Genomic DNA, 65,077 nt, shown 5'->3' on the forward strand with positions numbered 1-65,077 from the left:
TTATATGATGAGTATAAAGAGTAGGTGGGAAAAAGCAGTACATTTGGTAAATGCAAATAACACAATCCTATGTGATATCATCAAGACTCATCTCTTATCTCGACTATTGGAGTTCATATTTTAAAGGTTGGGATTTCATATCTATGAATTATTAGATATCGATTAAATTAATTATTTTTTATTTGTATTCTCTCTCTCTTTTTTGATAATCTGGTATCCCTATAAATAGTGTGACTCACATGTCACACACACCAGATAAGTGAAGGTGCGTCCTCGCAAGTGGCCCTTGAGGAATTAATGTTCAAACTGGGTATCGAACTCACGACCTATAGGCATTAAATGCTTATCGCTCTGAAATTTCCATTGAGCCAATCCCTTGGGATTTTTTGCTATTTGTATTCTCATTTGACAATTCATCTGTACTTTAAAAAAAATATTATTATTGATAAACAGGATTAAAGGGCCCTTCCTTATATATAAAATCAAGAATAATTACAACATAAGTCATCAATTGCCCTATATATTATTAATATATCATTATAACGGAAACTATCCTCACAAAGATTGAACCCATTATAGAACTAATAATGAAGAGTCTGACTTGGAAGTAACACAAATTGACTTTGATCAATGTGATTCATAGAATGCATAATCTTAAGAGACAATAATCATGACCAATGGTAAGTGATAAAAAACAAATCACTGATTATAAAAAAAAAATTTGCTACATGAGTACGTTTGAGAAGCACATCATCTCCATAAAATTTATATTATTGTTCAAATTATTAATTAATTTGATAATCGAATTCTATGTAATGATATTCTCATAGTAGAGTAACAACCTCAAGAGAAAATATCACTGAAAATAGTACGAGCAATATTTCTTCAAGGTGTTACCTCACTTACTAAGTGCGTGTGATGTACGGGCGTTGAACATACCTGGGAAAGGGTCCCATATGCCTTGGTTCCATCCCTAGCTCATCCGATCCCTTTAATTGGACGTAAGTCTTGACACCTCATTATTGAAAATAAAAATAAAAATTATTGAATATCAAAAGAAAATAAAATAAAGTAAAATAAAAGTTATATATTTTCTTACTTTATTTGAAGTGGAATACTATAGATCCAAGTGTAAGTCGTGTTTTACGTTTCTACGTCACGGTCATTGTTGGATGCAACAATGATAGTGATGCAATGGCCTTGTCACTTATGGATGAAGTAAACTTCATTTTGTGGTAGAGACCAATAGCTCTTCCAATTAAATACATGTGACGTGTTTTGAATTTTTGTGTTTTTCAAAGGTGGTGGATGGACTTTGGGTCAAGCTCACCTTGAACTCCTCGTAAGCCACATGTTGTGAATGTCACACCTCATCGTTGCTTCTTATCCTCGTGAACATACCTTTATGTTATATAATATATAATATAATAAAAGGTAGAGGTGTTAAATTTAAATTCTCCCCGTTGGCCGTTCATAGGGATTTATTACTATATTTTTTTATATGTGAGGGTATTGCATGTACTATGATTGTTAATGAGTCGAATCCAACTCATCTAAACATCAAGTTGGATTTAAAAAATAAAACTTTAGTCCAAACCTGATCCACCTATAATCCGTTCATCTATATTCGATCATTTACGAGTCAGGTCAAATCCATTTTAATTATTTTTTATTGTATAAAAAATATATCAAATAACAATAAATTAATCAAAATAATATTTTATTATTAAATTTGAAAAAATTATTGCATTCTACACAATAATATTTTATGGGAACCATTAGTAATTTATAATTTTTTTTTAATTATGTAATATATTTTAATATACTATAGCGGGCCTGGTCGCCCAACGAACCTACACTCAAAACTCAAACTCGGCCCTATAATAAAAGGACTTAGCCCGAGTAGACCCAATAACTAAATGGACTATATAAATAAACCTAAACCCGATTCATGACGGGTCAAACCAATTTAGGCTAAAACCTTGCTCATTAATTTAATATCAATCGTAATAGTTCATTAATCTATAGTCTTTTAAAATTCTTGTGAGGGCAAGTGCCTCCACTTGTAAATCCGCTCCTGACTATGTACTTTGTGTCCTATTAACTAAGAGGATGTGCATGTTGTTGGTTTGAACTAGAGAGCCCCTCCCCTACCTATTGCCAATGAATCTACAGATGTGTCGATCCATAATTTATTTCAAATAGGATTCAATCTTTTGTTTTAATTGAGAGTTACTTTTTGGAGTCACGAACGAATTTATCTATATTTCAAATGATTCCATTAAAGTCTTGGATATTAGCATTTTCCTTCATATTAATCATATAGAACAAGATTTAAAAAAAAAAAAGGATTTGGTGAAGGATAAATCTCAAATTATTTGAGTTAAGATTCGAAGAATTTTTTATGATTAATGTTGGAGTGACCTCAGTGGAAAACATACGATGGACATCTTGATGTGGTGACACACGTATATTTATAGTTATATTTTTCTTGAAATACGTATAAAATATATCTGTGTGCATGCGTGTACCACCACATCAAGATGTCCGTCTTTAAGGTCACTCCAACACAACTCATAATTTATTGGTTAGTTATATTCCAAACGTACTAAGCTTTTGTAGTGTTAATTGAGGTTGATGGACATCTAAGTCTACGATGCAGTTTTTAAGATCGACTAACAAAAGCAATATAGTTGTCCTTATCTTATCTTGCCGACCCATTTCGGTTGTAGATTGGACAATTTTTCTAGTGAAATTCACCTCTCTATATCGTGATATATTGAGATAATGAAATTTTCAAATAAAATATCGCATCTACCTCAAAAATATCGGGAGATATTGAGCTATATTTGTCTCGTTCGATGGAGCATTGTGGAAGGATTAAGTACTAGTGATAGAGACCTTTTATCACATAAAAGAGAAATACATGTGTCTCTTTATCATTAGTCAAAAGTTACCAAATTCTATGCATGGTGATGCACAGTATCATTACTTTGTAAAGGTAACCCATACTTTATTTTACTAAACACAACTTAACTACTATTAGAAAACCCCCCCCCCCCCCCCTAAAGTTCAAATAAGAAATTCTTCCTACATAAAGCACTTATATTATATATTTTTTAATGGCAAAATTGCCCCTTCACAAGGATTCATTTATGAATTATAAAAGAGAGCAATTACAATGTCTAACTATATTATAAAATAAAATAAAAATCATTAAAATATTTCTGAAAATACCTCTCATTTATGGTGGATGATTTATTTTTTTAGCTAAAATATAAAAGACAATAATAGTATTCAAGGGTATTGCACACAAAAAAATTGTCGAGAAACATTATCCTTACTGAGGGTCATTTTGCTCAAGTGGATTACAACATTACGAATTCAACACTACAGCTCTCTAAATTTCATTGAAACGCTTAGATCCAAAAAAAGAAATTTTAAAAAACAATTTTCAACAATGAAAAATAACATTTTTTTAAAATTAAATTCAACATAACTAAATTTAAAAGTAAATTCAACAGTGAAAAATAATATTTTTTTGAATTTTTTTTTTCAAAGTGTATAGAATTTTGTCCTCTACAACCTTGAGGCATCGGATATTGTTTTTGGATTTCACAAAGTGAGCGCAATGACTGTTAGTAAAGTGAAATTAGTTATACTAAAAAGAATGTTTGTTCATCAAGAAAGGAAGTTGAATGAAAATAAATTTCGACAATAAGTTGAATATAAAGATATTTGTGACATTTTCTCTTAGTCTCTCACATAAGGTCATGATCGAGGGGTTTGTCATCAATTTCAAAACATAGCACATTTGAAGAGGTAAATTACCTATACTTAAAACTCACACCCTTTCTTTAGAGTAAGGTTTTCAATGAGTCGATTTAGTTTCATTTCTGAGGTACCTAGAATCGAGAATCATTGTATTATTTTTCATTTTTATATTTGTCAATTTTGGTTCTATTTCTAAAATAAGTGGAATTAACAAGAATCATGGATATTGATCAATTCACCCAAGTTTGAATCTTTGACTCTTTCCCCCTACAAATTCAAATTTATTAAAGACTAAATTTACTTTAAACAAGGAACAAGAAGACAGAACATTACTACAAATTCTCTAAAGTCAATCCCCATCAACCTCTTACAAGTCTTAATACTTTTTCTTTTCTTTTTCATATACAAAATTCATAAACTTTGACACCCATTGCTTATCTTGAAATGGCTTAGGCTCTTCAATACTTCCATTTATTCCTCTTCTCTTAAGCTCCAGTTTGACAAAATTGAATCATATTGTATCTTAAGTGCTGATGATGGGCAGGTACCAGCTAACTTAGTTGGTAAAGTCTTTGAGTGATGATATCAGAGCCTTGGTTTTAATCATGCTAGCACCAAGTTATTGAACTAATTAAAAACAAGTTTATCAATTAAAAAAAAAGTGGTGATGATCATGTTCATAGTCCCCAAGGGCTCAATAAGCTAGTTGGAGTGTTGAGAAATGTAGGGGTAGCAAGGGGATATAGCATGTTGAAATGGTCGAATTACCTATTGTAACTAGATCTCAAGCCACACACGAAAATTAATTATTTCCACCACCAAATAAATCAATTCTAATAACCAAAACCCAAGAATGTGTTGCAAAACAAGTGCAAGAAACAACAAAGAAAATAGAGATAATGAACATAATCACAACATAAGATATATGTGGTTCACCTACAATAGATTTGCATCATTGGGCAAAGTAGCAAATAGAAATCCACTACTAAAAGAAAAAATTACAAGAATGAAGATTTATACTTACCTCAAACTCTTTGGTAAAATCCATTAAATCTCTACACCCAACTCTAGTAGGGATCCAAACAAGAAATCGACCCCACTCCTGTTATCACAAACTTGTAATAACAATATGTACATCACTCTCAAACACCCTGAGTTTCTAGGTTTTATAAGAGAAGAAAAATGCATACATAGATATTCAATGCTACCTCACACTCTTTACCAAAGAGAAATCCCCTTTTATAGGCACTGACAACCATCTAAAAACCCTTTTTGTTTCCCATAAATTAACAAAATGACTGTACTTAAAATACCTCACATAGGTGGAAAAACCCATTAACCTTAAGAAACAAAAGAATGTGGTGATTTTATATCACCAAACCCAACATTACCAATAAGAGTCATTGATGATTCATTGATGGAAATGATTGAAATACATAGAAAGAACTTAGGTGATGATTTTATGATTTTTTTGGGCTTCAAAATGTATAAATGGGTAAGGCAATTTATATGAAATCAAACATGGATAGTCATCAAGTAAAATCAAATTGGTTTTGATTCTTATCCAGATTTGTTTTGAACCTAACAATAATTTGTTATTAGAAGAAAAAAAAAAGGTTTTTATCGATTCAGGCTCCAAGTTAGGAGTTCAGGCCCCATCTCTTTTGAATTAGGAGTTTACCCTCACATCTTACCAAAAAAATCGAAATATCCTTCAACCTTATGTTTATCTTGGGAGTTATCCCCTGGACCTAAAATCTAGTATGTAGTAGATGGTACAGACAATTTTACACAACTTCTTATTGAAACTTATTTTGTCATTTTTACACGCATCTTCCTTCTCCATGAAACTTTGTGTGGCGCCCCGCCGAAACGCTAACACAAATCCCCATGTCAGATCTCGAGGTATTATGTAGCACCTCGAAATTTCGGCATGGTCTCCTCTGTTTATGTTAGCATTCCAAGGCGTTCAACCTGCACCTGATAAACGACATACAATCCTGCATACATATACAAAATATAATACTAGCGGAAGCCTATATAAGTCTAATAACGTACGAATTATCAGAGTGCGGAAGAAGAAAATTTACGGGATTATACAAAATTTTCTCACTCTAACAAGAATCCTAACGCTCAATACAAATCTATAATACTCCTAGACAAATGGAGTATAACTCCAATACTTACCAAGTGACAAAGTCTGGCTATCTATTTGACCCACCAGATGATTCTCACTCGTGCTCTATACTTGTCTCGCCAAGCTTTAGATCTGAAACTAAAAAAATAGAGAAGGAAAGGGTGAGTAACAAGGGTTACCCAGTAAGGAAGCAACAATTTCTGCCAATAACCTCTCCTAACATGAACGAATAAACATACTGAATCATTTTAAAATAAACAAAATTTTACAGAAGAAAACTACGATTAACTGGTACATATAGCCAGGGATGAGCAACTAAACATTTTAAAACTCACATTACATCGATCAGCAGTACTCACTATAACATTCTCTTTTTATACAAATCTAATTGATCAAATGGAAACAATAAACATTCATTTCATCTTATATATCAAAATAAGCAACAGATACATAATACACACTGGTGGAGTATTGGAATTAGAGAGTTGGGATTCACGACTGGATCACTCCCAGTCGGGATATGATGTTACAATTCTTCTCGGGCTTTTAGTTCCTGATTTTGTGGCTGGTCGCTGTTTACCACGCTTGGTTGACCATTTATCCGGCTCAGGCTGGCCGTTTGACGTGACCGTAAGCAATGGGTCTCTTTTCAATGTGTCGGAACGTTCGACTACTATAGATTGTTAGTGATCACTGACTAATCATCTTCGTCTATGCCTATCAGGCGTACATGTGATTCCCAAAGATACAAACCATTCGTATACGACCACCTTTACATTACAAGTTCACTGGTAAAGATAGAGAGGAATAAACCCGGATTCCAGTTGTGACTCCACTCTCATACGCGTCCCATACCACGTATGAGTTTGGTGGTCCCTACCGTACATCCCAGGATAGTACACCACTCCGGATGATATGATGCACTATCCCTTCAGGCATTCACAAACTCTTTAACAGCTCACAAAATAGCTACTTATATATATATTATTTTCATTTGAAAACAAAAGAGAAATTAACAATACAAGGTTGAGAATAGATATCCAGTTTCCTACCATGCAAGTGTGGCCACCCGGCCTAAAATAAATAACATAACAGAGCGCCTCGCGCTAACAGAAAGTAAATAAACATGCAACCAGTAACATTATCCCTGGATATCCGTTCACCAACCTGCATACAACACAACAACGTAAAATGCAGACATCACCCCTCGGGTGTGACTCTGACATTTTACCATTTCATACCCTTTTTCCCTTTTTTTCGACTTTTACAGTTTTCAATCTCTTCATAAAATATCCATTTTCTGATATTCATCAACTCAATATGAGTTCATTGAATATTAAATCAAAATTTTCAACTATACAATTTATTTCTATCAATAATATTGAAAAAAAAATACAAATTTCATATCAAAACGGGGTCCGAGCAGTGTACAAGACCCAATTTATGGCAATAACCCGTTAAAATACTCTACCCACGTATAATTTGTTAAAAATACAATTAAACATATCAAACATGCAATTTCTGGCGTGAATTTTGAAATAAACAAAGAATTCTATATTTCGAAAATACATCCAAAATTTTCCAATAAAATCCTAAATGCAATTTTCACAATCTATGATTATTAATAGAAATTCAGAGTTCCTTACAATCTCTAGGCGAAAGGATCAAAACACGTGCACGGAAATCGAGGCGATCGGCACGGAAATCGAGACGGACCGAACTTCGAAGCGTCTGATTTTTGAAATCGACCTGGTGGTTTTGAAGATCTCGATGTGCTTGTCTCTTCTCCCTTCTACGGCGAAAGGCGGTTTGACCCCGAAACCGATGAAAATCGAGGTCGAAGTTACGAAAATCTCCGTATCCAAATACGGCTGATTTTTGACGATATCGGGTGAAATAGAAAGTAAAACGAAGCAAGGTTGGGTGGGTTTTGTAGAGAATGAGGCTACGGACGTTTCTCCCTTCTGCGTCGGAAGACGGTTTGACCTCGAAACGGACGAAATCCGAGGTCAAAGTTTCGAAATTTTCGTATCCAAATACGGCTGATTTTTGACGATATCGAGTGAAATAGAAAGTGAAATGAAGAAAGGTTGGGTGGGTTTTGTAGAGAATGTAGCTGCGGACCTTTTTCCCTTCTGCGGCGATCGTCGACGGCGAACCGTTTGCGAAGGATCTGAGGTGGAAGGTCGAAGAGAAAAGAAAAAAAAATCGTTTTATATGTCTCGATTGTATGGATGCGTTGGGGAAGATGGGTTATATAAAAAAAAATTAAATTTTTTTTTATATAAAAGTTAGGACGAAATCGGTATTTCGCCTATTGTTTTGATCGACGATAACTTGGTCATTCGGTCTCCAAAACTGACAAACGAATATACTATTTCGCCTAATTTTTCGTTCCGGATCTAATGGTATAGTCAATTTCTACAAATTATGTCTCCATCAAAAATTTACATTTTTGGCCTGACGTGACCCCTAAACTTGATGTCGTTTTCATTTTTGGCGATAATTCGACTTCCTGATCTCCAAAAATGACAAATAAATAGTCTATGTTGAATAATTTTTCGTTATGAACCCAATGGTATGATCGAATTTTAAAAATTATTCCTCTAACAAAAAGTCACTGTTTTAGCCTGGTCCGACCCGGTAATCGAGGATTTTGCAACTTTTATATTTGGACTCGCATTTGAACGTGCTTATAGGCTAAACTATGTTTTTCGATCATTTTGAATCTAATGGTGAGATCATATTCTATTAAAAATGATCAAAACAAGGTCCCACAGTTTTACCCTAAGTCCCACTTTCAAGATTTTCTTAAATTCCACTATTTATTTTTCCTCGAGATACGAATTAAAATTTTGGGGTATTACACTTTGGTTGTAGGTTTGCTCTCTCTTTCATTTTTACTCTTTTAAGCTATTGGTATATAGGCTGTCATTCCATTTTTACACGATCAGCAACGATGAAGCTCCATTATTAAGTAAAGAAGCTTCTGGTATTAGTTCCAACCTCCATACTTTACATTTTCCTTATAGTAAAAAATGTATAAAAAATAAATAAATAAGATTATAGTACACATGATGCCTTAGCATGGCACGTCGATATACACATGATGCCTTTATAAAGTCTGATATCATTCGATAATGCGTTGCGTTACAAATAAATTACGCTACGGTACAAAGGTAATACATTTCATTATAAAAGTGCTTCCCCTTTTTTCAATTACTTATTTTTCTTTTTTGTATCTGTCTTTTCAATCTTCTTCTAAAATCTCTTCTCCATCTAAAATCTTCTTGTTTTCTAATCTTCTTCAATTATTCCGATGAAAGCTACAACATAAATGATGATTGGGTGAGATAAGTACATTGTATTATGAAAAGTGTAATAATTACACCTGCAAAAGAAACTATTTCACATCTGAAAAGATGTGTGACGACTCAGCATGGCATGACGATATACACAACGCATTTATAAAGTTTGATATCATTTAATAATGCATTGCGTTACAAATAAAATACGTTACAATACAAAGGTAATACACTTAGTTACAGAGGCACTTTCCTATTTTTCATTTAAATTTTCTTCCCCATTTGAAATCATCTTCTTCAACTATTATGATAAAAACTTTAACAAAAATGATCGAGAGGTGAGAGAAATATATTATATTATGAAAAAGTGTAATAATTACATCTGCAAAGACGATAATAGCAAGTTTAACGTCAAATCAAGTTAAAGGGTATTTTGGATAGAAAAATATACATTTTATTAATATGACAATTTTTTAAAATAAATTCCCACTGTAGAAAAGATGAGGCCTAAACTCACATAAGTTAAGAACCCGAATCACAAAAAAAAAAAAAAAAAAAAAAAAACTACACTGACACCCCTAATTCACTAAGATTTAAGGCAGTGAAACTTTTCTTCAGTCGAATAAGTCAATGAGTATCAGCTAACTTCTTTAAGGGGAGAGAAAAAAAGAGAAGTAATCGATGGTGTTAGGTGGTCCGTATTCTCTCTTCTCATGTCACAATCTTTTCGTTTGGACACTAGAGTTTTCTCAAAGTGGCGTTTTAAGTGAATTTTAAGCTGTCACCCTTCAGTTTCCCAAAGAATTTCATTGAAAAAAAAAAAGGTGGGTCCCATGATTGCACTTAATTACCAAATTTGACCTGACCAGACATGAGTTTGTTGACCAATATAATTTGATTCTTCGAGAGGTAAGATCAAGAAGAAATTTTTCTTCGTATAGAAAAATCAATTTTGAATTTTACAAAATCTCGAATCAACCAATCACAAATATCAATATGTACTGCAGGGCATCCAAAATTTCAAAATTACCTCATTAGCCTTTGTGTGATTCGAGAATTTGTGAAATTCTAGATTGATTTTTCTATTAGTAAAAAAAATCTATCGATCCCGAAAATTGGTGGCTCACACTGATTCACACCCAATGTTGTCCACCACACGCTGATGTGTAGACAATTATTCTTCTCTATGGGACCCTTCAACTCATTGGTCGCCTAATGCATCACATATTGAAGATTACCAATTTGCCGTTAAGAAATTTTTGTGTTAAGCTGATGTGCCAATAAAATGTTGCCATGTGTATTAAAAAATTACTTAAAATTTGAACTCATGTCCACTTAGAGAATTTCTCTCCACCAACCAATCAAACTTGCTTTTTTAAGTACACGTGGCGTCATGCCATTGGTTCATCAGCTTAGGATTACAATTTCTTACATATTTTGTTATTCACAAAATATTGTATATAGCCACATAACTCGGTCTTGAGTTTTTTACCCAACTTGCCACCCAAGATTGGGTGGGTAAGTTTCTAAATTTTAAGCCCAAGCCTGACTCAGGTTAAGGTAGAAGACATTAAGAAATGGACTATGAAATGGATTTGGATCCATGACTTGAAACTAATCGGATCTGGATCATAATTCCGGGTCATCTTGATCTTGATATATAAGGGAAATTAACACACATTAGCATCTAAACAAATGTATATAGGATATATGTCTCTTTATTTTTTATTTTTAAGGAGTGGAGGTTATTTTGATATTTAAACACAATAAATTATGAAGGGTACAACATTCCATAGAGGAAATCCAACCACACACTTGTCTGATAAAAAAATCGATCAAGATCCTTAATTCTATGGACCATATCTTGGATTTATCATAGTTCAAAACTCAAAATTGACCTAACTACAATTTTCTAACTTTGATGGTAATTCTTTGACTTGGTAAAATCCAACATGTTGATCTAATGGCATTGGAATGGGACTACACAAACTCTTCTATGGAACCCATTTCAACACATACTTTCTCCAAGTAAAAAACCTTTGCAATAAAACAAGGGAAGAGTAACAACAAACAGTTCAAAGCATTTCCCCTATATAAACAACCAACTTTTCCCCTCTAAGACCCAATGCAACAAGCATACTTATAAGCCTCAGTAAGCACTACTAAAGCATAAGAAAACTTTGGGTTCTCAAAACCATGGCAACTAGAGCAAGAGATATGTCATTGATGATGCTGTTGACGGGTCATTTTAGTGACCAACTTCGCAATCATGGATATGGCAGATGGGTGGATAATCATCAATGACCCTCCGTTCAGTGGTGGGTTTGGGCTTTTACCACCAATGGAGGACAAATGCTGGTCGAGTGTTCAAAGTGTACCAAGGTGTGTGGCAGATATCTATGTGTCACTACGGCTCAACAAAGTCTATTTGAGTCGTGACTGTTGCGAGGCCATCAGCCAAGTTACTGATGATTGCTGGGCCAAGAACTTCCCTTTCAGCCCTCTTCCCCCTCCAATACTAAAGAACTACTGCGGCCGCTTTGGAGCAGATGCACCGGAGCCAATATGATGATGCCTCTACATAGCTAGTGTCTTTAAACTATAGATATGATTAAGAAAAATTTAATCTTTTATTTTTAGATAGAATAATGATTTTCTGATGCCCCCCTCTGACATACGCCCCCTACACCCCCATCACAGAACCTCAGATCATTTGCCTTGGGATACGCAGAACCACAAATTTTTTCTAATGTATCCCGAGGCAAATGATCTACGGTTCTGTGATGGGGGCGTATGTCAGAGGGGGGCATCAGATTATCATGACTCTTTATTTATATATATATATTACGGATAATTCAAATATTCCTCCCTAATATGGTTGGAGAATTCTTGATTCATGGATACTTGAAAGCTGTTACTGTATGATTTTCATCCATATGGTACGTCAAAAATATGTTACGCAACACATCTAATAGGTTGAGAATCAGTTGAAGGTTATGTTGCTTCATCAATAATATATGCATCCATTGCTGTCTATTTTTATTTTTTGTGCATCTCAAACAAACACACTAATACTCCTAGATTTTCTTTTTGTACGATCAAGAAAATCGTATCAAGTATGCGACTCCAATGTGTTTTGTGTATCTTAAGGGATGTGTTCTAGGACTAGTTCAATACATATCCCAGCGTCAATCAAACACTAGCAATGTTGGGACATGTACCTCCATCTAAGATACCATGTGTCTAACAAACGAGTGGTAGCCAACCTTCTAATTAAAGAAAGAGAACACAAGAAGAAACCAAAGGCGTTGTTGGACACTAATTTTAAACTGTCACTAGTCAGTTTCCCAAAGAATTTCATAGAAAAACAGTAGGTCTCATAATTGTACTCTAATAATACAATTTTGATCTGGTCAGGGACGAATTTTATAGAACAAGATATTCGGATTCTTCTACATGAGACACAAAAACAGGTACATTACAAAGATCCCAATGTTGTGCACCACATCTGATGTAGCAGACAATTAATACCTTAACCTTGTGACGATGAGAAGATCCCTGAACACAAACATGCCCCAAGGACACACACTGTTGGGTTTGGGCGACCCTAAACCTAAGGTGAGCTCATGTCCGGTATCAGACCCGATGATCTAGGTCTCCAATAATTTATTTCGATATTTGACCAAATCAAAAGTTTCTTAATATAAACATAATATTAAAATGAATAAGAAAAAAAAACAGAAGCAAATTAGACCAAATAAAAATGAGATTAGAAAAATAAGTAAATATATTTTGCATTATTCCCTGTTATTAGTGTGAAATGTATAAACAAGGAATCAATTTTGAGTGGGTTCTTTCATTGGGAGAATTATTGCACAGTTGAGACACAAAGACAGGAAAAATAACAACCCTCATAATTTTAGTAAGTTTGGATAATTTATTCTTACATCTTCAACCATCCACCTTGGCCGCGGCTGATGCATAACTTACACTGCTGTCTCTCATGGTCTTGCATTGACTAGACTGCTCGTACCGTAGGAAATTAATCTTTATCTTCGCCGAGCAGTTCCGCAACATCTGACACATAATCAACAATTGAAAGGAAAACAAACCATCAAAACATTGCTGCAGTTGACTAGAAGAAAGATTGGGAGGTTCATACAAGGAAAAAAAAATTACAAGAGAAAAAACAAGTAAGACAAATGTATTTACATGAAGAAATACACTGATGGGATGTCGTCCACAGATGGTATTATCAAACTCTGACAGGTACCGTTTGAATGTATCCGGGTCTCCGGTCTCTATGATATCCATGCCCATCCGGTCCAATGCTTCAATGGACTTGTAGATGGCTCCATATTTGCGGTCATAGTGCATGAAGTCAAACCTGGCACCAATATAATCCAAACATTGGAAGATTAGAATTGACAGCTTGATAGAGTTCCTTTCTCTTGCAAGATTTCCAAGGTAAACCCATTGACTAGAAGGCCTCACTAGCATATGTTCTGTGTATGCTATGTTGTTTATGGACAGTAACTACAGTGTTACACATCACACTTGTGAGAACTGATGCTTTCTAGCTCTCTATTAAAATAAGAGGTAAAGAAAAAGGAATTAGGAAAAGGCTTTGTGAAAGGGAGCTCCAATCTCTAAGAACTTGTGTGCACCAATGTGCTGTAATCATGTGTCTGACAAACACTGACACACTTTTCAGACAAATGGAACTTTATTCAAGTACTTTGTTTTCCAACTATTATTATGTATGACATTACTTAAATACCTTCTCTCTATATTCTACTAGTGCGTGGCACCTTGTTTGCCCATGATTTACAAAAATTATTTGTTAAAAGGTAGAACTGTTTTTATAGTTAATTTAAGTTGCTTTGGAGAATTCAGATAGATGATAGAGCTTAGTTAGTAGTATCAATTGATGTAGAGCAAGCTTCTTACATCTAAGCTACAAATCCCATCTGCTGAAGCCAAAGTATTCGATTTAATGTAGTAGTACACACGTCATTTGAACTAACATATTAAAAAAAAAAAAGTTCCCGGTGTGCAATAAGCTATAAGTACTAGTCGACCGAACAGATTTGTGGGGTCAGTGTGTCTGCACAGTTCATATTAGTGCCCTGGCAGAGGCGTTTGTGTCCATGATACATAGTAAAAAAGGAAATGATATTGGAAGAGTAGAATAACAATGAGAGCTAAATACTACTATCTTCCATAAAGAATCTGTTAGAGAAGCATACCGAGATCCCCAGTGACAGAAGTCTGAAGACACAGAAAAGAAATTCTTTGGGTCATCTACGTATTTGGCAAGCAGCCGTCCGTACATGGCTTCATTCTCTGAATTAAGAGCGCCAACCAAAATGGGTACAATTTTTACTGGGTAACTGTGTCAGGCAACCTTAAATCAATATAAGGAAAGAATTTGTACTGCAGAAAAGCTTAATTTACAATAAAATTACCCGTGAAATACTTTCGCCAGATATGGCAAGTGCATTTCCATGCTATGTTCTGCTTCATCAACTCGAAGATCCATAAGTTCAAATTTTCCTGTTGCCTGTAGTTCCTCATTGACTGATATTTCAAGAAACAAACAAGAATGTGAATGAGTTTTGCTTCAATTTAAATAGGGGCCGTACTAAAAACAGAAGATACAAAATTGTTAACTGCAATGTCATAAAAAATTATCAATAGGCAACAGAAGAAAAAGAGAAATTAATCAAACCCCGAAAAAATCAAATCATTAAAATGTAAGGAAAGAGGATGCAGACTTCTACAACTTTTTATTTTTTAAGGAAACTTGCATTGCTTCTGTGATGTCATTCAAAAGCAAGTGGGGCACTATAGTTCAAAATCTTTTCATGTTGTAGAAAAAACTAACATGACCCTAGTGGTTGTAAACAAGTTTTGGGTTAAAGTAGTCATATATTGCTTTTAATGCTGGAGAAAGACATGTATACACTTCTAGGAAAAAAAGATAGAGGAAAAACATGCCCAGCTAAAAGGACACCCAGATGCACATTTGAAAAGAGAAACAAGGAAAAACAGCCCACAGAATTTATCAAGTTCATTTCAATAAATAAAACCAAAACATAAAGAAATATATGAAAATCAAATTTATTAATTGTGAGCATTGCAAAGACAACTTATGCATAAAAAATTTCGGAAAGAGGGTAAGGATATAGCATTCAGTATGGCAGAAATAAAATTGCATACCTTCCAAATCGATTGGGAGGTCTCCCAGAGGTGTGTTGTAAACTGTGGCCCTTGAAAGAGCACATTTAGAAGTGTAATAATGGTGAGATGGGCCAAGAAGGAACACCCGAGAACTGAAATTGACCATTTACTCACATATCAGCAATAGAAAGAAAGCAATTAACTCCATTCTCGTTCATGATATATGTACATATATATAGCATGAGGAGGAATTTAACAACTTTAAGCTAACCCTACCACCATAGCAACCCAGATTATGAAACCAGCACGCTTCTAGCAACAATAAGGCTGCAAATAACAATTATTGGAAAAACAAAATAGGCTATCTAACTTAAAATGTTCCCCTTTTACATCATATAAATCTAATAATGAGACAAGCATACTTTAAGCAACAATGAGGTTGCAAAGAAAATGAGAGAGAGAAGGGGGGGTGGGGGGGTTTGCATTGTCTTCTTCTTGTAATCAATTATATACATCTTGGTAGGATTTATAAGATTGAAGGTACTCCTAGGATAGTCATTTTGATAGTAAGAAGAAAAGCTACAATGTTAAGTGGTAGTGCAAAGGAAAATGAATGTTCCACTGTCCCTTGTGCTTTGGCAGGAAATACAAGAGGAGCGAGGTGCATTAGAGACCTTATCAAAGAAATTGCTGGTATTGTGTGTAATTGCAAGCCATTTGATGGCTTATTTTGGTTGTATATGGATGTATAGTTGGCTTTATTATTTGATTGGTTTTATCATCACCTTCATTGATGGATAATCATTGCATATGAAGTAAAGGGATTTTTTGAAGAGCTGCCCCCTCATGATTCTGCCTTCAAAGAATAGGTGGGCGGTCACAGTTGTTCACATGGAGAACTAATCTCAAAATTGGTGTTGACCTAGAATTCTTATGGCTGGGATTGCCTCAAGAGCTTTAAGCTAATTTGCATCGTCACTGTAAGATGACAAGCAATGTAGTTCTATGTCCTCTCAATCGTGGGGAAGGGTCTCCACATTTACAAATAGTGTGTGTACATTACAGTGATCAACAAAAGCTAGGACTACGAATATATTAAAACACACACATACATGGTGTCACATAGTTCATTTCTGCTTATTTCTTGATGGTCCGCTACAGTCGAAGAATTTGGTTGTTAATCGGTTGAAATAAATCTCAGAAGGTTCACCAACTAGAGATGCTTTAATGAGATGTACCCAGTTGGGAGGGTGTTTGAGAAAGATTCCAACTTTTGGGGGAGAATTCAAGAGAGAATTTCATCAATTAGATTCCAATGTTTTTGAAATAACCGTTGATGTTTGATTGTATCTTGCAAATAGTCATTGATGTTCTGTAAACTTGGAATATTAATTCTGAAAGGTTTTATTTATTTATTTTTATCGATAAAGATAATTTTAATAAGAATTACAGATATTCATGACCTAGAGGTACGAATTATTGGGGTCTAAAAGGATTACTACATAACTTTCTAAGAACTAACATACAATTTCTTTCCTCTTTTCAGTGCTAAAGAACACCAACTTGAAATTAGAAGTATCTAGTAGCAACTTAAATAATCAATGCAAATCAGCATTTTTCTTAACTTAAATTCAAGTGCAACTGTGCAAGTTAGCAACCACTTAGGTGGCTAATGCAAGATAGTTTTCTTTTTGAATAAGTTTCAAAACCTTTCTGTGCAAATAAAACCCTAAACCAGCTCTACAAGAAGCTATTTCTGTTTTTTCCTATCTCCCTCTCCTTTTACTTCAAAAGGTTTCTCTACAAATAAGTCTTCAAAATTTCAGGTCCTTTCGATTGTGCATGCCAATTTATCTTCACCAGCGTTTTTTTTTTACCAAGGATATTTCTTGTCATTTCAAATTCTATTTTTATGCAGAACAACATGCTAGACCATATTTCAGCCAAATCCTTGGGCTAAGGCTTTGGTGACAACAATGATGATTATCATTTCCTACTCCTCTGTACCTTCAAAAAGCCAACATAGATATAAAGCTAAAAGATTAAATAGTACAGGATGGACTACACCACGGTTATATTCAAGCTTTCACGCCTAACACTCAAATACACCGACCTATTCATATTCCAAGAAGAAAGTGGTTCACAATAAAAAAAAGTAGCATCAAATCTATGAGAAGAAAGTGCACGCTTCTAGTCCATACCCTACCTTCTCAAGATTCTCAAACACTATGGAAGCTTACCATAAAACCACAATTCAATTAAGGGGAAGGATATGATTCATGAATGATGCTACAATATGAAAATTACAAATCAACAATACAACATAATCTGAACAAAGAGACAAATATGAATGAATATTTCCAAATAAAAAGAAGAAGAATTAACTCACATATTTGTTGGGTCTATATTACCAAATGCAAAGGCTGCAGCACGGCCTGAATATGAATAACCAGCATGCCTGTAGTTATGCCACCAAAGGAGCAATGAAAAATCTCAACATCCATGTTTGTATGCTCTCTAGAAGTTTAATGGGGAAGATGGTTCACACTAACTTACGGGGCAATGACACCTCTTACATCAGGGGATTTAGCCAGACCAGTTGCTCTTAGCCATCCATCAAGGTCTTCTCCCAGTTTGGTGGCTGCGAAGGATTAAAATAAACCAGTATGAGGAGCAAAACATTTGAATAGAAACAGGAATATCTGCGGTAAGTAAACAGAGGGTTCTTCGCCGCATAATATGTCCTCCCAAAGCCTAATCTGGTTCCCTATACGACCTTGGATTTATTTTTTATTTTGTTTTATTTTATTTTATTTTTGATAAGTAAATGATTCATTAACTACAACCCTTGAATTCCATGTCTTAGTAAAAATCTCCGCAGCCATTTAGCCGCTGAAATAGTATTCATCATTCGACGATCTAATCACCAAACCCTCCAAAATGTCCTGAGGCTTATTAAAGAGATGTAAAATCCCCCTCATCCACTGTGGACCCAAGAAGGAGTAAGCTTCAAGCTTTTACATCTTTTCTCATGCTACATAGCAGAGGCTTGTGCCTCTTGTTTTTATGTTGGGGGGCAATTTTAAATTATTGGACATTAAAATTTCAACTTAGTTCCTTTTTCATTTCCTCCAAACCCATAATTAAATAGGAAAATAGTCTTCTACATGCAGACTTCAACATGTATATTATATGTTCTCCCCTGAAGTCGAGAAAATTATTTCCACTCCCAACTTTATCGAGTTCATTATATATTCTCCCTTCAAGAAAGTCCCAGAAGTATATTTATATTTATCTTTAAAAAAAGAAAATACGCTCCACAAATATATTTAAGCCCCGCTCAAAGCAACTTGTCCCTATGTCCAACCCTAGATCATGTTATTCAAATAAAATTATAATAGCCCATGGTGAAAAAAACTTTTTTTTATAAGCCCAAGGCGAAAAAATCTTGGTGTTAGATCATCTAAAAATTTCTAAAATCATATTTTTTTTTCTAGGTCAATTGATCCATCAATGTTTCAACCTATCACTTATAAGATTTACTAGTAACTAATAAAGATTACATTTTGTAACCCCAAAATGATCATATCCAAAAGCTAGAAATCACCATAAAAAATGCTCAAATTAAATGATTAGAAGTCACCAATCAAAATAATGTTTTGTGTGCAAGTCCATCAAGAGATCTTTCGAATATTAATGTGTTAATGGGCCCAAAAGAATGTGAAAATGTCTGTTTAGAGGACCAACAAGCTTTCTATACATGAGACATCAAATTATTATTTATTTTTTTGTACACGTGTTGAGCTGTTGATATTGAGGGTTTTTTTTTCTTTCTTAAAGTCAAATATATTTGTAGGGTACTCAAAGGAAGAATTTGTAATTAAACTGGATAAAGTTGGGTGAGGAGAGAGTTCTCTCAATTTAGAGGAGAATATGTCAGTAATACCTATAGAGAATCTATCCAAGAACAATAAAAATAGAAGAAATGAAATAAGATGCAATCACACACGAAACACAAGATTTTTACAGGGTTCCCTTACGATTGAAGTATGTCCATGATTCACACCGATTCCACTATGATTAGCAATAAAAAAAAATGCAAAAAACAGATGCCATTACAAGAGTTTCTCTCACTCCTACAAATTCTCTACGAGAGTTTTTTTTACACTCTCAGACTACACTTTTTGGCATACCAGTTACTTTTCAACCCCCCCTTTTTATATAAGCATCAGGGGATGATCAAATAACAATACGAGGTCAACAATGGTGGTTACCTATTATGGTGAAAGTCCACAATGGTGACCACCTACCAAGAAAGCTCTATAATGGTAGTCACCTACCATCACATATCAACCAAGGTCAGATATGGTAGCTACTAAAGTCTCCACAAGCTATAAAAATCTCCCACTTGGAGATTGATTAAGAATATCTCCACTAATCATGTTGCATTTGAGAAATAACGCCTCCATAATAGTCTTAGTGTGAATCATATCCGTCTTCTAAGCTTGAAGACCAATAGAAACTGAACAAGTCTTCAGTTTCTCCACAATAATCACTTTGTAAACATATCTGCAAGATTCTGACCTGTATGAACCTTTTCAAAAATAAACCATCGATCTTCTACGATAGATCTTATGAAGTGGTATTTAATGTCTATGTGCTTGGTCCTTGAATGAAAAACCGAGTTCTTTGCAAGATGAATTGCACATTGACTATCACTGTACAATTTGCAATGTTCTTGCACGTTACCCAATTCTTTTAAGAAACTCTGTAACCATACCATTTCCTTGCAAGCTTTCCGTTGCGACGACATACTATGATTCAGTACTATTTTCTACAATTGTGAGACCCAACTGACTGTTGCACTACCCAGAGTGAATACATACAGTGTAGTATTCTTTCTGCTATCAATATCCCCTGCCAAATCTGAATCAACATACCCTGCAAACTGATTTTGGACCTCCATAGCATAGTGTTGCATCATCAGTACCTCTCAAATATCTAAGAATCCATTTTACGGCTTCCCAATGCTCCTTTCCTGGGTTGCTCATAAATCTGCTTACAACTCCCATTGCTTGAGCAATATCTAGTCTTGTGCAAACCATAACATACATTAAGTTGTCAATAGCTACGGCATAATAAATCTTAGCCATATAATCACGTTCTTCCTGTATCACTACTCCATGTTCTTTTGAAAGCTTGAAGTGGCTTGCTAAGGGAATGTTAATTGGCTTCGCACTTCCCATATTGAACCTCTTGAGTACCTTTGAAACACACTCAGCCTATTACAACTTCAACTTTCTATTTTCTCTGTCTCTATTGATTCGCACACCAAGGATTTGCTTTGTAGCACACAAATCCTTCATTGCAAATTCCTTTGACAGTTGTTCCTTGAGATTCAAAATCTCAAGCATGCTTGACCCTACAACAAGCATATCATCTACATACAAAAGTAGTATGAGATAAGAATTTTTGAATTTCTTAAAATGACAACAATGACGCATGGCGTCTGTTAAAACCATTAACAGACATGAAACAGTCAAATTTCTTATACCACTATCTAAGGGCTTGCTTCAAACCATATAAACTCTTCTTGAGTTTCCATACCATATTCTCTTTCCTAGATACAACATATCCTGTGGCTGATGCATGCAAATATCCTCTTCTAAATTACCATGTAGAAAAGCAATTTTTACATCTAGCTGCTCTAAATGTAAATCTTCTACCGTCACAATACCTCAAACTACTCTAATAGTTGATATCTTAACATAAGAAAATTTTCAGTATGGTCGATACCTGCCTTTAGTTTAAAATCTTTAACAACCAACCTGACCTTGTATCGCTTAGTACCATCATGTTCTTCTTTCAATTGTAAACCGACTTATTATGCAAAACAGCCTTTCCTTCGGATAATGGTGAGCCAGAAAGCTATGAAGATAAAGTGCAGGTTGACACCAGGGAAAATGAGAGTAAGCTATGGATGATGAGATGGATTCTCTTTTATCAAACAAGACAGTTATGGCTTGTGGAGACTTTAGTAGCCACCATATCTAACTTTGGTTGGTAGGTGGCCACCATTGTAGACTTTCACCATCGTAGGTGGTGGTAGGTGACCACCATTGTTGATCTTATATTATTGTTTGTTCATCCCCTGATGTCTATATATATGGTGGGGTTGAGAAACAAGTAGTACAAGAAGTGAAGTCTGAAAGTGTCAAGAAGTGAAGTCTGAAAGTGTAAACAAAAAATTCTGTAGAGAGTTTGTGAGGGTGAGAGAAACTCTTGTAATAGAGCATCTTGCTCTTTGTTTTTTCCTGTTGCTAATCATAGGTATGATCCATAGGCGTACCTCAATCTTAAGAGAACCACGTAAAAATCTTGTGTTTCGTGTGTGATTGTATCTTGTTTTATTTCTTCTATCTTTATTGTTCTTGGATAGATTTGTCTGCAACTGGTTACGTTTAGTACAACCAAAGTAAAAGATTGCAAAAACTCCATCTAGACTAAAAGAAAAAAAAAAATCTCTTCTCACTAGTATGAAATAGATAGATTTATTTCTTCAAAAAAAATTATGTTCTTATTACCTATTTACTTCTAAATATTCCTTCAAAAATCCATGCTTGTGTGGCTTAGCAAAACCTTAAGGCTTCTGCCTCACCCTTTAAGCCATTGAAGCACCTTGCCCTCGCCTCACACCTTCACATTTAAAACAATTCAACCTTAAACTCGTAAGGATAAACTAGAAGATTTCTATACCATCATATGGTTCTAGTGCTAAAAATTCCCATTTTGTACATATCATTTCTTTATTCTTATCTTTCAACAAATTAATAATGGAGCTCCTTATAAATCCCCAACAGTGAGGTTTACTTCAACGAACTCATTCAAAATTTCAGACGTTTAAGGTGTACTTCCAATGTTTTATGTACGATATTAATAATCAAAACAGGGAAATTTTTTTAATTTATTAATTAATTACATTAATGAAGCATTCTAACTTCTAATTTAGAATATCTATGAAAAAAAATTACTTTTGAAACAAAATCAACCATATCTAGATGTTTAAAAGATCAGAATCAAATAAACCATCAAAAAATTCTCAAAAGAAAAAAAACTAAAAAAAACAAACAAATTAAACTTGAAGGCGAACTACATCAACATAGAAAATAATGAGCATTGAAATAGGAAATCAATTTGGACTTACGATTATCAGTGTACCATGATCCTGCATGAGAAGCTTTTCTCACTCTCTCCATTTCAGAAAGAAAATCGAGCTCTGAGACTTAGAAGAACGAACGAAACCCTAAATAAATAGCTTATGAACCCTAAGAGACCTTTTTCTTTCTGAAGATCGAGGAACACGAATATATTTTATAGACGCAACCACTCTCAAGTCTCTCAAGTTTCAAGCATCTCTGACTCTCTAAAGATACCTCTTTTCTTGGCTCTGTATATTTTAAAACTCGAACGAGTTGGAACGGATTCGGAGGCAGCCAAACGAGTTTCCCAATGTGAATCGATTACCTCCGTGTCTCTTCTAAAATTCGAGTTAATTTGTCCGAGTCATTTGAAATCTCGACCGAGTCAACTAATTTATTTTATTAACTATTTTTCTTTAATATTTTAAGATCAATCTGAAATTAGATTTGTGATTGTAGTATATAGATGTCAAAATCAGTTTGAACTAGTTTGAAAGGTTTGACTCGTTCGAGTTTTGGATGGCCAAAGTCAAACCAGTTTGGGAATTTAGATTTCAAAGTCATGCTCTATTGATGCTTTTAAGTGGAATAATGGATCTTTAGTCACAAAATCTATAAGTTAGAGAAATAATAAATATTTCCATCTAGCCTTTACTATGATAATGAGAAAGAAAAAAAAGCCTTACAAATCTCGAGGACTTGGTTGACATATCTCGAGGTCTTTTTGACGATGGATGAGACTTAATAACGCCTTTCTCCTCACTATCATAGTGGAAAGGGTTTCTCTTATTTTATATAAAAAGCACCAAATCCGACCGTTAACAATAAATGTAGCATTCAAACCATAATCAAGAAAACCTCCATCATATAAATCCTTAGGAGATGGTCGCTTATGATTTCTCAATATTCCTTAAAAAAAATTTTAAAAACTATGAGATCCCGAGACTTTTCCCCGCTCATCCCAATATTAAAAAAGCATCCATAGGAGTTTGATTGAATCTTATAGATCCAATCAAATTATTGTTGGATGGGCTCTTGATGATATCAAACCTGGTTCAATAAACAATCCATACATACATTACATTTTAATAAATTTAATAAAAAATTTATTTTATAAATGATTTAATTGAGTTGCAAACGGATCAGATTTTGTACAATGATCCAATTCATACACCTGCAATAAAAATTTCAATCAAAACAGATTTTTATCTCAAATCTAGCAAAAGAAATATATGTAAAATAATAATAATAATAATAAATAAATAAATAAATAAATAAAAGAAACATAAACTGTTATTTTTGCAATATAAACTCACAAAAGTTACAAAAAAGCATGCTGAGTATATAAATAAATTACAAACCTTACTGAAGATGAACAAACCATATATCATTACAAGTATTATTTTAAGAATCAAATACAAATCAAATTTTCTACAAACTAAATGAAACCCAGGAAAATCTGAAACTGATACGGGGCACAATCGGCTTCTTCATGTTGATGTAAGAAGTGATTCTCGTCCCCGGCTAAAGAATAACCGATATAACTGGTTACTTGACTTCAAAACAGATGAAATCCATTCCAAAAACAGCACTTTCAAGAGCACACAAAACATAAGCTGCAGACAGATAAACAAAAGAATCATCATCTAGATCACACATTGAAAGATGATACAGACACTAATACGGTAAAACCCAAGTCAAGAATAGCAAGTAATTCGAAATATGAATTAATACAGAAACAATAAACTAATATAAACAGTTTAATTTCCACATGTTCATCAATTTACTTAATTGAGACCTAATGGTATTTTGGTCATACCCCCACATACGTTATATATGTGAATAATGCACGAAATGTAAAGGCCCTTTATTTATTATTCATTTATCACATTACCATGGGACTCTTGCAATATTATTTTTTTTATTGGTAAAGATAATTTATTAAAAAGAGAAGAGGGGAAGAAATGGGGGGTCGAGAAGACCAACCCAAACAACAAGGACGAACAAAGAAAAACAAAAGAAACAAAGAGCAACAAGGCACCAAACAAACTACTCCAACACCAAACTACAAATTCTATCCCATCTAACAAAAAAGTCTTCGAAGGAAACTCCTCTGAATTCCTTGTAAAGTTTGCTCTAAGCAAACACCAAGCCCAAAATAAATAAGATCACGTCTTCCGTTAATGACTCATTCCCCTCAAAGATACGACTATTCCTTTCTTTTCAAATACCCTATGAGTTCATATCTGTTTTTACTATCTCCATCTTCTTTTGGGTCTTCTATTCGCTCTTCTAGGACCTTCAACTTGAATATTTCTTCCAACTGGGGTTGTCAACATTCTAACAATGAATAAGGAGCAAGGTTCACCACCTTTGACCCCATTTAAACCTCGACTATAAAGACCAAGAACAAAAATAATACATGATTAGCCTAAGGAGGAGTTTCTTATGAAGATGACAAAGAAAGGATTGCACTCAAAGAAAATGAAATATTTTTTTCAAGACATCTTAGAAAGCAAGAAACATTCTGGCTATCCCTTTTGAATACCACAAAAGTAACAGGAAAGGAAGAGACTGTAAAATAAAAAAAGAAGTAGAAGAAAAACTCCATCAGTAGCCTAGCTTCTCTCCCAAAATCCATGTTGATAGAAAACTCTCACATTCTACATACTCCCAAAGTCATTGTGGAGAGAGACAGAACCAGAAATCGAGGTAGGGAAAACAGGTCGGTTCTGCAATTGTATTGATGTAGCGTCTAAAAGGGAATTTTGAATGGGTTTTCTGAGACTGAGAAAATGACGAGATTCAAAGTGAGCAGTGGAGATATAATTCACTTATGGGAGGAATACTGGTGTGGTGTGGAATTTCTTCAATTAATGATGGCTTTCTAGTTACACTGCCTTAAAGGAGGGCATGTGTTGGGATGTGTGGAAATGAAGATGTGTTTCAACACGTATCCGACATCCAAATAAAATCCCTAAAAAACTTTCATTTCGTCGAAACCTATAAAGTTTGACGTCATTGTCACGTACCTTGCAAAAGGTTTAATTGGTATGTCAATCCCAATCTCAGTTGCAGGAATCTTCTGCTAGGATCCTATTTCAGGAACTCAAAACCTCACACAAACTAACACTACCATGATTGTGTAATCCACCCTCAGTGCCTCTAACATTCTGTTGAGTTAGGACTTTCTTCTGTTCAGTTATGTTTGCAATTTTTAAATTGGTTTTCATTTATATTTTTAGTTAAACATTGGACAGTAATTATTGTTAGAAATCTATTTAAACTAGCAATATACTTGTTAATAAAATTGAGGATGATTTTTATATTATTTTCAATAAAACACATGTTTTATTTTTTTAATGTTATATGATATTAAAAGCTTTCTAGGCTCACAAGCAGGTGAGAGATCTACCTGTAATCATTGCAGAAGGAAACTAAGATATTCTTTATTTGGATGAATAATTTAATGGGCATAGAGATTACCTCTCTCAGTCTGCAATGGGTGCTGCTTCTGGAAATGGGAGCAACAAAAACTGACTCTTTCTCTGTTCTAAAGACGCTAACTCAACCTTTAACACTGTTAAATTAACAACACACAACTCATACATGCTCCAAGATGTGATGCAGCTTCGGAACCTGTCTTCGAAATAATGGTTCAAGCCGGAACGATGGAACACCACACTTCCATCTTTTCGCATCATACATCTCGTTCCACGCCTGTACTATCTCATTAATTTTGAACCCTAACCCTGAAAATATTAACAGAAAAAAAATCAAATATTTTCTGAAGTTCTTAAATGAATATTTTCAGCAGATCTTCGTGTCTTACCCTCAAATGTAGTTTTATTGGCACAATGGTTCTTTATCATAACAGCTATATCCGTTGGAGAAGCTCCGGCAAGTTCGAATTTCTCAACAGCAACCTCAAGGCATTCTTCCCACCCTGGCAACCCTAATTTGTACTCCACAATAGAACGCTCGTAAAGAATGGTACCCCATAAGAGATTGATCTGAGACTTCATGTTTGAAGCTTGTTCCGCAGCTTCACCTGCCGATATACCTTTAAAAAGCTCATCCAAACCCATCTTCTGTAACTGGGTCTTAACCTTATCTGGTTTAGAAAGCTCATTCAAACGCTGCTCTTCCATCTCTTCCCATATTTGAGTCCCCTTTTCCATGTTATCCTCAGCATTGTTGAAAAGCTGAAGAACCTCTGAAGAAGGCCATGTCTCCAAGTCAACCTTGCTTCCAATTGCATAATACCATGAGAGTTTCGCTTGCTCGAACTGCAATTGACCAAGCGCAAGAAGGGCTTCATAGAAGTCTGGTTTGATTTTTAAAGCTTCTTCGTATCTCTTTCCTGCTTTAACGTATTCTTTTTGTGCCCACTCATATGCTGCTTTAACTTGAACAAGTATGGATTCCCTAGAAGCATCTTCGGGGAAGAACACCATCTTCCTTGCCTTGGACATGTGAACATTTCCCCAATTGAACAAAGCTAAAGCCGCCATCTCTTGGAATTTCTCCGCTGCAATCTCGAAAAGGTCTTGGGCTTCTTCACTCGTGACAGTGTCCTCCATAGCTTCCGAGTAGAGCTTCATCCCGAGCTCATGAAGGTCCAAGTACGCGTCTGAATTGAACCCAACATGATTCTTGAACAAACGAGCAAATTGTACGATCCAATCATCAATATACAATGACCCATTTTCTGTTACCCTACCTTGTTCTGCGTTTCCGTTCTCAGAGACATTCTTATGGTTTATCTTGAGATTTTGAACTTGGCCCCCATTCTTTGCTCCCTCAAGTAATGGCTCTCGCTCCGGATTAACATCTACAACGTACAACCTAACAGAACCCTGTTGCTCGGCGGATGCTTCAGCCCATCTTAGTTCTTCAGAAGAGGTGATTGTCACCAAGTCCCCTTCTTGATCTTTGTATTTGATAAGAAATGCCTTTAAAGTCGGAAATCGATCTTGAACTATTTCCTTCAGCCGTTGAATGCTACAATTAGTTGGTAATTGGGCACACCTAATATCCTCCCCAAAGACCAATTTCAAAGCCCTCGTGGGTTCTTCTTCTTTAGCATTACTGACATTTTCCTCCACAACCACCTTATCCTCGGCTTTCTTCTCCTCGATGAATTTGTTGCTTTTCTTCTTTCTAGGTTTCTCTTTCACCACTTTACGTGGTGGTGAAGCACATGGGGGTTCAATGTACTCTTGAGTCAAATTAAAACCTTTATCATCCACCATGATACCCTTCTTCTCAAGGGCCTTTTTCACCCTCTCAGCAATCTCTAATGCAGTGAGATTATTCGGCTCGGTGTTCAAAACCAAATCAACATCTTTAAACGCCAAATCCAACCGATTCAAAGCTTCGTAACACTTAGCCCTCTTCAAGAGAGCTTTACTATATTTCGGAGAGACTTCCAAAGCCAAATTGCACTCGTTGATAGCTCTCGGGTACTCACTAAGACCCATCTGCATATAACAAGCGGCCATATTACTCCGAAGGTGTGCTACATCTATGTGATTTCTTGGAAGCAATTTTAGGGCTTTCTCATAGCTTAACATGGCTCCTTCATGATCCCTCTTTTGAAAAAGCTTATTCCCCTCATCCTTCAATTCTTGAGACATTGCGATGAAGATGGCCGTGTCGTTATCAAAAGCTTTCGGGCTCCGCTCCGCCGATTTACTACTTGTATTACCCTCACCAGATTTCCCTCCCATGGTTTTCTTCTTCTTCCCACTAGGCTTCCCCATCACAAATCCAACAACCACAAAACCCACAACCAGAAAGAAAGAAGGAAAAAAAAAAACCTTTTTTTTTTTACTTCAAATTTCCAACCAAAAACCTCACAATTCAATCCAATTCCACACAAAAACAACCCAAAGAAGATCGGTCTCACGTCTGTCGAGACCGAGCTTCTAATTCTTATGCAACACCCCCAAGTCTCCTCCAATTCAACAAACCTAATACCCCCTCTGAAACTCAAATTTATTCTCACAAAAAAGATTCAAAACCCACCCAAATTCACAAAGAAACGATTCAAAGAACGAGTTTTTCCCTCTCCAAACAGATTTAGATACAAAGAAAACCTGAACAAGCTAGAAAAAACTCATTTCTTGATTAAAAACTATTTTTTTCCTACAATAATCACACAACATGATCTGGAAACTTATCTGAAACCCGAATTCTCCTCGATTAAGTTTGAATTCTGCTCTAAGAACGACTTTTCTCGTTGATGGCGTCTTCGGTTGCTTTTAAGATTGAATGAAAACCAAGCATTTTTCTTCATTGTAAGGGTTTTCTCAGCTTAACGTGAACGCCACAAAAAGCTGCAAAAAGAAATCCAATCTGTTTTATTAATTATTTTTTAATAAGTTTTCAAATACATTTAGGTGGGTCCCGCATTTCCGTGAACTCCAAGTTTTTTGGGGACGTTTTAAAGTAATAAAGTTTAAAAGAACATAAATATAACAATAAATAAATAAAGATAGTTGCTATTGCCACATCAATTTGTACCAACCCCACACCAACTGTGTGAAATTCTTAGGTGATCTATGTAGGAATTGGTGTGGTATTAGTAAGAGTTGGTGTAGCTAGCTCTCTAAATAAGAGAGAAGAAGGGTTAAATTTTTATTTTTTTTTAAATTACAAATATTTTGCTTTTATGTTTTTTATTTTTTCAATAAATATCGATTGTTCCTTGCTGTCAGGAAATGGAGACGGTTAAGTTTGGTATAATGACTAAACTACCCTCGTTTAGGCTTTTAATGAAATGACAGGCGAATGACACTGGGCCGTTAATGGATCTGAGCTGTAAAATTCAGATCTGGACCAAGGATTTTGGGTTTCAAAAAGGATCCGATCCAGTTAGATAGCCTGCCCCATCGGTTCTGAATCAATCATGAGCCGATTAGATAAAATTTGAGAACTATAGAAATTATATTATGTATTTTGTTTGAATATATCAATTTTAATTAGTTTTTGTATATCAAATTGGATTTGGATCCTAATATCAGGATCCATAAATCTAATCCGATAAGATCCAATCCAAAATACCCAATCCGAGCTGGATCCACTGACACCCCTATATGGTAGGAACAAAGAAAAGTTTTTGGCACATGGGACACGTGAAAGGTTATGTACCAATGCGGGCCAAATCCATAAGCGTTCATTTGGAAACAGCCACGATAGGGTTTTCACGTGGGAGAATATACCATATTCTACATTTTGATCTTTTACTCCAGGATGTTGGATAGTTACTCAACTTCACTTCTCCTTTGCAAGCCACTTGGCATAGTACTCTAAGACCATTTACAAACAAAAGTTTCGATCACCCAACAATCAACTTCTAGTCTACAATCAATCTCATGCCACCCCAGTTCATATTAGAATAAATCTTGGAGTGGCATTAGCAAAAATTGGTGTGGCAATAGAAGCTCTCTATCATATTCAAGTATTGGTATGTCCAATAATCTCTCATCATCATAAGATTGTATGGTGTAAGATGTAAATTTTTTCTTTAATGAGTCACAATTGCTCCATTGTTGATGAAATTGGAGAGGCGATGAATGAAATTTAAGTTACAATTAGCCTCCATTAGGATAGATATTGAATTTGAATTTATTTGCTCTTTTTATATATAAAGTAACTCCTCATATTCATTAGATGTCGGAGCTTCACTAATCACTACAACTAACGTCAGTTTCTTGTATTTGGATCCATTTCCCCTACTTTTATAAGTCTCTCATTTTTATCCTTGTCATTACAATGGTTTTTGAATGATCGTAAATCAATGTGATTGATGTTTGTTATATGCTCGTATTCTTAAAGGGTCAAGATCCCTTGACGCTTAAGAATGACTTGTGAAAAAAACACATGATCCCAATCCATTAAATGCAAAATCCAATGGTTAAGATTTATTATTGGGATAAGTATCTCTCATATTTGTGTTATCAAGATACTCGTAAATCTCAACCATTGGATTTTGTGTTTAAAGGGTTGGGATCATGTGTTTTTTTTTATGAGTCGTTTTTAGGGGTCAATGCATTCCAACCCCTTTTTTAAACCTTATCCTTACATATGTTACCTGGTTTGATTCGTGATGGGTTTGTAAAAAATAACTAATTTTACAAATCCCGTGTTTTGATGAATTTTAGAGATGCCCCTCACTTTGGTCAATATTAGAAAGAACCCTCATTTTGAAAATCCCAAGATTTGGTTAATACCACCTTTTTTAAACTAATGAGATACCCTTTGACCCGAGTCATCTTACATGAGATACCATAAATGACTTAACTATCATCTACAAATCGATTTCATTCAAGAGTGGTGAATTGCAAACACAAATTTAAACCTAGCGAACCAAAAAACCAAGTGACATAGACCTACACTTCTTATCCATCTTCAACCTCTTGTTTTTTTTGGTAAAATCTTTGATTTATTTGGTATTACATTCATTTATATTCAAATATAACTTTTTCTCATTATAACCATTAGGGCTGCAACCTGCACTTGAGCGGGTTTGAGAGGTAAACCCAAGAACAACCCAAGTGGCAGAACCCTCAACCTAAGCTTGAGCTTCTAAAATCGGATTGAGTTCCGGTTAGCCTGAGTTTTAGAATTTTGGGCAGGTTGGAATGTTGGACGAGTTAAGCTCGTTGAACAACCATAAATTTATTTTGATCAGTAAATAAATTATATATCTTAAATAATCAATACAACATTGAATATAAAACCATTAGTAAATAAAACCGTATACAACCTTTAAATTCATCATTGAAAGAATTTTTAGTCAAATGATACTAACCCAAGCCCACATCGGTGATATCCAACTTTTCACAAGCCATAATAATTAGGAAAAAAATATAAAAAATATATATTGATGATGCTTCCATTCACTCCTTAGGCCCTAATGTCAGTATGTTATTGACATGAATCTAACCGTCTAAGTTAATCTAGTGTGATTCCTTGGAATTGGCATCAATTAAGCTTGAATTTAAATAAATAAATAATTAAAACCTTACCAAGCTAAATTCATATCTGAATTTTGCTAAGGAGAAGAAAAAAAAAGCATGCGAAATGCTCTTGATTATACCAAGTAATTAAATTAAGTTACGATGGACATAAATTTGGCCTCTAAACCAATTCATGATCCCTCTATTTATAGATCCATTGAGGGGATATCTTACAAGTTGTTTTATTTATTTATTTAATAATTACAAAAGGCACCCTATGTTAGCTGTCCAATGCATATAGTGAAAATATAACTTGAATTAACCACCTTGTATTGTGATCAAACATGTTACATGCCTTCGCAAGTCACCTTAATGCTGATACAACTCTTCGTGACAAAAAATGTGTTTCAAACATGAAATGTATTGTGGACCCAAATCAATCTATAACACTCTCGACCCAACTTGAGGTCGGATTGAGATATTATAACTTAGATCCAACTCATTTTTTACATAATTCGGCTGAAGCTTGCCTATCAATCCGGTTGAGCTCAAACCAGGCCACCTAGGTCGCAACCCTAGTAAGTTATAAGGCGGAGTCAAATATGCAAGTTCACAAACTTATATTTGTATATAAATAGTAAATGTTTTTAAATTTAAAAAATATTTATTTTTCATAAAAATACAAAACCCAATTGACTTTGACGATTTTTATTATCATACGAGTCATTTCAGACTTGTCAATGTGATGGAGAATGAGTCACAGACTTCTTAACATATTTTCTCTTTGCACATGTATTTTAACATATTTTGTTGAGTTTTCTATGCATGAAATTTTGTACATGAAATTTTTTATTTGATATACTAATATAGAATCATTTTTTCAATAGGTACCAACTAATCCTATATACATAGATTCAATATTGGTATACCAAATACACAGATTTATATAAGAAAATTATATTTGAAAGATACTTACGGTATTTATTTTATTATCTTTAATAGGTACATGTCAAATCAATTAAAACATATTTGATTTGAATTTATCGCACAAAATATGTCTAAAATCACTGAGAGAATTATCATCCAAGAGATTTTAATAATGCTTTTCCCATTTTTCCTGATGTCTAGATGAAAAAAAATAAAATTAAAGAAATAAGATAATTTAAAAATAAATCTAAAGACCTAATTTCTATGGATTCAACTTACAAAACTCGAGAGAGAGAGAGAGTAAGGCCCCGTTTGATTCAGCTGCCTGAATCTGCTGTCAGAATCTGCTGTCAGAATCTGCTGTTAGAAGCTGAAACACTGAAAAGCTTGTTTGTTACAGCTTCGTGAAAGTGCTGTGCTGTTGACCAGAATCTGGTAATTATTGTTTGATACAGCTTCTAGAATCTGCTGTTTAGGGTAAAATGACCAGAATACCCTTAAGGTTGATGGAACACTCAAAATGCATAAAAAATTACCAGAATACCCTTATAAATATATAATTACACTAAATATATATAAATATAATAAAATTATATAAAAACTTTTAAAAATAATTTTATTAATTTTAAAATATTTATAATTCAAAAAAAAATTATACATTTTTTTTATAAATCTATAGAAATTTCAGCAGCATCTCCTCTTAAAAATGGACATATAAAATTTTTCTGATAAACAAAATACTTGCATAATACGTAATGTTGATAATGCTCCTAAAATGCATAAAAAATTATCAGAATACCCTTATAAATATATAATTACATTAAATATATATAAATATAATAAATTTATATTAAAAATTTATAAAAATAATTATTTTAATTTACCAATCTACCATCATCAAGCATACAAGGTGACACAAATGCTTCTAATGTGACATTAAACTGTGGTTTGAGTCCTTTGGATTAATGAGCATAACTATATAGAAGTAAATCAACTTTAGTCCCCACAGACGGACACAAAAAAATAAAAACACAAACAAAAGTCAATGATCACTAAAACCAGAAGTCGCCCATGAGCATGAGTGTAGGACAAATGCAAAATAAGATTATAATCGAGAACAACCACTTCAGGAAAATTCCTGCAAAAATGTCTTCCTTTGATTGATATGTATGAACATGGTTCAAAATTTCACGAAACATTCCAATTTTGACAGAAACTGGAATGAAACATTAACCCCAAACATGGACTGTTAGGGAATGTTTCGATCGAGAGCATTTTGATTTTTTCCCAATTGAAATATTGTGTTGAAATGAGACATTAAGGCTTGTGTTTAAATAATGGGAAGAATGCAGAAACAAGAATTACAAAGAAGAAAAGGCAGAAGATACAAAGCAAGGATGAATGATTATAAACCAATAAGAGGCAAATATAGATCCCATATCCACTCTATTTCTATTGCAAGTTTCATAGTGTCAGTTATAGCACCACTATTTATGTCTTTACTTGGAACCTATGTTACCTGGAAAAATGAGTACAAAAATTTGAGGTTGGGTATGGGTACAAGTATTGGACATGCTTGAACCCCATATATTAGGCAACTGGGACACACCTACAAATATTCACTCCATACCACATGTATGACATCGGCTCCACTACAAGATGCTTAATGAGCCAAGGCTTGCTTAAGAAGAGAATTTCGCTTCCATGTGTTAATCAGTACTGTGTAGCCACCCCTGCAAGAGACATATATATCAAAGGCTATTTAAATTTCAAACAATAAGAAGATATATATGTATATATATATATATATGGCATTGCACCAACTCAAAAAAATAAAATAAAAATTATAAAAAAGGGGAAACACATGGGAATCATGTCGGTAATAGAGATGAAATCATCATCATCATCAAGCTGTATCCCAAAAATGTGGGTTCAACTGGTCAATTCTATCTAATTCACGTCTTCTGTTTATTCAAGAGTTTTCATATTTGTTGTCACAACCTAAATCTAAATTCATTTTATTCTTCCTCATCTGCTCTTTTTGACCCTTCAACTTACACATTCCTTCTAAGTAGAGCTTAGTCGGCCTTCGTTGCACATGATCATACCATCTCAAACGACTTTCCTTAGTTTATCAGCTATTAGGGCTACTCCTTAATTTTCATGAAAGAGTTCGTTTCTAATTTTATCTTTCCTAGTTATTCTATTCAGCTATTTCATCATCCTTATCTTTACTATGCTCAATCTACGAACTTATTGTTTCTTGATTGCTCAATGTTTAGCTCCAAACATCAAGCTAGTCTTACTGTTGTACTAGTGAACTCACACCAATGAAGGACTAAAGAAGAATTTATTCCATGTTGCATTGTCTCGAGATTGAAAATTAGGCAAAACAAGATTCATGTATTCAACCCATAGTTGGGCTAAAGCTATTTAGATTACGATGATGTTAACTCAAAAACTCATAATATTGAAGAGGACATTAACATTTATTAATGAAATAAATGAATTTAGCATGAAATGGAAACAAGTAGAAAGTATAAGCAGCTAGTGTTTCTCGTAAAATTTAAGTCACAAGAAAGATATTCATGCAAGAAACATAAATCATTTGCACTAAAAAGAACTTATAGATGAAGTTTATTATTGAGATTATTCATGCATGCCCATTAAGATGCATTAAAAACACAAATTTTAGGTGCTAATCTTAAATTTGGACTCCACATATTCATGTGGTTATCATAAACTAGTACTCCAGGTTTAAGCTTCAATAAAAAATATGCAAAGTACATCAAATCTATGTATATTCTAGTTCACTAGAAACAAAATGATTAAACATACAAGTGTATGTGTGACTTTACAATGCTATTAAAATGTTTCTTGTAAGCGTAATAGTAATATTCCAGCTTCAGAAGTTTATCATTATTATGTCTTGCTAGGCCTCCAATGCCTTCCATGGTTTGGTATGTAGGAAGCTGGAATAGATCATTCCAATGTAGCAAAATTATACCAGGAACCAGAATGATAATTCAGCAAGTAGAAAAATAGAGAAGATAACCAACTACAAATGCCAAAAAACTTTCATGATTTACCACCAAGGGACAGGTACAACGATCTAGAACTCACTATGAGGACTGAGCAAATACAAGAGATAATTTTTTTTCCCTACTCCCAACTAAACTCCTTCATTGAACTCTCAATAAGACTTTGAACCCCAATTGGATCTGAACTCCCAAAGAAATCATTGATGCCCTCCCAATATCCAATTCCCAAAACCAATAACATGTATTGTTGTTTGTTCTCTAATTCTGATGTGGTGTGTAGATTTCTGTGAAGAAAACGAAACATTAAAACAAAAAACAATTACGAAAATTCGAAACAGTATTAGATCTACCAAAAATTTGGAGGAAATCTAGACTCCTAAGAGCCATACAAGGTAAATCCCATTCTCTAATCTATAATAACTGTTTTAGAGCTTGGAAAGCAAGCTCAAGCCCTTCCCTAAACCAAATACCCCAAACGAAAACAATATTCGATCTACCAAAAAATCGAAATGAAAACAATATTCGATGGAGATGGAGAGAGAAAGAGAGAGAGAGAGAGAGAGAGACCTGTAAGAGTAGATGAGAGAGGCGAAGAGGTCCAACTCCTACTACAGGCAGATCTGTGCGAGGCTCTGTCGAGGAATCTGAGCGAGAGAGAGAGAGAGAGGGGGATCTATGCGAGAGAGGAATCTGCGCAAGAGAGAGTGACTGAACAGAGAAGAGAAGAAGAGAAGCAGAGAGAAATCTGTGGGTTCGGTCGATGAAGAGAATAGAGACAAGGGGCAGGGGTAAAACGGTCATTTCAAACGAACCGTTTTTCGGTAATTCGCGTCTCCCGCAAACGCGATTAGAAAAGCGGATATTTGACGCTTTTCACATCTGCGTTTAAAAACGCAATTTCGTACCGCAATTTCCTAACGCAATTTCATAACAAACGATAATTTCGGATGTAACCGCAGATTTTCAGCGCAAACGCACTAAAATCTGCATTTTGAAGTGGAAACAAACACCACCTAAGTAGGGGACACACAAAAGGGTAAAAGCGTAAAATGTCTTTTCAAACATCTTGAGAATAATGTGGGAACGTTAAGTGAGCGAATAGCACCACCGATTCCACAAAATCCATCCGAATTTCGCAAAAATCATTTCTAAGAAGACTCTTCACCAGACCTAATCAATTTGATCTGTCATATATTCTGATTTTAGGGTCTGAGATAATAGTACAGATGGCGATGAAATTATCTTGTTTGATTGTCCTTCTTTTACTTAATCTTGTAAATCATGTTTTGGCCGATCAGATCATCACAGCTCAAGCAGGTAGTCAATTCTTCAAACTCCGTTTATTTTAAATCTCTCGAATCGATTCTTGAATCTTGATTCCGTAAACTTTTCTTCTTTATGTTGTTCTCTTTGATAAAAATCTGAATCTTGTTTGCGTTCTCATACGTTTTCAGATTGTTTGAGTTGAATTTTATGCTGTATTGTTAAGTCAAGTCCGTCTGTTTTCGAATTTATCGATTCAGAAAGGACTAGAGCTTGTTTGATTTGCGGGGAACTAGGGCTTGTTTGATTTGAGCTTGTTCGATTCAGATAGTAGAGATTTTAAACGATTTGAGGAGATATCTAGCTTTGATTTAGGTGTATTTTATATAAAAAATGGTTTGTAAATTTAGGTTGGAAAGAGTTAATTTTGAGAAAAAATACATGTCAGGGATTGTTGATTTCTAGGGTTATGAGTAATTATTCTATGTCGTCCTCTTGTTCTTGAGATATAGAGTTCTAGAATTTTGTGCTCTTATCTCTTACATAACTTGAAAGAAGGGGAAGAGAAAGAAAGTAAGCAAAATTTGGATTAGGTTTGTACTGGTTGATAGTTCATTGAGTTTCCATATGTTGGCATGCATCGAGAGGTCCGGGTTTCTATGAATGGGAATTATTCCTGTTTTTCTAGCACTAATTTTGTTTTTCTGTTCTTAATGTTCAATTCTTGGGGAATAATTAATAGTTATTAGTTAGTAATTTTGTTGTTCTCTGATTTATTTTGGAGGAACAAGATTCGCTTAGACAACCCCAAATTTTAGGGATATGTCTTCGATGATGATGAAAATGAATGTTTTCTCTTCTTGATGGACAGGTGGGACGTTTGGTCGCAGCTCTCATGAGCCAAAATACAAGATTGAATTCCACTCAGCAGATTCACCTTTTCATCCTGTAAGTTATTTTTTGGAACATTGATATTCTTTGGAGTTCGGACCTAGATTTGTTCAGATGGTAGATGCAATTTCTTTAGTTGCAATGTTGGAGTGTTGTTTTTTTTTATCTATAAAAAATAATAAAATGTTGGGAGGGTTGGTCACCTACGATCTTATGATGTCATTGTTTTTCATGTTTAATACTTGTTTATCTTTGTTGTTGCTACCAGTTTTGCTTGAGTTAGGAAAAATAGACTTTATGATCAAACATGAAACATTAGAGGTGGTTTTTCTTTTTTTGCAGGATGATGATCAGGAGTCAATGATCATGTCTCACAAAAATGGGCAGAATTTTTTGTGCTTCTTGCCTAGAGCGGAGAAGACAAAAACTAGTACATTGGTGGTAACTCAACATAATACAAGCAACATGATTGTGGAAACTGAGAGACGGGTTAAGTTGAAGACACCCGATGAACTACTTGAAGTACTAAAGGGACCATGCATCTATAGAGTGAGGATCTATCGCTAGAACTGTCATTGATATGTCCATTTTTTTAATACTTTATAATTTTTCCTGAGATGATTGGAAAACGATAAAATATATTTCTCTCAAGAAATTGACTCCTTCTCTTTGATCTTTTTAGAGAGTTGCTATTGGCATCCCAACTTTTACTTATTACACCCCAATTAAAAATAAAGAAAATAAATGAATGATTGAGAATAAGTAGAATTTCGGGTGGCAATAGAAGCTCTCTCCTTTTTTTTCTTGCTAGATTTTTTAATATTTTTTTTGGGTTTAGGATTTTATATGAGCCTTATCATGATTGTAAACTACTGAAATTGTTTTGTAATGTTGAGATTATAATTTTAGCCAAACCTTTGTAAGGTTCGAAGAGTGTGTTTTAATCTCTAATTGGGGGTGTGATAAATAATTTAAGAACTTGGGGTGTAATAAATAAAAGTTGGGGTAGCAGATCTTTAAAAAAAAATCATAAACATCTCGGAAATATTGTGAGTTCTCCATTTGATTTTGCAAGCAGTTTCAAATGTTTTACTTGCATTGCTCGACTCTTCATATGCAGCAAGAGGGTTGGTGGTCTTATGAATTTTGTTATCAGAAGAAGTTACGCCAACTTCATTTGGATAATGATAAGGTTAGCTCTTCAATACCTCTCAAGATATTTTGTTACTAAATTTTCATAAGAACAATCTTTGTGTCTGGAATTTGGATGAGTTGTCACTAATTTCTACTGTTAAATTTGTTCTTTTCTAAATTTTTGATAGCCAACCCCACCCTTACCTTGGCTTTAAGGTATGGGAATCATAATATGAAGGTAAGTGTAAGAACATCTGGAGTATACAAAGTAAAGACTTATTTGTTGAGAAGATGCAGTTGCACTGATTCTTACATCAGTTTCCCATATGGGGTGTTATGGAAGACATGTTCCACACATCCAGGTTGATGGGTTTTGGGTGGCTGTGTGCTGAGAGAGAGAAAAGGGGTTTAGGGCTTCCATTAAGTGGGTCCTACATAGGAGCTTGGATGATGCTTACGGTGTAATCTGTTTTTCCTTTTCGGGACTGGTTACCATTGGAGTTTGGACTATCTGAAGTAATGTTAGAAATTGATGGTTATTTATGAAAACTCGTGTTTGGGAAAACAAATTAAATTGTTGTTGCATTTCTTGCAGGTGGTTCAGGAATTTGTTTTGGGTGTGTTTGATGCTGAAGCCACTGTTGCTTTCAACCAGAATCTTTCTGATGTTTCTATACTGAAAGATCCTCGCTCAAAAGATGCATCTCAAAGGTATGAATTCCTTGATGCGGCCATTTAAGTTTTGAAAAAAACTAAAAAATACTAATCATTGGCATCACATGTTTCACATAGATATCATGCTCATCAGTATACAAATGGAACCGTCTGTGATCTCACAAATCAGCCTCGAGAAACTGAGGTATAAAGAACCTTTTTTTTCGAAAAAAGAAAAAAAAAAAGAACTTTCAATTCCTCTGAATTTTTTTACATTTCTTATTTATTTATTTTTTAATTTGTCCTGATTCCTACGTTCATCAACAGGTGAGATTTGTGTGCTCGGAGCCTAGAGTTATGATTAGTTCAATCACAGAACTATCCACTTGCAAATATGCGCTAACAATTCAAACCCCAATGCTTTGCAAGCACCCGTAAGCCCCAATCTACTCTTAATCTCATTGTTCTCTTGTCTGATTCTTTCTCCATCTCTGTGGTGTTGATGCCATGAGAGAAAATAAGGAAATAGTCACCTTGAATTTTTTATTCTGATTTTGTAAATTAAGATTCCCCAGTCTGATTAAACCGATACACAATTTAGAACATATTCTTGTGGGCAGTAATAGATTACCTTGAACGGAAGGATTGCACATTTTATACTTCTCATTGTCGAGATTCCATGCGTCCCACATTTACTGTCCAATTTGAGGGTGTCTTATCCTCTTGTACCCTCCATCAATTGGCCAATTCTTGAATGGACCAAAGTCCAAAAATGATACTGATTTTGTAATCAATCGATCATATTTGATTAGAGCTTTTCCTTTATAACTGTAGAAAAAATGCAGCATCCTCCAATCCAAGAGCTATTAGTTGGTCGATGGTCTGGAGCTATGTTACCTGATTCGTGGATTCACTCAGTTTGAATTCGGATTCACGGTTCGTGGTTCACCGGTCAAGAATGAACCCGGTTCGTAGGGGAAGACAGAGATGAGAGGGTATTTGAAGGTTGAAGTGATGAGTAGGGTAATTTTTCTTTGAAGATGGTAGGTTTTGGGATGAAAAATATCAGAAATTTTTATTTCCAGGTTGAAGTTGAGTGTATTTGGTCATTTTCCATCAGTCCATTAATAAAGGGTAAGGTCAAAGGAGCATGCTATCAGTTTGAAAACTAAGGGGGTATCTCAAATACTATCAATATATGGAGAGGGATGCAAAAAATTAATGTAAAAGAATGAAGTTCGTTGGGTTCACTGTTCAGTACCTTACTAGTGAATTAGGTAACCCTGGCCTGGAGGATGAATGGGACAAAACCCACATATTGGACAGCTGATGCTGCAAGCTTTATAGGTTGCTCCTCTTCAAGTAAAGCAGAGCTGTGTCGCAAACCCGTGGATTAGATGCCAGCCAGCTTGATCTTTGCTTTTACAAGTTTACAACCTCCTCACTACAAGAAGAAGGCCAGGATGCACTTCTTTATGTTAGTCTGTAGTATAGTTTGCTAGGAAAAACTTACCCTGTGAATAGGTCACGTTTGGCTGCTGGAATAACTGTCCTAGTTCAGGAAAAATGTTTAACGGTTTGGCTGTAGGGCAATAACTAATAAGGAATGAGTGATACCATATTTGCATGATAATTATTCTCTTGCATACCTTTCATGGAAATTTTCCCCTTCCCAAAAAAGAAAAAGAAAAAATAGAGGAAAACTGTTTGCACATCTCAAGGATTAGGAATGCCATACACTGGAGCATCTCCCTTTAAACTCTGCAGCCAAACATAAATATTTTTATTTTTATATCTCTATTTACTGCATTTAATCATATATTCTAATCACTGCTCTTATCGTTACAGAATGTTCCAAGAAGAGAGACCAGTATGGCACTCCATAAATTGTAATGAGCTTCCCAAAGATGATCAGAGAACCATGGTTACGGACACTGAAGTTGTTCCATCTAACTATGTTTCAGAACAGTATGCGACGTAAGTGCTTCGATTAACTGAATATTATGAGGATGGGGAATTATGATTCAGAAGAGTATGTGACAAATGAGCTCCCATGTATGAAATATTATCTGGAATGGAACCTGATTATAACTGATTGTCAAATGTCTAGAATTTTGATTATGGATCACTTTCAGTTATGCTACTTTGATCTTCCTCCACTGTGTTCGTATTATTTTATTTTTATTTTTCAGGAAAATTGTCAAAAAAGGTTGATTTTCTAATTATTTACTAAAAAGATAATAATTCTTTTAAAATTACAAAACCTGATTTAAAACGTCGGACTGTCCCAGCTTTTCATGGTTTCATGTTTTTTCAAATGCCGCATTTCTGAACGACTGACCACCTGGATGGTCCAGCATTTTATACAGTAAATATCATTAGAGTAAGACATCTGAGTACCATCTGTAGCCTGTGTATTAGGATAGAAATTAATCAGAAAGTAAGAGATTAGAAATTAGTAAGTAGACAGAACTCTTCTATATAAGTTCAGGTGAGAATGTGATGTTTCAAACCTTTATTTATTTATTAAGGAGTGTGTATCCTCGATGTTGGGAGAAATGCGCTTTTGGTTTTTTTTTTGGAAGAGATGGAGATCAGTGTCTTACTATTGCGGAGATGCGTTCGATCAAGGGCACTGATGTATTTTGTTTCATCATTGGAAGAATAGGAGATCAATGCTATTCTTGGACTTTTGGGAATTTTTCAACGAATTATGATTGTTAAGAGTATTTAGGAGTGTGTATTCTCGATGATGGAGACGTATACTTGTGGGGTTTGTTTGGAAGAGATAGAGATCAGTGCCTTACTATTGCTAAGATGCTCCTCTATGGATGTACCCATGCATTGTTTCTGCCCCTATGGCAAAAGTCATCTCGCTCTGCAATTGTTCCTGTTGCACCATTTCCACCACAATAAACATGCATTGTCCTGTGAATGAGAAATAAGAGCTTTAGTATTACCAGAGACGGAGACAGAGATGCACCCTTAACAAAGTGAGGGTGCATAGCACAAATACAAATGGGTTTATGAGAAGTGTCAAAAACAAATTAACTTCTTGAAGCCGACAGAGCACCAAGAACCATGCACATTCACTACAATAGAAGGACTGTAGCAAGAGGAAACATACTATCAGATTTCAAGTGATCCGTTAGCTAGCTCTTGAACAAAAATCACAATCTCTATTAACAAAACGCTGAACTGTCCAGCATTTTAGATAAATATTAGCGTTTTTGGTTGATATGAAAGCAAAAAAGCTGGACTGTCCAGCTATTTCAAAAACAGTTAGACCGTCCAATGTGTTAAATCGTTTTTTGTAATTCTTTAAAAATTATTGTTTTTTAATAATGAATTTAAATATCCCTTTTTCGTAATTTTCCATTATTTTTTTGCTAGGCAATGAATGGTTAGTTGTTAGCAGAGGTGAAGGCAGGTTCAATGTCTTCTGAAGCTAGGCTGTGGATCGACTCTCCACAAGCCTTCACCAATTTTCCTAAATTGGCACCTCCCTATTTATTTTTCATATATGCAGCATCCAACACTTCCATTTTTAACTTCATAAAAGTTCTTAAATAATATCCATATCTTCTAGTGGTAAAAGTAGATGGTTTTATTGCCAATTGTAAATATTAATTTTAAAGTCATTTACAATATATCATTGCATTATTGCTAAAAAAACAAAAAAAGAATTACTTTTTAATGACTTTTATGAGAAAATCAAGTTATTGGAGGTTGCTAATGTATAATATTAACATCTTCATATATTTATTGTATGTGGTGACACGGAGAACAGGTTGGGCATGATGTGATATTAGATAACTTCAATAGTGTTATAACATTGTTTTATTCGATTTGTCCACAGCTGATCTAATTGGCAATTTTTGTTTTATTATTTTCAAAACGTATTTGCAGATGAAGAGTTTGATCCTGGCTCAGAACGAATGTTAGCTATATGCTTAATCAAGGTATTAAATTTTGATTTCGATGTCTGTTTCAATCATCTTGGAAATGGAAATATTTCGACCAGTGTAGAATTCAATACAATTTTAAGGAAATGATAGAAATATTGAGGAAGTTTTTATTGAAAGTGTGGCGAAATGACAAAACATACCCATAAATTGTCAAACTATGGTAAATAGTCCTAAAAATTATGGAAATGAAGATTAATAACATTTCGTTACACGTTGGCATGAGTATCTGGTAGAATGATATTTAAAACAACTATTTGCTTCTTGGAAATGAGAATAATAATATCACATAACTACATATACTTAAATATATACCACTCTCTTAAATGTAAATGATATGTACTACATTTCACATTATTATAAACTATAAAAAATTCATGATCATATATATATATATATATATTGCTTATAGTGGGTATCCCCGCCTTTCGAGTGAGACTAATCCCATGGTCCATGCACTGTTCCAAGTATATATATATATATATTGCTTATAGTGGGTATCCCCGCCTTTCGAGTGAGACTAATCCCATGGTCCATGCACTGCTCCCTCGGAAAGTCCTATGTGCAACTGGTTGAGTCGAGGGTCAACCGGGCCCTGGAGGATGGCCCAAAGGAATTCATTGTATGTGAGTACTTATATAAATATTTTGATTGAAATTAATTATTCATCGAAATATTTGCACCGAAATCTTACATTTTTATGCCTAACATCTAATTATTTTGGTTGAAATTCACTATTCATCGAAATATTTCGAGAAATGTACAGTGGCTTTCACTAAAATATATACATAAAGACACATTGTCGATTAAACTTTGTGTCAGACCTTGTGGAAATGGACATATTTTTGTATATTTCGTGGAAATATGTCAAAAATATATACATAAAGACACATTGTTGATTAATCCTATGTGCTTAACACATGCAGCTTGAATGTTATTTTTGAGAAGTTTTATTTTTTTGATAGGGATAGGGTAAGTGGTTAGCACAAGAAGTAGAGTTCAAGGGGGTTACTAAAGTTGACTTGCACTCTATTATTTTATTTTATTTTTGCTTGGCGGGGGTTAGTGGTTAGCATAAGAAGGGAAGAGGTTTGGACCTAAAACCTTGGGAACAACCTCCACAAGGTCTTACCACTTAGCTAAGTGGTCCTTCTTACTAGCACTCCATTATAGTAATGATATTTTTGTAAATATTTTTGGCCAGGACCACACCTCAGGAAGTGGAGGTCTTGAGATCGAATCCCCCCTTAGGGGGGTCACTTTCAGGGATTTATCCCAGAAATTACCTGGTGAATGTGGGGGAAGGGGACTGTATGTGCCCCGAGGATTAGTTAGGTGTTGTAAGAGGTTTGGATGCCTCAGTCCCCTCCCCCATAAAAAAAAAAATTTGCTTTTTATTTATTTATTTATTTATTTTATCAGTAAAGATATTTTTATTGATAAAAGAGAAACTACAAGGGGGGTCGAGGGAGGGGAGACTAGACTGGGTATGCATGTATTGATGGATCATCGTACATCATATACCACTCCAATAGTGTGTCGCATTGTTTTGTTCAATCACTCCACGGGTACTATTATTATTATTTTTTATTTCAAAACATGGGAGGTTGTGGTATTCAAATAGATACAAGTGGGGAATTTTGAACTCATTAGGTACCTTATCGAATCTCAATTCCGAAAACCAAATCCTAAACTGTTTCTATCTAACATGATAAAAGCAAAACTATCAAAAAAGAAAAACATGATAAAAACTGAGCTACTTGATCTCAAATACTGTCTTTATTTATTCCATGTTTCATAAAACATTCTTCTCTAGCATGAATTTTCCTTCATCTCAGGTTTCAAATCCATGGTTTCTTTTAGTTGTTTACATACCCATTCTCCTTGTATCTATCATATATTCTAAGTACTTTCAATACTTACCAAAAAATAACTAAAATAGTATGACAAAACATTCCAGTTATAGAGAATATAATTTGCAGTTGTAGTTAGGTTCCTTACCTCTCATTGGGAAGAAAGAAAAATTCTAATTATTGCCTGTAGAAGCTAGCAATGCCAAATATTCTATTATAGCTTCACCTTCTTTTGTAATTTGAAGATCACAGTCTAATGGATTTTCAATTAGTTCTCGAAGAATTGCATCTTCCATCTCCAGATCCGTCTCATCTGTTTTATTGGTAGCGAATGGATCTTCTGTCACGTTCACACGACTATTCAAATTAGCCAAACCCGATGCCTGCCCAAGGGTATTGCTATCATTCGTCTTTAGCTTTCCCCAATCTTTAATGCTTGCTACCACTGTTGACATAAAGGAAAAAAAAAATTGCAACCTTCATCACGGAACCAATCCGAAGGAAAAAAAATCTCAAAACTAATAAAATCTGTATTGGGTACCTGCAGATCTTTCATAGCCCTTAGAGACATGCGTTTGGATAACAGCTTCAATTATTTCCCTCCCCTTTTTCCTATGTAAATCAGCACCTAACTGCAATTCAACAGAGATGAGTATCGATTTGATAAAACTTTAAAATACTACTGAGCTAAAATGATTTCAAGAGTGGGTATAAACCACCTGTATAACAGGAATCATTTTTGGATTTGTCAAATCCTCTATAGCATTTGGAATGTTGTTTTCATTTCTCCGAAGTGCTTCTGCTACGCTTTCTTTCTCAAACCTGCCATATCCAATAAACTCTAAATGTCTGATTTGAGAAGAACAAGATCACCCAAATATAGGTTACACATCTTTCATGACATAGAGGATCTGCTTTAGTTTGAAACCCCAAAATTACTTTTTAAAATATAGAAATTAAACCTACTTACCCAATGGAGATCAAATGATTCAGTTTTTGGAGATCCACATCTTTATTAAGGGGGGTCACTCCATAAAATCTTTGCTCTCTGCAAATTTCAGGAGTTCAATAATAATCATAGACAATTTACAGAAGAGGAAAGAAAAAAAAAGTTGGTAAAAAGTGTAATATTAATGTGAACCCACATCATTTCATTTCCTTCCCAAATTCTCTCTTTCGTTCTCTGTGCTTTCCTTTCCTCCTCTTCCTCCTCAACAAGATTTAGTTCAGGCCTTATACATACCCTTTTTGCTGGATGGTCCATAGGGGATTTGTTTGCTTCCTGAAGCTGGTGATGATGGATACAGAAAATTTTATTAGGATTAAAAAAATATGAAATACCAACTTAGTCAACTATTTCTTAAAATGATCAAAACCCCTATATATTGACAATTCATGTATCTGTGATTCTATATGTCCTGGACATTTCTAAAACTGTCATTCAAAACAGATACTTTTTGAATACAGATATAGTTAAGAAAGCATGATGTCTTTAGATGAGATGACCTGCGATGTCCAGATATTTCAATATATACTTCTATGATAGCTTTTTCTTATTTCCTATTATTCTATTACATATGTTGTTAACTTTAAACAGTTTCCTTATTTTCTTTCTCAACAAAAAAGTGTACGCATGTGACCTTGATTTCATAAGAAACTTAGCGATGTCAAAGTTCCACTAAATTTTTTGTGACTTAATAATCAAGAAAATGATAGTTAGCTTAAACTCCTAAAAACTAAAAGCATGGTACTTAATATTGGTAGGATGTACGTACGTCCTTGATTTCAAGAAATGAGGAGTCTCATTTTTGTTTTTCATATCAGTTTCTGTATTTGTATACACATCTAGGTACCTAAGATTAGGAAATTTGGTGAGGATCATTTGTGACCTCTCAGATGCACCAGAGTGGGGCAACAAATGGTACATCATAACTCTACAAATGAGTCCATACAAATGAGGTTTCTTCAATATTGAATGAGAGCTAAAACAAATTTTAGAAGTAAGAGACGTGCTCATAGTTCTGCATTGAATGTGTTTGGTCTAAATGACTAGTCCACGGTGTTATCTTGAAATTATAGTTTACCATGCCTAGATGAAAAATAATTTTACTTAATAACGAACCTCCAGGCATCTAGTTTGTGCTGAGATCAATGCCTTCTGGGATTTTTCAAACTTGCCGTCGTGATAAGCCACCACCCCTTCCAAGAGCTCCAGTCTCAAGTACCTATAAACAAGTACGGAAAATCAACTTTGGAAATTAGATCAAGCTTCTTCAGTTAACAAAACAAAAAGATACAAGATTCAATAAACATTTATAAAAATACTCACAATGCAACATAGGAATTTTCTTTGCTGGAGTCCTTTTCAAGAAAATATTCGAGTCCTTCTCTTGCATTTTCAAGGCGTACCTTAGCAATTGAGAGCCATTTGACGTCCCGGAGCATGAAATAACACCACACTATGTCTACTTGTAGCATTGGGTCATTGATAGTTGTCTGGAATCCAAAAACAGTGGCCCCAAAGGCATTAGACATGTTATTATGCCCTCTTTTAAGAGAAAAACAGTGTTACTCACCTCTAGGAACTTGGGATTACAGAGAGCGTAAGCCTCCTACAAGCAAGAAATGTAGCATAAACGGTTAAACTTTGTCATGCTATCCATTGAACTAGAGGGTTCAGAGTGGTTGACAAGCCGCTATAACCAACTTGCATGATAGGGAAGTTTCATTTTGGTCAAATTACATAGCATTTACAACAAAAGATGGGCAATTCTGAACATTAAGTAGTAGAAAAGAGAGGAATTGTAATTTTTATAATACCTTTGTTGCTTGTACCGTAAACCATAAGCAAGTTCTACCAAGGGAATACTCATATACTTGGTGATAGTTTGGATTGAAAGGAATAGTAGAGCTTTTGAGGGTCTTTGCAGGTGGTTTTGTCTTTCGATTATGGGGTTATTTTTCTCTTTGAGCAAACTCTAAGGAGTTTAAAGAGTTATTATATAAGGATTTGCTATATAGGTGACAATATTTGTATAGTTTGATTGTGTTACTTTAGACGTCTTGCATGTCCTTTAGGTGGCCTCCGCCCTCTTTTTATTAATAAAAATGCCTTCACCCATCAAAAAAAAAACTTGGTGGTTGGTGCTCAAGCAAGGTGTAGCACATACCATATGACAAATCCCATCTAACACATTCAACAAAGCATAAGAGAGGATCGAACGGGATTGACACCAAAAAAGGATAAAAAAATAAGACCAAACAACATACACCAAGTCACAATGAAAAAGGAGGTGATCCGTTGATCCGGATCCCACCAAACACATTCACATCGACTAACCACCTCATTGGATGATTGTAACTGTCTAATCTATAGCAGTCTTTTGGACGGTTAAAAGACATGCGTCAAATAGTGTGCCTTTGGAAGACATTCCTTGACTCCTCTCACCTCAAGGGCACACAAACTTCTTAAAGTCCAAAATATATAGCGAGATGTATAGGAGAAAACCAGACTGATCTTATTATGATTAAAATTTGAAATAACTGCAACAATGTGACTAACCTCACCCATGACTAGCACATCTAATGCATCCTTATACTTCTCTTGTTTAATGAGATGTTTTGCATATGAATGTAGCATTATACCCATCATCAGTCCCCTGTCAATCATGGTTCAAACACTCACATTGTCACACATTGTAATTAAGAGTAATAGGAATTTAAATAGCTTATCTTACCTTCAAATGTAATTAAAGACAACCTAACACACTTATTTACAAAAATCATACCGTCGATCAGTTTGAGATTCAATTTGAAATTTCTGTCCATCCTCGTCCTCAACCTCATCCTGTTGTTCTGAATATTCTGCCACTGATAATGAAACATCCGCGTACGTATTAGACAATGAAATAGCAGCGGCCCTGTCAAATTCATGGTGTCATTTATGAGAAACAGAAGCCAGCAGTGTATATGTTTCGTATCTCAAAGAACACACACACACACAGAAGAAGAAGAAAAGAAGGCATAACTAATATTTTTACTTTTTGTTTCCTTTTGTTGATTTAAGACATCATCTACCGAATAGGGGGAAGTGAAACCTTAGACACTCACGGATCACAAATAGTACAAGTTTATAATATTGTACACAATGGAGAGGACAAAGCGTAGGGAGCTAAATGAATTGATTTACATAAGTCGATTCCTTTTTATTTATTTATTTTAATGATATTGCAAAGCTTCCTTGCATCCAGGATGGGACTAGTCCTTGTGGTCGTATGCTCCGACCAGATTGACCCCATGGAAGTTTCCCAACAAGCACCCAGGTTAAGTCAGTAGGCCACCTAATTTCGAACTCATGACCAGAGGTTTAGCTGCTTTTATTTTTTGTTTTTATTTTTTTATCACGTCGCAAGGTTTTCCAATACCTGAGATGGGATTAGTCGAATCATATGCCCCAATCCCATGGAAGTTTCTTAACATGCAATAAGGTATGTTAGGAGGCATGACCACGGGTAGTAAACATCAAATGACAGATTTTTGGTTGGGGTCAAAAGGTTGATTGTGACCCTTAATTGGTGTCCACCTAGCCTTACTAAGTAAGAATGTGACCCTTACCAAGGGTCCTTGGGCTCAACTCTTGACATCTGAAAACATGATTTGATGCTTCAAGGTTGAAGAGGACGGAATGTTATGAATTTTGAAAAAAATATGATAATTTGACGGAAGTTATTTTCCACCATTGAATTTCATTTCATTTTTAAGTTTGGGAGTTATGTGGAAGTTTGGTTTCATTTTCAAAAGACTAATGATAATCTAATGCTCTTTTTTCAAACGGTACCCATATGCGCCCCACCTGGCAGTTACAGAATCGTAAATCTTTTTCTTGTGTATCCCAAAGCACAGGATCTACGGTTCTGTGATGGGGGAGTACAGGGGGCATCTGTAAAAAGAGCATCAGATTATCAAGACTCTTTTTCAAAACCTTGTATCTAGTTCAAAAGAAATTGATTTTTGAATTTTTGGGTCTTGGATCTCATTTTGATTGCTGTTGTGGTAATCCATTTGAGCAAATAATCCTTAGTAAGGCACAAAATCTTTCTAAGTTAGCAAGGAAAGGGATTTTTGCAGATATCTCGATCTTGGTCAAGACTAAGATGGTAAGATTTGTAATTTGCTTGCAAATGACATGCAGAAAATGATCTTGATTGATGAAATTGAGATAAATTACAGTAAAAAATCCAGAATCAAACAAGATGTACAGGTTTTCTCATAAATATACAAAACACATTAGTTTCTCTAAAAATCTTGAAAGTTTTAGGAAACATGCAAAACCAAGAACACATAGCGCAATAGATGAACATCATTGATTAAACCACACAAGTTTTTATCAAAACTACCCAAACTCAACTTCAAACCAGAAAGAACACAGAGACTTACTTGATTTGAGCTTGTTTACGAGATCGCTCAACGTCAGCTATCATTTCTTCGTAGACTCGAATAGAAAGAATCTTTGAGTTGATCTTGATATTTAATTTGCTCAAGTTTTCTTTTTCTTCATCTTTCAAGAGCTTTCCGCCACAAATCAGTTTTATCCATTTGGGCTCGCAATCGCATCGCTTTGCGACCTCTTCTCTCAACATGCGTACCGTCCAAACTTCCAATTCTGCTTCCAAAACACCAGAACAAGCTCCTAATAGCTTCAATTTCGCCATTGTTGGGTTCTTGGATGAAGCTTCAGAATCCATATGAGTTGCAGAAAGAAGAGTTCTTTGTAATGTTGATCAACAATTAAATTTAGATGGCTATGGAGAGAGACTCTAAAAGGAAAGATAGTTACAGAGGGAGATTCTTGGTTTAAAAACCTGATATTTCGTTTCGTCTAGGCCCACCAATTCAATATGGAGTGACACCTCAGCAAACCGTTTCTGATGAGTTAGAGTGTCAGACCTTTTGCACCAGTTTAAAACTATGAGTCCAACTAACCTTACTAAGTTAGTAAGGATTTCACCCTTACTAAGGGTCCTTTGGATTCACCTTGTGCCATCCAAAAACACGATTAGATCCTTCAAGATTGTAGAGGACAAAATTCTATGAACTTTGAAAAAATAATTTCCAATTTTTTGTTTTCACCATTAAAATTCAATTTTAAGTTTTGGAGTTATGTGAAAGTTCAGTAATTGTCCATTTTCAAAGTATTGATCATATTCAAAAGAAATTGTTTATTTTTTATTTTTTATATATGAGTTTTTTGATAAACTGTGGTGTTGGATTTCTGATGTTGTAATCCATTTGAGCAAAATGATCTTAGTAAGGTTTTAAAATTTTACTATGTTAGTAAGGAAAGTTTTTTTCTAAAATTATTTATTAAATATATGCTATTGGCACTCCAACTTCGATTTATTGCAATCCAATTAAAAATAAAGAAAAGGATCAAGTTCCCTTGACTCATGGGAAAACACATGATCTCATCGTTTATATACGGAATCCAATGGTTCGGATTTATCCTTGGGATAAGTATGTTATGAAAGTCAGGGTGCCAATAGCAGCTCGCATCAAGCCTTTGGAGTGGGGCCCACATTAAAAAATATATTAAATACTTAATAATTTGTCTTTAAAAGAATGTGGGTCCCACTTAAAGATTTGTTAGGTAACAAGCCTTTTTTTTTAATGTAAGGTTCGCTTGGAATTGTGAGAACTCCAAAGGAGTTTTTATAATATAAATGCAACAAGGAGGTTTGCCTGGTAAATCTCTCTATAAAATAAAGTTGATTAGAAGATGCTTACCCACGAAATCATATTTCGATTTAAATAATTATAATATTGAATAAGTCAGATTGGATCTTAGACGAGTCAGTGTGGAAGACGTTACACATTTGTAAATCTTGATCGTTCACAAACGATGCCAAGATGACTTGTCTCGACCTATTTCAAAAGAGTAATGATTTTCTTACTCCCCCAGATGACATACTCAAAATACTCTCCTGATGTGGCATGTGCTATAACCATAGATTTTATGCCTCGTGATACAAATAATGATTTTCTTACTCCCTCAGATGACATACTCAAAATACTCTTCTAATGTGGCATGTGCTACAACCATACAGATTTTGTCTCGTGATATGTATAGATGTGTATCACAAGGCATAAAATCTATGATTGTAGCACATGCCACATCAAGAGAGTATTTTCAATATGCCACGTGGGAGAGTCAGATTATCATGAGTGCACGGATGCCATGTCTGGGGAGTATTTTGAATAAACCACGTGTGGGGGGGGGGGGGGGGGGGGGGGGGTGGGGGATTTCAAGGCCTAACCCCATAGATTGATTCATGTGATGTTACCTCGCAACGAAAATATGAATAAATCAAAAGTGATTTACAGTGTCACAAAACCCTATCACTTATGGGGGGGGGGGGGGGGGTGGGGGATTTCAAGGCCTAACCCCATAGATTGATTCATGTGATGTTACCTCGCAACGAAAATATGAATAAATCAAAAAGTGATTTACAGTGTCACAAAACCCTATCACTTATGGTGCGCCGAGATTTATTCATATTTTTATGGTGCACATGACCAAGGAGTAGGGAGTCTTGTTATCATCAGGATAAGTATCTATGAGATATGTGTTATCAAGATACGAATAAATCACAATTGTTGGATTTTGTGTTTAAACGGTTGGGATTATGTCTACCCGTATTTAAATTATTAAAAATTAATTATTTTATTTTATTTTATATAAGAATTATAAAATCTAATTAACCCAACCAATTTTCATAAACAGTAAATATTTTCAAAATACTGAATGAGCATACTCGGACGAGCCATTGTAATGGGTGAGATTCACATTTCATTCTCTCATCATGTTGCTTATGAGACTACGATGTAATAAAAATAATTTACTCCTAGTAGCTAATTTTGAATTTCAATTGAATCCCAAACTTAATTCTTCACTGGACTCTTCCGTTGTAGGGTGACATCAAGTATCTTCAAGAAGCAACAAACTTGTGAACCACAAAAAAAAAAAAAAAAATAAATTGATTAGAACTAGGATCTAGGATCTTTCAATCAAACGATCGTGATGAAGCTCATCAGTTAAACACCTTGTTTTGGCCTCCTCCGTCTAGGGGCATAACAGGAAAGTCCTACATGAAACAAATTGTTTCACCCATTCAACGATCCTTGATCATTAATAGAACCAAACAACTAAGTCTTCTACAAGGATAGTTTCTTGTATCATTTAGCGGTCGGGGATTTCTTTACTTGGGTTTTCATTTCATAACAATATGAAATGCTTATGTACAGACCAAGCACTCTTATTAGTTAACTTAAAAGTAGACCTGACTCGGCTGGATTTCAAGTAGACTTGGGCTATTGATCAACCAGAAACTACCTGCAAAGTCACAAAACAAAGATCAGAGGAAATCGACAAAGCCGAATCATCTCTTGAACATCCAAACTATAAATTCAATGCATTGGGTTTGGATTGGATTGAAGACAATCCGTAGCCAAATCCAAAACGGTCAGATCAGGTTGGGTCCTTACTGGAAGCATCCAAATCCAACCCAATAACAAATAAATGAGGTAATATTGAAAAAATGGGGTAAAAGAGAAAAGACAATAAAGTTATAAGGGGGGGTATCATTGGAAAAGAGGAAGAAGAGGAAAGAAAATAACGTTAGAGGATATTATTGAAAACACGTAAAAGAGAAAAGACAATAAAATTGAAAGGGTATTATTGAAAGAGGAAAATAAAATAAAGTTGGAGGACTATTATTGGAAAGAGGTAGGAGAGAAAATATAATAAAGTTGAAATTGTTTCTTGAGATGCGTGTGAGATTGCATCTGAACAATGTGTATATTTTTCTCAAATATTACAGGATCATACTAATATTGGATTGGGATTCTTGGAATCCAGGACTTAGTTTGTCAAAAATTAGGTCGGATTGAATTTTGGGTCTGATCCAATCCATTAAAAGACCCAAATCAGAACATGTTGGATTACTAGAATATTTGAGTGATCCTTTATCAGCTAGAGCTTGCTTACTTTGAGAAACAGTAATGAGCAAGATAACCATAACATCAAAATCCAATCTAAGCACGACCTAAAATAATGTGGCATGAACATTCAAGATTCATATAAAATATTTGGAGTTGTAGTTAGATTTGTTACCTCTTATTGGGTAGAGAGAACTTTCTAATTATTGCTTGTAGAAGAAGCCAGCAATACCAAATACTCGGTTATAGCTTCACCTTCTTTTGTAACTTCAATATCATAGTCTGACAACACATCTCCTGTTAGTTCTTCAGCTATTGCCTGCTCCATCTCCACGTCCCTCTCTTCTCTTTTATTGATACTTGATGAAGCCTGATCGGCTTGAACTGAAACTGTAGAAGCTGTACTTCCATTATCCACAACTGTGGAGTTTGGCTCAGGTCCTTCAGTTAGTAGATTCAATGCCTGCTCTTTCGTATCCGAAGTCCGCAAAGCTGAAACCACTGCAAATAGAAAATTTTATACGATAGTTTCGTCTTCTCTTCAACAGAAGAAGGAACAAAAAAAAGGAGAGCTGCTATGAGCACCCCAATTAAAAATAAAATAAATGAATGGTTGAGAATAAGTAAAAGTTGGGAGCCATTAGAAGCACTCCCATTTTTTTTGTAAGATTTCTATTTTTAGGTTTTGGATTTTATATGGGCCCAACAATTGTAAACAGCTACTGAAATTGTCTGAATGAGTGTCATAACGTTTTGTAATGTGGAGATAATAACTTGAGCTAAACCTTTGTAATGTTTGAAGAGTGTGTTTCAATCTTTAATTCGGGTGTGATAAATAATTTAAGAAATTGAGGTGTAATAAGTAAAAGTTGGGGTGCCAATAGCAGCTCTAAAAAATCACAAACGATTGAAATCTGTACTGAGGCACCTCTTGATCTTTCAAAGCCCATAGATAAAAGCTCTTCAGTAACAGCATCTTTGTCTTGTCTCTTCCTCTTCTTTGAAGCAACGTACAACTGCATGCCAATAGAGAGAGGAGGATTGATTTGATAAGGCTGCCTACAAATAATATTGAGCCAAAATGATTTCAAGAGAGAACATAAACCACCTGTATAATAGAATTTCTTTCTGGATTTGTCAAGTCATCCAAGGCCTTTTGAGTGTCGTTTTCATTTCTCCGAAGGGCTTCTGCTGCGAGTTCCTTCTCAAACCTGCCATTTGCAGTACCCGTCAACGTGTGATTTGAGAAAAATAGGATCACCTAAATATATGTTAAGACAGCTTTTGAAGCAAAGAAGATATGCTTTAACGGTAATACAGAAGTAAAAAGTGTAGCTTGAAACCCACTAATCTTCTTTATATCACCGTATACCTCTCTCCTTCACTCTTTTTCATGCTTCTTTAAAACAAATTGGCTTCTATTAATACACAAAGAGCAAAAATATTTCTTTTTTAAATATAGTAGATAAGCATGCTTACCCAATGGACACTAACTCATTCAATCTATCAATGTCCACAGCCTTTTTAAGAGGAGTCAATCCATAACCTTTCTGCTCCCTGCAAATTTCAAAAGTCCAACGTCACTAATAGAGAATTTATCAAAGAGAACAGTCTTACAAGTCAAAAAGTGAGTTTGTGACTCCAACTTGATTTCTTTTCTTCGTCGAATGTCCTCCTCCTGTCTTTGCACTTTCTTTTTCTCCTCCTCAACAAGAAACTCGACAGCACTCTCTACGTTTTGATTAGTCATTCTCAGTGCCCTCTTTACATTACGTTCTTCGTATCCCATGCTCAAAAGCAGTGATAGGGATTCATCTGGCACTTGAAGCTGGATATAAAAACAAGAAAATATATTTGCAAATGATTAGGATAGAAAATATAAAGGATAGAAAATATAAAAAATAAAGGCCATTTTTTCTGTTAAAATGATCAATTTTGGTGGCTGACACATTGCATGGGAAAAATAAAAACTGCACTCCGAAAATTTCATTTTACGAAGAGTTTCTTCTACGCATACTAGATATATTTCTTAATCCTAACAATTTCTTATTCTCTTTATCCTCAGAAAAACATAAAACTATTAGATGGGCTACTCATAGAGAACATATAATATATATAACCATACACTAATAATTGTTACCATGAGAAACTTGGCAACGTCAAAAGTTCCATAATGATTTTCATTGATATAAAAATTAAAAAATATACTTAGCGTGTTCTGTGTTTGTTGGTGTGGGCCTTGTGCCTTTCCTTTACGGTTGGTTGGTCACCTTGAACACTATTAATACATCTTTGCATTTACTTATAAAAATAACATAATAAAACCTAAAGACTAAAAGCATGGTATCTAAGCATTGGATAGGATAGTCATAATCATATGCATGTATTGGATTCAAGAACTGAAGAAGCACTCCCTTGTTTCTCATACCTGTTTATGTGTCAATATCATATCTAGGCACCTACGTTTAGAAACAATTGATATTTGATCAAGAAGATGATTTTTGTCCTTTTATATATGCTAAGTGCCACAGACCAAACAGTGCAGCTCAACCATAATATGAGTCCATATGTATGGTACAACTGTACAAGTGACACTAGCCTCTTCAATTTCTCTATCCTTATTCTTTAAGTTTTTATTTGTTTCATTTTTCTGCATTGGATATTATTGATAATTATAATTTACAAACATAAAAATATTTTAATTAAATCAACAAACCTGAAGGTATTTAGCTTGTGCAGAAGTAAATGCCTTTTGGGCTTTTTCAAATTGATTACTATAATAAGCCACCACCCCTTCCAAGAGCTCCAATCTCAAATACCTTAACAAGTAAAGTAGAAGAATCAGCTTCGAAAGGCAGAACAAACTTCTCCAGTCTACAAGATAGAAAGATACAGGCATCAACAGGCCTTTATGAAAAATACTCACAATGCAAGCTCTGGATAGCGACCCGCTTGGAGGGCTCGAAAACGGGAAGAGTCCTTCCCATGAGAACGTTCGAGTCCTTCTCTAGCTCTTGCAAGACGTACACCAGCCATCGAGAGCCATGTGATGTCGCGGAGCAAGAAATAACACCACACCATGTCTATTTGGAGTATTGAGACATTATCAACCATCTGGAAGCCAAAGACAATGACCAAAAGGCATAAGATACGTTATTATTCACAGTACCTCTTTTGAGAAGAAAAGATTGTAACTCACCTCTAGAACCTTGGGATCACAAAAAGAGAAAGCCTCCTACAACCAATAAAATATAGCATAGATGATTAACCCTTTTCTCATGATTTCCATTAGACTAAACGAAACATAGTAATTGTCAAGACCCTACAACTAAATACAACATAATTACTTAAAAAACTTTTAGAAAAGAGAAAGGCAGTTCTGAACATTTTAGTAGCATAGAGCAGAGGAATTGTAGTTTTCAAAATAACAAAGGTACTTATAGGATAACAAGAATTGAAACCTACAATTCCAAAATTGAAATGGATTGAGGGAAAACAAGAATGATTTTGTTGACCATTTAAACTTATTAAACAAAACAAAATGCCTTCAATTACTGACATTGACATAGTATTAAACATGATCAAGCTAATGCAAGAAGTATTCTATATCAGTCGTGTGCTAGCGTGCTACGGCTTGTCAACCATTGATAGTTGAGCCTATGAGTGAAAATTTCAAAATTTGAAATAATTTCACCAATGACTAACCTCTCCCATGGCGAGCACATCTAATGCATCCTGGTACTTTTGTTCCTTAATGAGATGTTTTGCATTTGCATGAAGCATCAAACCCATCATAACTCCCCTGTCAAATGATGGTTCAACTCTCACTTTATTATTAAGTACAAGATGAATCTAAATAGATTTTCTCACCTTCAAATGTAATTAAAGGCACAACATATAAGATTCATATACAAAATCATACCGTTGATCGGTTTCACATCCCAAATTTACTTTCTGTCCACTCTGATTCTCAAGTTCAAGATTGTAGTCTTCCACTGGTAATGAACCATCAGCGTGCCTCTTGGCCATTGCAACAGCAGCGGCCCTGTCAATTTCATGGTTTCATTTATGAGTTAAACAGAAACGTAAACCAGCAGCGTGTATGTCTCAAAGAATGAGGAAAAAAAAGGAAGCATAATTTATATTTTCTTTTTTGCATTTTGTTCCTTTTTTGGTTAGTGACACCATATATGCGAAACTTTTAATGTGTGCTCATCATGGGTCCAACATCAACCTGACTGGATGATCCAACTAATAAATGTCACTTCTTGAATATTATCTATAATCTCGCCTTGTTGGATATTCGTCTCCAAGTCAACAATCATTTGCCGGACCTCCCATTATCACTGTTCTTTACATCTTAGAATAGTAGATCATCTCCTAGTGCTCACCTTTGAGTTACCTTTGAACTGTGGTTTCGAGAGGCCTTTCATTGAGAATCAATAAAATGGAAAGCTTTGCTGTTGATAATGAGGTTCTTGACTTCAACAAGTCTTTCGTACTCACTTCCAATCTTCCATTAGTTTTGGGGAGTTAAATAATCTCTATGGAAGGGTGTTGGGCTAGGCCTTCTTCCATCAATCCAACTCATTAAACTACACGAGGGACTAATATTCCCGACCACTTAGACTTTTGCAGATAACTCGAACTTAATCAATGATGACTGGTGGGGTTCAAATTTGAAAAATACTTAAATAAGAAAAATCAATGACGGATAATTGTAATTAAGTTAGATACTTGCCTACAAGGGAAGTCGATCCCTTCTTAGGAAATTAAGCTCAAAAGACTTGTCATTTAGTTGCCCATGGCACACAGTGAATTTCTAAATTTTAAAAAGTAAAATAAAATAAAGGAAAATTCGACATGTAATTAAGCCAAAATGAGACCTTTACAGAATCTATAAACACTAATTATCTTATGGGATTTCAATCGATTTCTATAATCAAACATGATTCACAAATTTCTCATTTATTTAATTTAACAATTTGTTTCTGTTTGACACCACCATGAAATATACAAACACATTAGATTCTCTAAAATCCTGAAAGTTTCAAGCAACAAACACATTAATTCATAACAGATTTATCTAAAAATGCAGAAATTTAACAAAATCAAAGAAAGATGAACATCGAAGCAAAAAAACAAATCCCAATAAAACCAGAAAGAGACAAAGATTCTTACTTGATTCTAGCAAGTCCACGAGACCGTTCTTCCTCGGCCATCAATTCTTTTCTGAGAGAGTTTCCTTCATCAGCAGAGACACGAATAGAGAGAATTTTCGCATTGATTTTGATACCCAAATCGACCAATTTCTCGTTCCCTTGTTCATCTTTCAAAACCTTTCCACCAGAAATGAGTTTGATCGATGTGGGTTCGCAATTCGATCTTCTTGCAACCTCTGCTCTCAACATGGGTATCGTCCAAGTCTCCAATTCGACTTCCAAAACACCTGAACAAGTTCCTGCTAGTTTCAGTTTCGCCATGATCGGATGACTGCATGAAGGTTCAGGCTCCATAGGAGTTGACGAACGAAGAATTCAGCAAACTTGGAGATTAAGCAAAGAAAGAGAGAGAGAGAGACTAGTCTTTGGACTGAATGGTTCGGCCTTCTCAATCCTTATTATTACAATATAATATTGGGGGTTTAGAGACTTTAGAGTAAAGAATCCACTCGACAAAGGAGGCATTGTATATTTGTATATCTCCCTCAATTGTCACGCTTTTTAGTTCTTGATCCCTAAATATAATATTGTTTTTTTTTTTCCTTTTTTCTTTTTTGTTTATTTGATTTTTAAAGAAGCATTTATTATTATTATTTTATTCTTATTATTAAAGTAATTTATTATTGTTGAACAAAGGCCTATTATAATTTTAATTAGAAAAAATATTCAAGTTTAAAGATTCTAAAATAACGAAACGAAGATTAGAAAAGACTTCGATGAGACACTGAAAGCAAATAGGAAATTACTCGTAACATAAGACTTGATTTTGAATAGAATAAATTAAAGGGATATGATTTTTATTTGTGTTTCTTGTGGTTATGTGGAAAAAGACTTACAGAACTATACAAAATATTTTGTAAGTATGATTAATTTTTCTTAAATATTTTTCTCGTTTAATTGAAGAAGGAAATATATGGTTTGAATCCATTTTCCTGTTCGTCTGCCTAATTCCAACTCATATGACTTCTTTTTAAATGGAAAAAATTAAAGTCAAAAACTAGAATCACAGAAAAGTCGAAAGTTTAAGCTAAGGATTTAGTTTATAAATGCTCCAACCATCGTAAACTTTGTCTCACTTATACCTGAATGTCAACCTTGAGGACAAGATTGACTCTAAAGTAGAAAAAATGATAAATCTCTTCTCTTTCTCTCTTTATATATATATATATATATATATAAATATATATATATATATACACATAGAGAGAGAGAGAGAGAGAGAGAGAGAGTAATTGGAATGTATTTCTAGTTGTTTTTCATTTAAGTTTGATTTATTTATGCATCGTTGGTTACTAATTAAGAATTCTATTAGATTTAGGAAAAAATATTTAAAAAGGGTTAAATATTTTAATATTTACACACACAAAAAATTATTTTTTTAAATTATCAAAAATGAATTAAGTCGTTGAACAATCCAATGTTTTAGTAACTCATTGGATTGTCCAATGTTTTAATGTGTTAAAATGGCCTCCGAATGATTAAAACGTTAGAGTGTCCAGTGTTTTAATAGCTTGCTTTATCACCCGAGTAATTTAGCCTCCACTTAAAACACTCAACTGTCCAATGAGTTACTAAAACACTGGACTATCTAGCGACTTAATTCATGTTTTGTAATGTTTGAATTTTTTTTTTTTTTTTAAATATTTAATCCTCTTTTAGTAATTTTTCCTTAGATTTAAATTTATTGTGGGATATTTTCCCTTGTTAGTCTTTTAGGGTTACGAAAAGTTTGCTTGGTTTAGGGTTTATTTTTAATGACTTTCTGAACATGGGTAGCAAGTAATAATTTATTAACATCATCATCAACAAAACCTTATCCTAAAGTTTTAGTGTCAATGAATGTTATTCCTCCGTTCATTATGTCTAAAGTTATGTCTTTGAATAATACTAAGTTGATTCCTAGTTAGATGTGAAGGCTTTGCAAAATTAAGTTATGTGGATTCATGAATGTGCATCACATCATTATTAAAATTAAAACTACCTTGTCGGTTTGGTAGTTTGTGCAAAGCTTTCGCATTACTTGAGTCTTCTAAGTTTGTTCATGTATGGACTCATTACTTCAATATACGTATTTTTATTTTATTGTTTGTTCTTGATATTTTCGAACTATCAACTTGCACATGTCATATGGAACTATAATCAAATGTTGTTGAACGTGATTAAACCATATCAATTGAATGTTTTATAGTTATCACTTATTGAGGATACTATATTTTTATGAATTAATTAATTTATAATTTTTAGGGTAAATTACCATTTCGTGAGACGAATTTCATGAAATTTACGATTTTGGCTAACTATTCATTTTAATTCCCAAAACGTGAATGTACGAAATCACATGTTTTTCAAGTGACAGATCGCCAGTTTAAAGTGACAAACTCGCTACTCTCTCTCTCTCTCTCTCTCCCCCCCCTCCCCCCTCAAAGTGACAATCTTGCTGGCTAAAAGTAATGAAACTTGCGAGATTGATACTTTAAACCTATGAAATTATCACTTTTAAACCTTCGATATTGATACCGTTCATAATTTGGTAATTAAAATTTATAGTAAGTCGGAATTGTAATTTCATCAAAAGTTGGTCATGTTTTCGTAAATATATCTAATTTTTTTATCTTCTTTTTATTTTTATTTTTATTTTTATTTTTATTTTTCATTCATCAATCTCACAATCGTCTGACAAAAAAATTCTTTTGATTTAATTGGGATGTCTTGTCATATATGATTCTAAAAATACACATCCGCTTTAATCATATGTTTTTAATTATATGATCAACAATTCAACATCTTCTTTAATTTCTCGATCCTTATGGAGAATTAATAGAATCAAGTTATAAAAAGAATATGATCATTGCAAGTTAATTTTATTTGTTTCTTTCTCAATGCCTTAATTATTGAAGTTGCTCTCTAAATTTATCATTTTGTCTTGATTGTACTTACTCTAAAGTGGTTGGACTATAGATTAATAATATAGAATTATAATTTTGCATTAATCCTCTCAATTTTAATCAATTATTAAGACTATTATAAAGTTGAAAAAGTGTCATAGTGCCGTATATTATCTTGGGATATGTATAATTTTGACAGGTCACTTGATCAAGTTCAAGTATGGTCTTACAAAACAAAACTCAAGCAACCCAGATAAGAAAAGCAATTCATATTGACTTTTAGGCAAGATAAAATTGGAAATTACTTCAAGAAGGATCTCTTAACAAATCTCCCTAGAAAAATAGAAAGAAAAGAGACTCATGAGAAGACTTTAAATAGGGAACTACTGATTGAAGAAGATCAAGGGAGGAGAAAAACATTTTTTTTTAATTTGAATTTCTTGTTTTAACGTAATAAACTTGGGCATTAATATTCATTTGGTGGTGTCACACTAGTACTATCAATGATGAGAAGGTTTAACGAGACCATTTGCAAATATCATATCTAACTTAACTCTCAATGCTAGCAGTTACTTCATCCATAATTAGAATTGGAATAATTGTTGATAGGATCCACTCCAAGGTTTGTTGAGTAACAAATTAATCCTATCAATTTGAATTTTGTGATGTGATCCCCTCTTCAAGGTTTGCTAGTTAACAAATTTGATAAAGTAAGGTTTTCTTGGAGGTGTCAGTGTAAGAGATACCCCATACTATGATGCATGAGATACATTGTATCATTGTCAATATATCTCATAATAAAAGAAAGGTTGAAGTGGTGATTGAGAATAAAATATTTAGTGGTATCTATTAAAATATTTTAAATTAGGAATTATAGATAATTAGTATATGTATATTAGGTTAGTTTGTAATATCTTAGTAGATGTAATCTCTATAAATACACTAATAGGGTTCATGTAATAATCATCCAAAAAATCTCAATAAATTCAAATTTTTATATGGTATCAGAGCTCCAGCTCCACTAAGCACATAGATCCTGGTGATCTGCCTTCGACGATGATATCACCACTATCGTGAAGTCATTGTCGTATTTAAATATCTTCTTTTTTCTCTTTACTATTGTTCTAGTTTTCTTCAATAAAATCATACCTCCCTCTATATCTTTGCAAATCTCATATATCAAAATATTCATCTCTTATAATCTTTTTTTTTTTCTTATCTAAAATCTCTTCAATGAGAGTTATTTTATTTAAATCGCATAATCCTTCTTTTTATGTTCTTGGGAAAGATCATGACAGATTTGGTCTTGTAAGACACCAGCTCTAACAGACAAAAAAAAAAAAAAAAAAGAACGAAATGCGACAGTGATGAATTTTATAGACAAATGATGACCATCAAAAAGCACAATTGAATTTTGGACGATCTAATAGCATATCAATTGATGAGATCGAGAGTATTCATTCAAAGAAACCAATTGCATACTTTTACTTTAAAAGATCATTCAATCGCGGGAGGATGTAAGAGTTGCACCATATTATGATGCATAAGATACATTATATCATTGTCAATGTATCTCATAATAAAAGGAAGGTTGAGATGGTGATTAAGAATACAATGTATCTCATGCATCATAATATGATGCATCTCTTACGGTCAGAACTCTAGGTTTTGTAATAAAAATGCAAAAGTTAGGTTTATCGAGTAAATCTCTTCAATTTAAATTCTTAAAAACCATTTAAATATATGCCCGTGCCCTCTAGTCACTCTTACACTTGTTCCTTATGTGTTAAATATTCCTCACGTACTGAAAATTGAATTTATTTTTTAAAATGTACTAGATCCACACATGTAATATGTAGTTTCTCAGAATTGCGAAAAAAGATATCTCCTAACAAATTATGTGCTTCCAAATTTTCTTGAACAATGAAATAAATGTACAACAAATGAAGATCTAAACGGGTCATTAGTCCTCTCAAGCTCTCATTTATTCTTCTAAAAATCAAAGAAGAATGGGATGTCTTTCCTCATTTCACCTTTATCTAAGCGAAATGTGAATATCTTACTGACTTCTGTTGAAAAATTATAAACACTAGTTCCAATGTTTGTTTGGATTCCCACAAACAATGCATCAAGTTTGATACAAATATTAGAGATTCAAAACTAACTATCGATCAATTCTTTTTTTATGACCTTAAAACTATCTAATTTGCTTGAACTTGCACCAATGTATTTTGGGACATGCCCCCACTCCTAGGTGGTCAAGGAAAATATTTTAGGCTCACAGTGGATTGACTAGGATATAGTGATGTTTGTGAGAAGTGGAAGGATGGTCTCTTATCTTCTTAGATATTGGACTTTAGGGGTAATGCTTTTTTATCGTGTTAGCGTTTATTGGTTCAAGAAATACGTTGTCATCCATCTCAGTTAGAATCAAGACGTCTCCTGGCATCACTTTCTTTACTACGAAAGGACCTTCGTAAGTTTGATCTAAATTAACCCTTTGGATCCTCTTATATAGGCAAAATCTTCTTCGATAAATATATCAAAGAAGGGAAATGTTCAACACCCTAAGCTTTACCCTACACTTTAACAAACGTGTTTTGTCCTACATGGGTTAGAAGTTTTGGAATAAGCTGATTTTTGGCGAGGATGATCTCTATGATTAAAAGATCATCCTTACCAAA

At 34.3% G+C, this 65,077-nt stretch overlaps 5 protein-coding genes and 1 long non-coding RNA gene across 12 annotated transcripts; 1 reads left to right on the plus strand and 5 right to left on the minus strand.

Moving 5' to 3' along the window:
• Nucleotides 1–5,785: 5,785 nt before the first annotated feature.
• On the minus strand, nt 5,786–8,138 carry LOC147392648 (uncharacterized). Its single transcript, XR_015182258.1, has 2 exons — nt 7,558–8,138; nt 5,786–6,049 (listed from the first exon to the last, which is right to left on the minus strand). It is a non-coding gene; the product is annotated as an uncharacterized LOC147392648 (long non-coding RNA).
• Nucleotides 8,139–12,964: 4,826 nt separating this feature from the next.
• LOC147392649 (AmmeMemoRadiSam system protein B) lies at nt 12,965–22,819 on the minus strand. The gene is made up of 8 exons (XM_086454964.1): nt 22,604–22,819; nt 17,956–18,040; nt 17,789–17,857; nt 15,439–15,551; nt 14,685–14,796; nt 14,466–14,609; nt 13,429–13,603; nt 12,965–13,293 (listed from the first exon to the last, which is right to left on the minus strand). The coding sequence occupies exons 1-8, from the start codon at nt 22,653–22,655 to the stop codon at nt 13,168–13,170; spliced, it is 876 nt and encodes a 291-aa protein (XP_086311090.1). The 5' UTR covers nt 22,656–22,819; the 3' UTR covers nt 12,965–13,167.
• Nucleotides 22,820–23,873: 1,054 nt separating this feature from the next.
• Nucleotides 23,874–28,950, minus strand: PHOX1 (Octicosapeptide/Phox/Bem1p (PB1) domain-containing protein / tetratricopeptide repeat (TPR)-containing protein). Its single transcript, XM_086454963.1, has 3 exons — nt 26,431–28,950; nt 26,085–26,350; nt 23,874–24,214 (listed from the first exon to the last, which is right to left on the minus strand). Exons 1-2 carry the CDS (start codon nt 28,361–28,363, stop codon nt 26,202–26,204), a joined length of 2,082 nt encoding a protein of 693 aa, XP_086311089.1. The 5' UTR covers nt 28,364–28,950; the 3' UTR covers nt 23,874–24,214; nt 26,085–26,201.
• A 7,627-nt stretch (nt 28,951–36,577) lies between these two features.
• OS9 (ER lectin-like protein) lies at nt 36,578–49,695 on the plus strand. Of its 4 annotated transcripts, none has more exons than XM_086455094.1 (10): nt 36,578–36,849; nt 37,667–37,743; nt 38,029–38,235; nt 38,765–38,878; nt 39,416–39,531; nt 39,613–39,679; nt 39,802–39,908; nt 41,323–41,451; nt 43,384–43,436; nt 49,543–49,695. In XM_086455094.1, exons 1-9 carry the CDS (start codon nt 36,759–36,761, stop codon nt 43,385–43,387), a joined length of 912 nt encoding a protein of 303 aa, XP_086311220.1. In that variant the 5' UTR covers nt 36,578–36,758; the 3' UTR covers nt 43,388–43,436; nt 49,543–49,695. The 4 variants fall into 4 exon arrangements, with proteins under 4 accessions (XP_086311220.1, XP_086311222.1, XP_086311219.1 ...); XM_086455096.1 differs by lacking the exon at nt 49,543–49,695 and adding an exon at nt 43,934–48,636; XM_086455093.1 differs by lacking the exon at nt 49,543–49,695 and having other exon boundaries at nt 36,580–36,849; nt 43,384–43,558.
• On the minus strand, nt 39,908–51,163 carry LOC147392652 (uncharacterized). Of its 4 annotated transcripts, none has more exons than XM_086455090.1 (13): nt 50,729–51,163; nt 49,081–49,212; nt 48,855–48,951; nt 47,869–47,904; nt 47,622–47,788; nt 47,415–47,517; nt 46,438–46,580; nt 46,263–46,340; nt 46,012–46,114; nt 45,834–45,924; nt 45,519–45,737; nt 42,282–42,402; nt 39,908–40,918 (listed from the first exon to the last, which is right to left on the minus strand). In XM_086455090.1, exons 1-12 carry the CDS (start codon nt 51,034–51,036, stop codon nt 42,287–42,289), a joined length of 1,593 nt encoding a protein of 530 aa, XP_086311216.1. In that variant the 5' UTR covers nt 51,037–51,163; the 3' UTR covers nt 39,908–40,918; nt 42,282–42,286. The 4 variants fall into 4 exon arrangements, 3 of the variants coding, with proteins under 3 accessions (XP_086311216.1, XP_086311217.1, XP_086311218.1); XR_015181951.1 differs by lacking the exon at nt 39,908–40,918 and adding an exon at nt 41,449–41,884 and having other exon boundaries at nt 41,988–42,402; XM_086455091.1 differs by lacking the exon at nt 39,908–40,918 and adding an exon at nt 41,449–41,884.
• A 2,145-nt stretch (nt 51,164–53,308) lies between these two features.
• NUB1 (ubiquitin-associated (UBA)/TS-N domain-containing protein) lies at nt 53,309–59,917 on the minus strand. The gene is made up of 12 exons (XM_086456065.1): nt 59,468–59,917; nt 58,209–58,331; nt 57,992–58,088; nt 57,486–57,521; nt 57,213–57,400; nt 57,003–57,105; nt 55,933–56,114; nt 55,766–55,843; nt 55,395–55,497; nt 55,215–55,302; nt 54,462–54,787; nt 53,309–53,681 (listed from the first exon to the last, which is right to left on the minus strand). Exons 1-11 carry the CDS (start codon nt 59,800–59,802, stop codon nt 54,486–54,488), a joined length of 1,635 nt encoding a protein of 544 aa, XP_086312191.1. The 5' UTR covers nt 59,803–59,917; the 3' UTR covers nt 53,309–53,681; nt 54,462–54,485.
• Nucleotides 59,918–65,077: the final 5,160 nt, after the last annotated feature.

The sequence above is a fragment of the Akebia trifoliata genome, chromosome 10 (genome assembly GCF_017979445.1).
Source record: "Akebia trifoliata isolate Shusen 1 chromosome 10, ASM1797944v1, whole genome shotgun sequence".
In the NCBI taxonomy this organism is placed as follows: Eukaryota; Viridiplantae; Streptophyta; class Magnoliopsida; order Ranunculales; family Lardizabalaceae; genus Akebia; species Akebia trifoliata.

Excerpts from the sequence above, each read along its gene's own strand:
- PHOX1 (XM_086454963.1), bottom strand. The coding sequence starts at position 28,363 with ATGGGGAAGCCTAGTGGGAAGAAGAAGAAAACCATGGGAGGGAAATCT. Across the intron at positions 26,351-26,430 it reads CAATAAAACTACATTTGAGG|GGTTAGGGTTCAAAATTAAT; the intron begins GTAAGACACGAA and ends TAATATTTTCAG.
- NUB1 (XM_086456065.1), bottom strand. The coding sequence starts at position 59,802 with ATGGAGCCTGAACCTTCATGCAGTCATCCGATCATGGCGAAACTGAAA. Across the intron at positions 58,089-58,208 it reads GGATGTGAAACCGATCAACG|GGGAGTTATGATGGGTTTGA; the intron begins GTATGATTTTGT and ends ATCATTTGACAG. Across the intron at positions 57,522-57,991 it reads ATGTGCTCGCCATGGGAGAG|GAGGCTTTCTCTTTTTGTGA; the intron begins GTTAGTCATTGG and ends TATTGGTTGTAG.
- LOC147392649 (XM_086454964.1), bottom strand. The coding sequence starts at position 22,655 with ATGGAGAGAGTGAGAAAAGCTTCTCATGCAGGATCATGGTACACTGAT. Across the intron at positions 15,552-17,788 it reads AATATAGACCCAACAAATAT|TTCTCGGGTGTTCCTTCTTG; the intron begins GTGAGTTAATTC and ends GGTCAATTTCAG. Across the intron at positions 13,294-13,428 it reads CCATCAGTGTATTTCTTCAT|ATGTTGCGGAACTGCTCGGC; the intron begins GTAAATACATTT and ends ATTATGTGTCAG.
- LOC147392652 (XM_086455090.1), bottom strand. The coding sequence starts at position 51,036 with ATGGATTCTGAAGCTTCATCCAAGAACCCAACAATGGCGAAATTGAAG. Across the intron at positions 46,341-46,437 it reads TGGGAAGGAAATGAAATGAT|AGAGCAAAGATTTTATGGAG; the intron begins GTGGGTTCACAT and ends TGAAATTTGCAG. Across the intron at positions 45,738-45,833 it reads GGGCTATGAAAGATCTGCAG|TGGTAGCAAGCATTAAAGAT; the intron begins GTACCCAATACA and ends TTATGTCAACAG.
- OS9 (XM_086455094.1), top strand. The coding sequence starts at position 36,759 with ATGGCGATGAAATTATCTTGTTTGATTGTCCTTCTTTTACTTAATCTT. Across the intron at positions 37,744-38,028 it reads CAGATTCACCTTTTCATCCT|GATGATGATCAGGAGTCAAT; the intron begins GTAAGTTATTTT and ends CTTTTTTTGCAG. Across the intron at positions 38,236-38,764 it reads AGGGACCATGCATCTATAGA|TTTCAAATGTTTTACTTGCA; the intron begins GTGAGGATCTAT and ends TTTTGCAAGCAG.